The sequence below is a fragment of the Humulus lupulus genome, chromosome 4 (genome assembly GCF_963169125.1).
Source record: "Humulus lupulus chromosome 4, drHumLupu1.1, whole genome shotgun sequence".
Classification (NCBI taxonomy): domain Eukaryota; kingdom Viridiplantae; phylum Streptophyta; class Magnoliopsida; order Rosales; family Cannabaceae; genus Humulus; species Humulus lupulus.
The window spans coordinates 97,746,518-97,818,606 of NC_084796.1; positions in this window are offsets into that span (position 1 = coordinate 97,746,518).

A 72,089-nucleotide genomic window follows, 5' to 3' on the forward strand; every position below is an offset into this window, starting at 1 on the left:
GACGGCAGCCATTGATTTCGTCATCTGAACATACACTGTAGATGTAGGACCTCTTTTCTTCCGCTTCTTAGTGGTCGATCTAGGCTTCCCCTGAACCTGAACCCTCGTCTTCGCCATGGCACAAACTCACAAGCTGAGAGAGAATTTCAAGAAGGTCGCCTTGGTTTCTTTTCTACAGGGATTATTATTATTATTATTATTATTATTGGTAGTAATAGTAGTAGTAGTAGCAGTAGTAGTAGTAGTAGTATCATTTTTATGTAAGAATGGAGAATCATTGCTAATGATTTCAGTTGTACATGATCCTCTTCCTTTCAACCGTTTTTTCCAATATTTTTTTATTTCATTATCAGTTCGCTTGTACAAGTGTATCTTGATATGATTGACCACCTGACCCAGAAAATAATTAGATATCTAATATAAATTATAATAAAAAATAAATATATAAATATTGAAATGTAATGGGAAATTTGAGATTTATGTTTAATGAGGTATCCTAAATAAAAAAAATGTCAGGCCTTCTAATAATTTCAAAAAAATGCAAAATCTTTTGACAATACCCAAAATACTCCTCCCATAATTTTTCTTATCCACTTCCTATTCTCTCTTCCCTCTCTCTCCCTCAACCTATTTTTCTCAATTCTCTCTTTAGAAAAAAAAAAATCAATAGGTAAGGTAAAATATAAGAGAACTCAATGTAATGCCAAGTATTCCTCACTTAGAACACTAAAATACTGCATTTCGAACATATTTGGGCATGCATTTTTATTTTATTTTATTTTTTGCATTTTTTTTCAGACGACATTGCTACTATTCTCACCCATGAACCAAGGCCCAGCAAGAAACCGAAACATGATCATAAGCAGTGATTAACACATTTCCATAACATAATAAACATTCCCAATAGTAATAACCCTACTCACGCACGCATATCATTCATATATAAATTAATACAACGTCATATGGGACCAAATGCACTAAATAAAAGATTAACTAAATCGTATCGAGGTCCATTGCCTAAGAAAATGACTAATAAGTCACACTGGGGTCTCAACACCCTAGGATCGGGGACTAATAAGTCACCCTGGGGTCAATAAAGAGAAAATGACATTTTACAAAGGACGTACGGGTTCGCAATTCGATCTCAGGTCTGGTTGTGATCACAAGAGCCATTACATGTGACTAAGGTAAAATAATAAGCAACTCGCCCTTCGTGCTAGCCATTACAAACAACCGGGAAAAATAATCAGTTCGCCCTATTTTCATGAGAGTCGTCATAGGTGCGGGAGGGGCCCCTCACAGGTCCACCCGTCAATCAGAGGGCCATTCACAACACAAGTGACCAGGCTCCCCTGCTAACCTATTCACTTGGGGGGCATAAGGGATACCATGTGAATGGAACAAAGCTGCAGTAGTGCAAAGTTCATGAGAAGTGGGTATGGAACAAAACATATTGAATGTAAAGTTTGCACAAGGCCCATTTAGAATGAAGTATGCAAATAAACAAAAAGCGAATTTCAGAAACTTTTGTGAAGCAACATCAAGCATGGATGCAAAAAGTAAGCAGAAGTAATCATAAAAATGCTGAGATTGGTTAAATACATGGTGGAATTGTTACAAAACGAAGAGGTGCTAAAACAATAATGATTTCACAAAAGTCAACATGTGGAAGTTGACTTTGAGTATAGGCATTTTTAAAACAAACTTTTGGGTTAAAAATGTTTATTTGGAGTATATAAGAGTACCCAAAACATTTGGGAGCATTTGTAGGTGTTTTGAGACACCTTAGGAGCCGTATTACAGAGGGAACGATGATACGTCGCCTCTTAGGAGGTGACACGTTGCCTGGGATCTCAAAACCCTAGAGAGAAGTACCACTCGATGTGTCACCTGGTAGAGGGAGACGTATCACCTAGAAGGTGATGCATCACCTGGTCCGTTACAGAATGTCCGTACAATCACATGTTTTAGCTCCAAAACTTAAATTTAAATGCTCTAATCTCATTGGTTGAGTCTAATAAGGATCCTATACTATTGAAGGTGTTCAAATGAGTTAATTAGTGACTTGATCACTCACATATTTCTCTCACTAATGAAGAACTCTCTCTCTCTAGCTCCAAGATTACTAGTTTGGTAACGCCCTATATAACCAAGACCGTTACACTGTGTATTTTAAAATAGTGTAAGACTTGCTAATCAAGTCGTTGAATAATAATGTGTTCCTAAAGTCAACTATCAGGTTAAGGTTAAAAGATTTTGATTGTAAACAGTTAATTTTTATTAAAATAGGTGTTTGGTACATGGGATCCCAAAAACAGGGTTTAAGTGACAATTTACGATCCTCAAAAGTTTAATATAAACAACAACCACACTAATGGAAAAAATACAAGTTTTAGGCCTCTGTCCTTGTACTTTCCCTTGGCTGTGGTGGTCGAGCAGCTGACTATGAACACTCCTGCCCCAGAGATCTCCAACTCATGGTTTGTCCAACTTTCCCTTGCCTTTACCTACACCACATAGCACCCGTGAGCCAAGGCCCAACAACAAAACCATAACAGTAAGCACATATATCAGCAACAATTTATAACCAGTCTTTAACTCATTCAATTCAATTATACAATAGAGTATGAACATACCACCAAACAATCATTCAGAAACTCAGCAGATTATTGGCATCGAGCTAATAATAGTAAACTTGTACTTTCAAAAAATATTTTAACCAGTGATACAAATGCTAAGGGTTGGCGCCCTTAGGCCGAGCCCTCTATTTAGTAAGCTGAACCTGGCTCGCTTAGGCCGAGTCTATTGATTATTTAACTGACCCTGGCTCACAGTGGCTAAGCGCCGTCTAATGCGCTAGTCATCAGCCTCAGCTCCCTTAGGCCATACTTTAATATTTCACATAATAATAACACAGTTACATAACACATATATCTAGATACAAGGAACCTTAGTCCCAAACACAACCACATGGGTGTAGTTTTCTTTCCTCGAATCCTGAGCGGAGGATACAGAACGATCCCGAGCACAATCCTCAGGCTTGAGCCTTGCGCTAAACCTAGTCACAGTATCAATGGGTAACCATCAATTTCTAATCCAAATTAGTACTTAGGAAACAATAGCTAGCCTCTAGGACCTCGATTTATACTAAACTAGGTAGTAGAAATCCTTTGAGCGCTTAGGTTTGAATTCCTGAGCCTCCCCAAGCCTTAAACCCAAACTAGGCCAAAGTTCCCTAGGCGGGCCGTGACCTAGCCCTAAGGGTTGCGTCGCGCCCTCAAAATAGACACAACCCCCATGGAGCTGGGGGAGGCGGGTGGCGACTTGCGCCCCTAGGGTCGCGACGTGCCCTCAAAACAGAGAGCTCTCCCAGGGCATTCTGGGCATGCGGGCCGCAACGCCCATGAGTTGGGTCGCAGCGCGCCCCACAAACCCAAAATTTTTAGGGTTTTCTCCTCATCTTTCACAGACAAAAACTACAAAATTTCAACCAAACCTTCAACCAAACTAACTACTAAACCCAGAATTCTTATCCCCACAACATAATCAACATATCTAATCTTATAAGAAATTCTTATTCTTCCTAACACCCAAAATCAGTTATCAATTCACACTCATGCAAGCTCAACCCCTTTAACATAAACTCAGCAAAATTAGAGAATTTGACTTGAATTCTTACCTCAAATTGCAGCCTAGTTTCCCCAGCAGCATCTTTGAATGAACATAGCTTAATCCTTAGGTTCCCACAGCTGAATTCCCTGGTTCAAATCTTCAATTCATCACGATTTCCTCAAACTTAAGAGAGAGAGGGAGAGAGCCGTGTGTGAGAGAGTGTGAGAATATGCTAAGAGGTTCCACTACTTTTTGGTAACCCTTTAGACACTTACAGTGTATAAAGTTTAATTTGAAATGACCAAACTGCCCCTTATTACCAACCTAGTCCTTAAATTACCCCTAAGGGTAAAATGGTAATTTTTCCCCGATTCCTGCTAATTCATCAAGTGTTCCAGTATTTATCAAGTAATCCCATCGTGTCCAAATAGTTTTCAAATACTTACTCAATACCTAATAAATCCCAAAATATTCTCTAAATTCCCAAAATATCCCCAGGTTCCCCCAAGCCGGGTATTTAAACTCCGCTGTGACTATTTCACCTTTCCACTCACTAGGACTGTCTCGAGCCATATACTGCAAATATTTCCACATAATAATATGGTCTCAACCATATATCACATAAAATCACATTTATGCCCTTAACGGGCCAAAATTACAAATATGCCCTTATAAGCTATAAAGAGCCCACATGCATATCTAATACTCATAACACATGCATATAATACATTCATATGATCATATTAATCATGCATGCCACATAATCACATATTTAACCAATTAAACATACATATATCCAATTATGTCCTCATGGCATGCTAACCAAGGAACTATGCCCTATTAGCAAATTTTTGGTCGTTACAAGTTTTCTCCAAGATCTTCATCAAGAAAAGCTTGAATTGCATGGAGATCCAAGGCTTGTGAATCCCAATCTCATTCCACTAGTTGTAGCTTCAAGCATCTTCAAAGGAAGGCTAGGAATAGAGATTTTTGGACAACGAATCTTCATTTGTGTCAAGCACTTTTGTGTCTCACATAAAATCATAACTTGTGATTTTATCACCCCAGGGTTTGTTCTTCAAGGAAGGTCTACTCTAAAATGTTATCCATTCTGTTTAATTATTCTATGAGATTGATTTACTTGCATGATGTTTTTATTAAGTTGTAATACGAACAAAGGTTTGTGTTACCCAAAAAATTAGCATTGGTGAAGTGGCAAATAATCTCTGGACACGTGGCTGATACCTGGAAGCGTCTGCTAGAGTATCGACCAGGAGACACAGTAGAAGCAGGGTAAGCCTATCTTACCCGCGACCAGTCTGGTCAGTACTTCCGCATACAAGGCAACATTTATGGGAAGATCTTTATGAATCCCGAATTTATCTCATACAATCTTTTGGATATCAAATTATTCAGGGAAGAATATCTGTAACAATCTCTTGTAACCCTCCTTGAGCCTATAAATAGCAAGAGATAGCTCAAAGGAAGGGGTCTTCTCTCGCTTTTTAGTCATTCAAAACTATAGTAATTTTCCAAGTAAACTTGAATTGTTCTTCAGAGGTTAGTGAAACTCATTGAACCCAGGTTCTTTGATCACCCTTCTGAGTCTTATATCAATATCATTCTAAGTGGACGTAGGTTATTATCAGATCCTGGGGCCGAACCACTATAAATTACTGTGTTTTCTTTACTTTTGTCATTGCTTTCTTCTCTATACATTCGTCCACATCAATCACGCTTTGACTCTGTGTCAGTTGGCCAAATCTTGGGTCAACATTCTGGTGCTTTCATTGAGAGATTGATTTATTGCTGTTAAGAAAACCAATGGCGAAAGCAGGAAGGAAAACTGGGCAGGCAACCGCAGCTGCACCGTCGAATCCACCACCTCCTCCTCCCCCTGCAAGCATGGCGGAAGATGAGCCGCAACTAGATTTTGAAGAGGAGGAAATGGACGATGCGACGCTGAAGAGCACCCTGGGCGCGTTGCAGGAAGAATTGGCTAGTTTGAGGGCCAATCAAGAGACCGCCGCAGAAGTTATGACGCGGCAACAGTAGGAGATTGATCGGCAGCGTGCAGAATTGAGCGAGAGACAGGTGGAGGTGGATTGCCGCCAGACCGAAGCCATGGCCGCCCTCGAAGCAGCCTTGCTATTGGCTAGAAATCAGACCGCACTTGCCTCGCAGCCTGACCAACCCGCTAATGGGCCACCCCAAAGGGGTCCCAATCCTAGCCCACCAATTCAGCCTTTAAGTCCGCAAAGGCCCGAGCAGCCTCAGACACCCCATGACGATGTCCCGTTGGACCCTGAGGCAAATCCACCATCCTAAGCTGCTCAGGGTAATCCCCCGCAGCAAAGGCAGAATAGGGCTGAGCGTCAACCTCGTAGTCCTAGACGGCATGAGAATGATGGGCCAAACCAAGCGAACAGAGGTCACTACCCTCCTGGTAACAGGAGGGACTCAGAGCTAGGCTCTACGATCCGAGGACCCCACGGCATGATAATGCACAGGGACACCGCGACCAGCGCAGGCCACCCTCTAACGCTCGGGGCGTTTCTGCCAGAGACGGGAATAGAGGGAACAATCAATCTCACCATAGCCAGTCAAGGTTCAGAGATGGCCACGGATACAATGAGGCTGATTCAGGCAAGGGAAATACTGGTGGAAGGAATGGTGAAAGAGGTAAAGGCAGGAGCCAAGTACCTCAAGGTGACCAGCCAAATAGACAAGATGCTGGGGGGCAGCCCAGACAAAATAATGTCTTCAACCGGCTCGGAGGTAGCGAGCAGCGAAGAAGAGAAGAGGACCTGAGAGATGTACTCAATGATCGTCGAGAGAAGCACGGCGAGAACATCCCCCCAGCAACAGAGGCCCCCGCAATTCCTGCCGCAGTGTAAGCCCAGATAGACGCACTCAATCAGGCTGTGCAGCAGCTGGTCGGAGGAAGGACTTCTTACATCGACCACGATAGGAGGAAAGGTACTCCTTTCGTTCATAGGATAGCTAACGCCGAAACTCCCAGCAAGTTCAAAATGCCTACACTCTTGAACTTTGATGGATATGGGGACCCAGTCTCGCATGTGAATAAGTTTGAGATTCAGATGGACATTCAAAAAGTGTCCGAAGACGCTCGATGCAGGATCTTCCCTGTAACACTTTCTGAAGCAGCGCAGGAGTGGTTCTTTAAGTTCCCGCCTGCAAGCATAGTTTCCTGGGAAATGTTCGTAAGGGAGTTCTACGGACAGTTCTATGCGGGTCGTGTGCACCCAACCAAAGCAAACCAGCTGGTCGAGATTCGCCAGCAGGACGGAGAGTCAGTGAAGGATTATGTCCAGCGCTTTATGCGAGCGGCATTTGGAGCAAAAATAGTAGGAGACGAAGGCAAGATGATGGACATTACTGCGGGGGTCAAACGTTGCTCTCCCCTCTGGAAAAGTCTCCGAAAGGAAGGAGTTAAAACAACCTAGGAGTTCCTGGACCGAGCTGATCGTTACATCAAGCTCGAGGAGGCCATTGCTGATGATGGAAAGCCCTCAAGCAAGGGTAAGAAGGCCGCCGAACCTGCCAAAGCCGCCAATGGTTCCAAACCTAATGGCAACGACAAAGGCCACGGAAACGGCAACAGTAATGTCAAAAATGGTGGGAAACGGCCGTATAACGAGCCTTCCACCTCCGACAACAAACGAGCCAAGGGTAATCGTTATGAACCTAGGTTCACTAACTACACTGCCCTCGTCGAGTCTCGGGGAGAGGTTTATCAGGCCACAAGCTTTAGTGTGCCTTACAAGAAACTGGGACCCATTCGAAAGGACATTTCGAAAAGAGACACTACCAAGTTCTGTCGTTACCATAACGACTACGGACATGACACTAATGAATGCAACCAGTTAAAAGACGAAATCGAGTTCCTTATTAGACAAGGACACTTGAGAAGGTACGTACGGGCCTCGGGAACTTCCCAACGAGAAGCTCCAGGTGGCAATGAGCAGGCGTCTACACGCCAACGCTCACCACCATTACAGCCTGCCCCTGTGGCTGGAACACTCTTAACCATCTGTGGATGCCCACACCTCGCGAGAAATAGTGGAAAGGCCAGGGAACGATACGCTCGGACTCTATGTCACGACCAGGACATCGAGATGATGACTGTGGAGGACCGTGCACCAAAAAAGGCTCGATCAGAGGAGGGTGAGATAACCTTCTCTGATGGCGATGCCCAGCACGTTCGGTTCCCACATTCCGATCCACTGGTCGTGGACATCCAGATGGCCAATATGATGGTAAAGAGGGTACTGGTCGATACAGGGAGTTCAGTGAACATCCTGTATAAGTCAACACTGGAACGCATGAAGTTGTCCGTAAAAGACTTGGAGCCCTGCAATCAAACCATATACGGCTTCTCTGGAGAAGGACTCGCCCCAGCCGGAATGATCAAGCTTCCAGTAACGACGGGTACAGCACCCGCAACAAGGACATTACTCACCACTTTTGTAGTGGTCGATTGTCCTTCGGCATACAACGCCGTTATTGGAAGGCCCATACTGGTTAATCTACGGGCCGTCATCTCTATGTGGCACCTAGCCATGAAATTCCCGACGGACGAGGGGGTAGGACGCGTCTTAGGAAACCAAAGGGAATCCAGGGAGTGCTACAACGCCTCGATCACAAAGGCGAAAAGTGCGACATCGAGGAGCACTACCCCAGATCGATTGCAGATGGCAATAGACGCGCAAGCCCAATCCGGTGGTGAAGTCACCAAATAGGGTGTTTCCCAAAGTGAGGATGGAGATTTGGATCCTCGCTTTGGGGATTTTGAAGAAAATGTTGGACCCGTCGAGGACCTTGAGGAGGTCCAACTCGACAAAGAAGACCCGACCAGAGTCGTGAAGGTTGGGAAGAACTTAGAGCCTACTATGAGGCAAGCACTGGTGGAATTCTTGCAAAGGAATCAAGAGGTTTTCGCCTGGTCGCACAAGGACATGGTTGGGATAGATCCTACAGTAATCAGCCATGTCCTAAACATAGATAAAACCTTTCCACCCGTGCAACAAAAGAGAAGGCTGCTCGATAAGCAAAGATCAAGAGCCTTGAAAGAAGAAGTCGAAAGGCTTAAGGAGAATGGGTTTATCAGGGTGGCGTTTTATCCGACGTGGGTCTCCAATCCGGTGCTGGTCCCCAAGCCTAACAGAAAATGGCGGACCTGTGTGCATTTTACGGACCTCAACAAAGCCTGCCCAAAGGACTGCTTCCCGCTCCCAAGGATCGACCAGCTGGTCGATGCAACCGCAGGACATGAGATCCTCTCGTTCATGGATGCATATTCAGGCTACAACCAGATCAGCATGCATCCCCCTGACGAGGATCACACCAGCTTTCGGACCGATACAGGCTTATACTGTTACAAAGTGATGCCCTTCGGGCTGAAAAACGCAGGTGCGACTTACCAACGGCTAGTCAACCACATGTTTAAGGAGCTGATCAGTGCAAACATGGAGGTATATGTGGATGACATGCTGGTAAAGTCTAAAAGGGCAGAAAGACATGTAAGGGATCTACAAGAATGCTTTGATGTGCTAAACAAGTACCGGATGAAATTGAATCCCCTCAAATGTTCCCTTGGAGTCGGATCAGGGAAGATTTTGGGTTTTATAGTGAATTCAAGAGGGATCGAGGCCAACCCCGACAAGATAAGAGCCCTGATCAATATGAAGTCGCCAGAGAGGATTAAGGATGTACAAAGTTTAACTGGGAGGATCGCGGCCCTGAGTAGATTTATCTCGAAATCAACTGACAAGTGCGTCCCATTCTTCAATCTACTCAGGGGGAATAAGAAGTTTGAATGGACAGGAGACTGCGAACAAGCATTCCAGGCCTTAAAAGCTCATATGGAACAACCTCCTATCTTATCAAAACCAATCGAAGAAGAGACTTTGTATATTTATCTGGCGATTACCGAAGTTGCTGCTAGTGCGGTACTAGTACGGGAGGAAGAAGGCGTACAGAAAGCAGTCTACTATGTTAGCAAAAGGCTGATCGGTGCAGAATTAAGATATCCGCCAATCGAAAGGTTAGCATATTGCTTAATTCTGGCCTCCAGGAAGTTGCATCCTTACTTCCAAGCCCATCCTATCACAGTTTTGACCGACCAGCCTCTTCGACAAGTCCTCCAAAAACCTGAGGCGGCTGGAAGATTGTTAAAGTGGGCAGTCGAACTAGGGCAGTTCGATGTAACTTATTCACCGCGAGCAGCAATAAAGGGACAAGTCTTGGCCGATCTTGTTGCGGAGTTCACCGAACTCCCAGGCAGTAAGCAGTGCGAACAGCATGAAGCGACCATGCCTCAAGACAAAACTCCTTCGTGGAAGCTATTCACAGATGGTTCATCCAACGAATCCCACGCTGGGGCGGGAGTGATATTGATAACGCCGGAAGGGCATCGATTTCACTGCGCAATCAGGTTTGACTTCGCGGCATCAAACAATGAAGCGGAATACGAAGCACTCCTAGCTGGATTGAGAATGGAAAAAGATATGAGCATAAAGACGCTTGATATTTATAGTGACTCACAGCTAGTCGTAAATCAAGTCCTAGGAGAATATCAAGCGCGAGGCTTAAAGATGATGGCCTACCTGAATAAAACGAAGGATTCGCTAACCCAGTTTACAAAGTACACCCTCCAGCAAATCCCGCGAGACCAGAATTTGAATGCAGACGCCTTAGCTAAACTCGCGAGCGTGAAGGACGCTGATACTTTGAACATTGTGCCAGTGGAAAGACTGAACAAGCCAAGCATACAAGCAGTTGAGTCAGGCATGGAGATCCGAATGGAGGATACATGGATGGCGCCTTACTTGGAGTATCTGACAAATGGTGCACTACTAACAGATAGAAACAAAGCCAGAACTCTGCAAAGGCGAGCCGCTAGGTACATACTGGTCGATGGCGTTATGTATCGAAGAGGATATTCAATGCCACTACTCAGGTGCGTTACACCAGAAAAAGCTAAGGAACTCATGAGGGAGGTGCATGAAGGCTTCTGCGGAGATCATGCTGGGGGGCAGATTTTGGCAAAAAAGATTCTAAGACAAGGTTACTTCTGGCCAACAATGAACGAGGATTCAATGGAGTATGTACGAAGATGCGACAAATGTCAGAGGTTCTCCAAGATCCCGCGAACAGCTCCAAATGAACTAAAACAGATGCAGAGCCCATGGCCCTTCGCAGTATGGGGGATAGATTTGATTGGATCCCTGCCAACAGGGAAAGGAGGAGTAAAGTACGCAGTTGTGGCAGTCGACTACTTCACAAAATGGGTCGAAGCTGAACCACTCGCGACCAAAAAAGTTCTTGACTTCGTTATCAAGAACATTGTATGCTGGTATGGATTACCCAGGAAGATAGTTTCAGACAACGGGACCCAATTTGACAGTGATTTATTCATCGATTTCTGCGAAAGGCATGGGGTCATTAAAAGTTTTTCTTCAGTCGCACATCCCCAAGCGAATGGGCAAGTCGAAGCCGTGAACAAAACTCTTAAGGACACCTTGAAGAAGAGACTTGAAGAAGCTAAAAGAGCGTGGCCAGAGCAACTGCCTGAAGTCCTTTGGTCGTATAGAACATCTCACCGAACACCAATAGGGCATACCCCATTTTCCCTAGCCTACGGATATGAGGCCATGTTACCTATCGAGTTAGATCCCCCCTCACATCGGCGTTTGACTTACGACCAGGACCTGAACAGCCAGCTGATGATGGAGTCCCTAGACTCGATCGACGAGATGCGAGAAAAATCTCAACTCCGAGTTGCTGCTTACCAGCAAAAAGTCGCCTGGTACTTTAACTCCAAAGTTAAAAAAAGAAAATTCAACGTCGGAGATTTGGTGCTACGACGAGTTTTCTTAAATACCCGCGACCCCACTGCTGGAGTGCTCGGACCTAACTGGGAAGGACCTTACCAGATTGAAGAAGTCCTTCACCCAGGCACCTACAAACTTGCACGCCTAAACGGAGATCTCGTTCCGCGCTATTGGAATGGAGAACACCTGCACAAGTATTATCAATGAACAGTCCTTCTTAAAGGACTGGCTTGTTTAAATTTTTCTTTTTCATTTTTACAAGTTTTGCAAAGAGGGTTAGCCACGCTGTATGGCTAACTGCTCATATATGTAAGATTCTATTTCAGAATCACTCGTAAAGACATGTTTAGTCCATTTTTAATACGAGATTATAAGGGACTGTACTCAGCCAGTCATTCTTGCCAACCCTTGTGAATTTATATTTACAAGTATTTGTTCATTACGTGTGTTGTTTTGCTGTATTACAAATATCATTTCTCACACGAACAGGAATGTTCGAGCAGGTTATGGTCAAGGTAAGTGACCAAGGACCTAAAGCTCCTCGATCACTTGGGGGGCATATAAGGCACATCGATAGCAAAGCATATTCTCAAGGTATGTAAACACATGAACAAAATAAGTGAAAGCATGCTGCAGTACTTAGAGTATTTTTCAAAATTTATGTTTTGTTAAATCATGCCAAAGTACTATGCTAAGTCCGGTCATACGGACAAATGTTATAATAAGTAAAGATATTATAGCATCAAGATTTAAGCTTTTACACCGCAAGCATTGCAGCTTGGATGTAACTGTTCAAGTAAAAAGATTTGTTGCCCGTGCAGCAAAGTTTAAAAAAGAAACTATTGTCTTTACATCACGACCCTTGGGTCGTATATCCAAAAAGAAGAAAAAATAAATGAGAAGAATTCAAGAGGCATTCGGGGCCGGAGGGTCCTGGGCAACATCCTGGTTAGTCGCGTCCTCAGCATCATCTTCTTCTTCCACATCAGCGACGCTTGGAGTGGCAGGGGTCGCGGCTCATGCCTCCTCTTCGGCCAGTTGGGCAGTACATCGGGCCAACTCCGCAGTTCTGACTTCCTCTGAAAGTTAGCTAAAGTCAGCACCCTGATTGTGTTTCCAGAAATTGTAGAAACATCGGAGTGTCGTCCTCTTGTACTTTTCCAGATTTTTGGAGTTATCGAGCTCCAACTGCTTCACCTTGCCCCCGAGGGTGAGAATGGCCTCATCCTTGGCCTTGAGTACCTCCCCCAGATGCTTGATTTCGCGGAGATGGGTCTTGTTGAAGTCTCAGAATTCCTGCCTCAACTTGACCGCTGCTTCCTTTGCAGCTTCAGCCTCTGACAGCTTAGTCACCGCCGCATCTCTCTCTCGAACCACTGCCTCCAACTCCTTGGCATGCTTAGCCTCAGCAGCCAAAATATCCTTGCCCGCCTTCACCTGATACCTCTCGATGGCTTTTACCTCAGCCTGCTCGAGGTAAGCCTGGGCTCGGGTACGAGCAGTAGTGGCAGAAAGTAAGGCCTGTGCACAAAGAAAAAATAATGAGAACTTATCACGAGGACTAAAAAACTAAAGCTCGAAGAATAAAGAAATACTTATGCTGGAGATTTCGTTCAGAGCCCTGTTTAGGATCTGGTCGACTGGCAGCTCTTCAGCTTGGACCATTGCGGCCCTAACACGGTCGCCTTTGCCGATGCGATCGAGGCGGTCCCTGGCAGATCGAATGGCACGGCTCATGAGTCTGGCCCCATGAGCCTCTTCACGAGAAAGCTGCTCTCTGGCAGGAGAAGCTGGAGGATTCGGCCGAACAGGAGTAGTTTGCTGTTCAGAAGGAGTTGGAGGGGGAGTAGGAGTTCGCCCAGTTGGCGCAGGACTTTGCCCAGTAGGTGTGCCCTGAGGAGGGTCTTCTGATCGACCCTTCTTGGCTGGAGGACCCCGGCTGGATTCACCAGTTCTCTTTTTAGGCTTCCACTGGAGTTGAGGAACCTCCTCTTCCTCCTCGGCCTGATACATGTCAAAAATTTTGGGAGTTGACATATCTGCATGAAGATAAACATAGCAAGTTAATAAAAAGGAGGCAGGTGAAAGTAAGTTAGACAACTGAAAGGAGGTAACAAAGTAAATACCCGAGCTACAACTACTGGTCGCTACACTAGTGACTCTATTAGTCATATACTCATTATCTGGCATGAAGAATTCTGACCCTAAGTTTGGAGCATATGTAAAGTTACCATCCCCATCAAACAAGTGACAGGGAATCGGCAAACCATTTAAAAGCGAAATAACTTTACCATTGTCATCGGAAGATTCTCCCAAGTCAACAATAGGCTCTTTGGCCTTTTCTTTTCCCTTGCCTTGGGGAGCAGAAGGCCTTTCTGCGGAAGGGCTACCCGTGGGTTCCCTGATCGTAACTCCTGTTGGCCTCCTCCTGGGAGGAGGCATAGGAGGTTGCTGCTCGGGAACCCCCTCGGCAGTGGCTTCGTCCACCACGGACCCTCTATTTTCATGGTGAGGAGCCAGGAGGCCAGACGACCTCAAGTTCTTTTCGGTTATCAGGGTCTTGACACATTTTTCTGCATCAGACATCCTGGCCAGAGTGTTAGACCTCGACACCATGTCTGGTGTTGGGGTCGGACGTAACCAAGGGCCTGAAAAAATAGATTAAGTTTGAGAAAAATGAAAGGAAACACTCTATGTTAAAATATCGACTAGTCAAAGACAAGCTCCTACCTCCTCGGGCAAAGGCCAAGTTGTTGCTGGTTATGTCTGGAGTAAGGAAATACTCCCTATTGTAGTGCCCCACGTTTGATATATGGGTAGTGCCACTCAAGAACGTCCGGCCGGTCTCCTGGTGGCAGAAGTGGAAAAAGCCCATCCCGTTGTGCTGTGGGTTAGACTTAAGGTCAAAAAGATAGTTAACCTCGTGGGGCGAAGGTTCTGGCCATTTGTTAAGTTTATACATGATATAGAGTGCGGCCAGCATCCTATATCCGTTTGGAGTTATTTGGAAGGGGGCGACACCAAAATAATTGGCCACCCCCGCAAAAAAGGGATGAAGAGGGAGATAAGCTCCCGCCTCAATATGATACCGGGACCAGGCGCTGTTCGCCCCTCCTGGACGGTTAGCCCTCTGGTCTGCGGTAGGACGTATAATGGTTATCCCCGTAAGGGGGAATTTCCTGAAGCAGTTAGCGACCATTCGAAGGGTCACTGAATTGGCTGGGGAAGTATACCACTCGACATCAGGCGGATTTCGATGGCGAGCCCTAGTTTGGATATTAGGGTCAAGAACGAGATTTTCTCGACCACTGGTCGAGGAAGCCCTAACCTGCGAATCAGGCTGGGCAGGAGAAGTAGGGTTGCTTTCAGACTCGGGTCTTTTCTTGCCAGAAGACTTGGAGCAGGCCATTTGGAAGGAAGGACGAGGTCTGGAAGAAGATCACGAGAAAGGAATCTCGTGGACGCGTACAGCTGGTTGTTCTTCTCCCTCGAGCAGCTGGGCAAGAAGATCGTCGTCGATAGGTCTTTCACCTCCCCACAAATCTGGCATTAAAGTCTGCAAACAGAAGAATGGGGAGGTGAGGAAATAGAACTTTAAAAAGCTTTTTAGAATAACGCTGGTCGAGTATAAAAGTTAGGCTTTTATACAATAGCATTCTATCAACAAGCTAGATCTTTCTACACGAACAGTTTGAAAAACGGATAAAAGGGTGAAAGTAAAAAGTTTTTCTGTGAAAGCTTTTTCAACTCCCCTTAGGGCGGGAAAAATTTATTTTTCAACTAGCTTAAAAATCGAAATGTTACTTCGGTTTTACGTCCTAAAAAGCATGATCCTGGATTTTAAACTAACTCGTAACTCTACTGCGCCAACAAAACATTCTGTCTACAAGCATCTTAAACCAGAAACAGAAAGACTTAAACAGTACACCATCAGAAGCATGCACCACGAAGAAATTAGAAGCATGGGGTTTCGAAAACTTACCGAGAAAAGTGATCGTGAAGGTGGAAGAACGGTCTTCGGAGATTAAAGAGTCAGTGGTCTGAGTCTTGGAAGTGCAGGAAAACGGTCACCGGAGAAGGTTAAAGCTATGGTTTTTAGGGTTTTCTGCAAAGATAATGGCGTGCGCAAAAAGAAAGAAGAGGCTCCGACGGTCTTATATAAGTTTCTCTCTGATATTAAAAAGTGTAATCATTAGTTTCCCTTTTTCAAAGTATGGGGAAACGGGATGGCCGTCGAAATCGTTTCTGGGGAACTGAAAGGGCATAATTAGACAGAAGTGGGTTGCTTTTTTTGAGAGCACACGAAGGGTTCTGACACGTCAGGAGGGGTTTCCGAAGAGTCGTTCGTTCAAAGTTTATTTATTGTTCGTAGTAAATAAACTTTGGGGGGAAAATGTTACCCAAAAAATTAGCATTGGTGACGTGGAAAATAATCTCTGGACACGTGGCTGATACCTGGAAGCGTCTGCTAGAGTATCGACCAGGAGACACAGTAGAAGCAGGGTAAGCCTGTCTTACCCGTGACCAGTCTGGTCGGTACTTCCGCATACAAGGCAACATTTATGGGAAGATCTTTATGAATCCTGAATTTATCTCATACAATCTTTTGGACATCCGATTATTCAGGGAAGAATATCTGTAACAATCTCTTGTAACCCTCCTTCAGCCTATAAATAGCAAGAGATAGCTCAAAGGAAGGGGTCTTCTCTCGCTTTTTAGTCATTCAAAACTATAGTAATTTTCCAAGTAAACTTGTATTGTTCTTCAGAGGTTAGTGAAACTCATTGAACCCAGGTTCTTTGATAACCCTTCTGATTCTTATATCAATATCATTCTAAGTGGACGTAGGTTATTACCAGATCCTGGGGCCGAACCACTATAAATTACTGTGTTTTCTTTACTTTTGTCATTACGTTCTTTTCTATACATTCGTCCACATCAATCACGCTTTGACTCCGTGTCAGTTGGCCAAATCTTGGGTCAACAGTTTGTGAAGCCTAATCCCAACAATAAAAAATCTCTGTCTCTAAACCTTTGTTTTGTGTCAAATTTCTCGTGTTTCTAAAGGTTTTTTTGCTAGATAAAGTCATGGAAGAAAGCTCTTCAATCTTAGAACTAAAGTTCATATCTCAAGATCTAGTTAGACTAGATAGAATTGATGGTTCTAACTCTGTTAGATGGAAAGAAAAGATTAAGTTTCTTCTCACAACTTTGAAAGTTCACACATCCTTGACAAAGATTTGAAGACATTGGAGGCTCCAAAGGATGATGAATCTCAAGAAGTGATCAAAGAAAGGAAGAAAACAGAAGAAGATGAGCTCATTTGTTGAGGCCACATTCTCAATGCATTGTCAGATCGTCTCTATGATCTCTACACAAATACAACATTGACAAAGAAGATATGGGAAGCTCTTGAGAATAAATAAAAAATCGAAGAAGAAGGTACAATTAAATTTCTCATCACTCAATACATGGAATTTGAATTCTTTGTTGCTAAACCCTTACTTCCCCAAATTCACAAGCATCAAATTATTGTGAATAAGTTGTCCTCCCTCAAGATAACATTGCCAGAACCCTTCATTGTGGGAAGGATTATAGCTAAACTACCTCCATCTTGGAGAAGCTATAGGAAGAAGATTCTCCATAGGAATGAAGAGACATCCTTCAAAGAAATCTTAAAGCACCAAAGGATTGAAGATGATTCTTGTTCAAGAGACAAGAATATGGAAGAGTCCAACGGGGGGACATCTATAATGTCCCAAATTCCCTAATGTGGCTTAGTGCCTGAATTAGGGGGCAATAAGGGTCACAATTGATTTAATATACAATTATGTGATTATATGCATGATTATGTGAGTTATATTATTATATGATGATAACTGCATGCATGTGTGCCCACTTCTTATTAGAAGGGAATTTTCGTAATTTTTACCCGTTAAGGGCATATTTGTATATTTATGTGCATGTATGTGATATAGGGCTGAGACCACATTGATATGTGGATATGTTTGAGTTATTCGGCATGAGATGATCCTAGGAAGCAAGTTAGCGGTTTGGTCATAATGGGGTTAATTACCGGGCTTAGGGTGAGAGTAGGGGTAAATTGATGTTTAGTACATTACTGGGAATGCCGGGTAATGGGATATGATTTATTAATTATTTGAGGATGTTGGGAATATCAGGAAATGGAGGACGTTAATTATGATTAACAGGATAGGAGAGAAATGACTGTTATGCCCTTGGGTGGCTTTGAAAGATTAGAATGGCCCTAAGGGAAATTGGGTCATTTTGACCATGGGAGATGTTTAACCAATGGAAGCCTGTAGATTTTATTGGTAGGAAAAACATAGTTCTCTACTCTCTCTCTCTCGGGGTGGATTTTTGAAGCAAACTAGAGGATTCAATTGGAGGATTTAAGCCTTGAGAGTTTAGGATAGTGATCATCAGTTGAAAGGGGTTCAATTCATATGTGAGGTAAGGTCTTCCGCTTGAAATTTCAAGGTTTTACTCTATTTTTAACGTGGTTTGTAAGCTTGAGAGTTTGATTTTGGAGTTGTGCATTTGGTGATGTTTCAAGTGGTATAAAGCTTGGGTTTTAATGTTAGAATGGTGATAATGTTGTATTAAGGCTTGGTTATGATATTGGAGATTTATTGGACGAGTTTTTGCTAAGTTAGAATTGAGGAAAATGCAGGGGAGCTGGATTTGCGAGGTCAAGTCGTGACCGAGTTCATGCAAGTCGCGACTTGAATGAACCCTACAGAATCCCCTAGGCTCTTCCTCGTATGCACGCCACGACCCTTAGGGTCAAGTCGCGGCCTGCCCCTGGCACCCAGACAGGGGGCTCTCTATCTTGGGGGTGCGCTGCGACCCTTGGGGGGCAGGTCACGGCCGACCTATCATTTTTTAGCCAAGTTGGGTTTTAACTAGTTGTAAGCGCGGATTTTCAAATCTCAAGGCTCGAGATCGAATCTACTAACTATTTTAGTAGGATTCGAGGTCCCGGGAACTGGTTTTAGACCATGAACCTTTTATTACCCATTTTATTGATGGGATTTCATATTTGGTTATGATTAGGTGAACGCTAAGGGGCCTAAGGACAGGATCTTTCTCAAGGGTTGTTCTTTATTTATATTGCGCTCAAGTTTGAGGTAAGAAAACTGCACCCAGTAAGTGACATGCATGGTTATTGATGAGGCATGTTGAGTGCTCGATATATGAACATTGGTTGCATTGTAAATGCCTGGCAGCATTGCTTACTTATGAATGGCACTGACTTATTAGTCAGAAACAACAATGGTGTTTAGTACTGGTCGGGAAGCTCTAACTTATCAATCATGATCGGCAATAGTATTGAGCACTGGTCGTATGGAATTGAATTATGAGTAAAGAGCGGCATTAGCGTTTTGACCGCAGGCCGAAATGATTAGATCTAATCAACATGAGCATTAAATGCTTGACCGACCTATTATTCGAAGAAAACTAAAGTGCTTGGCTAGTCTATGACTAGTTACTCAGAGTCAGGGCCAAAAAGGTTCAGGTGACTTGATAGTCACATGACATAGGGTGCAGGACCCCATAATGACTCATTAGTCATCTATTCAGGGCACAGGACCCCAAGATTGACTTGCTAGTCATCATCTGATTAGGGCTGAAGCCTCAGAATGATTTCATGATCATTTATTTATATTGAATACATGTAATAGTAAGTTTTCCTTGTGAGCCTTGGCTCACGGGTGCTATGTGGTGCAGGTAAAGGGAAAGAAAATCTCACCCAGCCTTGAGTGGAGAGCTTAGGTGGTGACATGCACATATGCGGTTGCTTGACCACCACGGCCAAGGTGTTTCTCAGGAGAACTAGGGTTTAACCCTATTTTTGCCGCTTAGGTCGGCGGATTGTAACTTTTGAATTGTAATGACCATTTTGGATTGTGAACAACTTTGTAAACACTTTTATGAGATCCCATGTATAGTTTAATGTTTTAAATAAAATATATTCATTCCTTTTGACCGAGATTTTCACCCGGGCCCATTAATAACACTTAGATGCACGTTTATCACCTAATGACTCATTTAGCGAGTTAAGCACTATTTAAAGTACATATTCTGACGATCTTGGCTAACCTGGTCGTTACAACTTGGTATAAGAGCGTTCCATGGTTTAGGGTTCCTGTAGATTGGCTGAGCATGTACACTCGCTAGTGAAGACAAGCTCGACTCATGGTTCGGTAACTATTTATGTGGTTATGTATTTAACTGCTTAAATAGAATATAAATGCTTTATCTACCTACATGAGATACAATAATAGGGCTGGCCCTTGACTGCTGCATGATGACCAAGAACGTGCTAATGAGCACTAATATTGCTAGAACATGCTTATTAGCATTGTTAATTATTAATTGCTAAGTGTTAAATGTTAATTGTTATGATCATAAATCAGTATGTTTGTCAGTATGATTGTGGAACATGGATGAGTATCTGCGTGATCTTGGACCATGAGGCGACAAGAGGTTTAGTTATTACTACCTAACTGGTTGTATTGATTATTGTAGCCAGGTATAAGTTGATAACATGCTTCCAAAGGCAGGTACAATCATCAGCTTGCCAGGAAGATCAAGGCCAGAATGATAGGCAGGGTCAGGAAAATGACCATAGTAAGATCCCTCAGCCAGCTCCTGATAATTGGCAGCAACTGTTTGCTGATTTACAAGCTAGAGTAATGAGGCAGGAAGAAGAAATCTGCCTCCTGACACAACAACAGGTTCCTGCAGGGAACATCTTGCCAGAGGCACCACTTGTAGCGATGCCAACAGTTGAGCATCTGTCAGAGCCTGGAAGTAAATAGGAACCTCTCTATGAAAGGTTCAGGAAACATAACCCTCGAGCTTTTTAGGGTAGTGCAGATCCAGCTAAAGCGGAGCAATTGATGAGCATGGTTACCGCCATCCTTGACTTTATGAGGGTGCTAGTAATGAGAGGGTGGCTTGTGCCACATACATGTTTCGGAAAAATGTCCGAATTCAGTGGGAAGTGATATCCCAGACTAGAAATGTTAATGCCTTGAGTTGGGAAGAGTTTCAGACTCTGTTCAATGAGAAATATTACAATGATGCCATCAGGGATGCAAAAGCTAAATAGTTCAGCAAACTGTTTCAGGTAAGTCTGTCGGTGACTGAGTATGCTTTAAAGTTTGACAGACTGGAAAAGTTTTCAATGGAATTGGTGCCCATTGATGGGACTAGAAGAGAGAGGTTTCTCCAGGGGCTACAACCTAGGATAGCCCGTGATGTCCGTATTACCACTTTGTATGGAATTACTACCTATGCACATGTGGTTGAGAAGGTGCTCATAGATGAGAGCGCAGAGAACATGATCTGGTGGGACAATGCAGCCAGGAGAGACACTAGGAAGGTGGGACCTCCATTTATAGGTTCAGGTAGGGGCAGAGGCCCCAGTGATTAGAAGAGGAAGGCTTCTGATGCCTTCCTCACTCTAGGCCCTGACAGGCGACCACGTGGTGTTACAATGGGCCACCAGGGTGGCAGTGAGGCCTGGAGGACTTTTCCTAAGTGCCCTAGGTGCAAGAGGAGGCATATAGAGGAGTGTCGGGCAAGTGCTTGCTTTTTATGTGGAGTAGTGGGACATTTGAAGAAATATTGCCCTAGAGCAAAGAAGGAAGAGCCAAGAAAGGTGGACAGCTCGGCCCCAGCTCGAGTGTTCGCATTGACTCAGGCAGAAGCTAAGACTTGTCCCTTAGTAGTTACAGGTCAGCTTTTTAGTGCTGGAATCCCTTATACTGTTTTGATTGATTCGGGTGCTACACATTCTTTTGTTGCTAGTGGAATTATTGATAGACTGTGTAGACCATGTGATTATTATGTTGTGGGGTTTGGAACCTTATTACCCACTGTGGAGTTAGTAGTATCCAAAAGATGGGTTAGATTGTTGCCAGTGACAGTGGATGGCAAAGAGTTATCAGTTTATTTGATAGAGTTGGTTATGATCGACTTTGACATGATTCTGGGTATGGATTGGTTAGTGAAGTATGGGGCAATCATAGATTACAGAAGGAAGATGGCAACCTTCGAACCTGAAGGTGATGATCCTTTTGTGTTTGTTGGAACTGTGCATGAACCCCATATACCTATGATATCTATTCTGAGGGCTAGAGATCTATTGCAAGGGGGGTTGCATAGGATTCTTAGCCAGTGTGATTGATACCACTCAGGTCATGCCAGTGGGACCAGAGGAGACCAGATTAGTGTGTGAGTTTCTGTATGTGTTTCCAGAAGATTTACCAGGGTTGCCACCAGACACAGAGATTAAATTTGTGATTGAACTGGCACTAAGGATGGAGGCAGTGTTGAGAGAACCTTATAGAATGGCCCCAACAGAATTAAAAGAATTGAATGTATAGCTGCAGGAGCTGTTAGACTTGGGTTTTATTAGACCTAGTTTCTCATCATGGGGTGCACCAGTTTTGTTTGTGAAAAAGAAAGATGGTTCTCTGAGGATGTGTATTGATTACAGGGAATTGAATAAGTTAACAATCAAGAACAAGTATCCTTTGCCAAGGATAGATGATCTATTTGATCAATTGCAAGGAAAAAGGGTATTCTCAAAGATAGACCTTCGATCTGGTTATCATCAGCTGAGGGTCAAGGAGGGAGACATACTGAAGACTGCTTTTCACACTAGATATGGGCCTTATGAGTTTTTGGTCATGTCCTTTGGGTTGACTAATGCCCCAGCTGCTTTCATGGATTTGATGAATAGAGTGTTCAAGGATTATTTGGACCAGTTTGTAATCATTTTCATCGATGATATTCTGGTTAATTCTCAGTCAGAGTTAGAACATGAACAACATCTGAGGTTGGTTCTACAGAGACTGAGGGAACACATGTTGTTTGAAAAATTCTAGAAGTGTGAATTCTGGTTATCTCAGGTAACTTTCCTTGGGCACAATGTCAGTAAGGAGGGGATTAAGGTAGACCCAGCCAAGATTGAGGTGGTTAGGGATTGGCCAAGGCCAAAGCATGCTTCAGAGGTTAGAAGTTTCCTTGGATTGGCAGGTTATTACAGGCGTTTCATGTAAGGGTTCTCAAAGATTGCCACTTGATTGACTAAACTGACACGCAAGAATAAGAAGTTTGTGTGGTCAGACAAGTGTGAGAACAACTTCTAGGAATTGAAGTAGAGGTTGATTACAACTCTAATTCCGAGTCTTCCAAAAGATCAGGAGAAGTTTGGGATATACTGTGATGCCTCACATCAAGGTTTGGGTTGTGTTCATATGCAGTCAGGGAAGGTGATTGTTTATGCTTCACGTCAGTTGAAAGAGTATGAACAGAGGTACCCCACTCATGATTTAGAGTTGGTGGTTGTGGTCTTTTTATTGAAGGTATGGAGACATTATCTTTATAGGGAGAAGTGTGAGATTTATACTGACCACAAAATCCTGGAGTACTTTTTCACACAAAAAGACATGAATATGAGACAAAGGCATTGGCTGGAGTTAGTGAAAGATTATGATTGTGAAATCTTGTATCACCTAGGGAAGGCCAACGTGGTAGCAGATGCTTTAAGCCGAAAGGGTCCAAGACAGATTTTCAGTGCAAGGCTGATATCCAGAGAGTTAGCAGAGGATATGACCAGACCTGGCATAGAGTTGCTGGTAGGCCAGTTGGCCAACATTACGCTACAGTTTACGCTGTTGGAGAGAATAAAGGAAAGTCATCTGGGTGACCCACAACTGACAAAGATTAGAGAGGACTTTTTAGCTGGAGTGTCAAGAGATTATACAGTGTCAGAGATGGGCTTGCTGAGATACAAAGCCCGGATATGTGTTTCAATGGACACTGCTATGAGGCAGAAGATTCAGGATGAATCTCATACTACTCCTTACTCTTTGCATCCAGGCACCACGAAGATGTATCAGGATGTGAGGTTGCAGAATTGGTGGACTGGGATGAAGACGGATGTGACAAAATATGTGGCTAAGTGCTTGATATGTCAACAGGTCAAGGCTGAGCATCAGAGGGTAGTAGGGCTATTACAGCCTCTAGACATCCCATAATGGAAATGGGAGGACATCACGATGGACTTCGTGGTGGGGTTACCCAGGACTGTGGGTCAACATGATTCAGTATAGGTTATCGTGGATCGATACACCAAGTCAGCTCACTTCTTACCAGTGAGGACTACTTACATAGTTGACCAGTACGCAGATCTCTACGTGAGAGAGATTGTGCGCCTTCATGGGGCACCGAGATCGATCGTGTCAGATCAGGACCCCACATTCGCTTCCAAGTTTTGGGAAAGTTTACAAAAGGCCACGGGTACACAGTTGAAGTTCAATACTGCTTGTCATCCTCAGACAGATGGACAATTTGAGAGGAAGATCCAGATATGAGAGGACATGCTGCGAGCATGTGTGCTGGACTTTGGTGGGTCCTGGAGTAAGTATCTACCTTTGATAGAATTTTCCTACAACAACAGCTATCAGTCGACCATTGGGGTGGCTCCTTATGAGATGTTGTATGGTTGGAAATGCAGGTCTCCCCCATTCATTCGGATGAGATGGGAGAAAGGAGATACGTGGGTCATGAGGCAGTTCAAAGGACCAATGAGGCAATTGAGAAGATTAGAGCAAGGATGCTCGCTTCTCAAAGCAGACAGAAAAGTTATGCAGATCCCAAACGTTGGAACGTGGAGTTCTAGGTAGAAGACTATGTCTTCCTTAGAGTCTCGCCATGGAAAGGGGTGAGAAGATTTGGGAAGAAGGGTAAGCTGAGCCTTATATTTGTAGGTCCATTCGAGATCCTGGAGAGGATTGGTCAGGTGGCCTATAGGTTGGCCTTACCACCAGCATTGTCGGCCGTGCATAACGTATTTCATATTTAAGCTCTTTGGAGGTATGTATCAGATGTGACTCATGTGTTGAGTTACGAGGATCTGAAGCTTGAGGCAGATCTCTCCTATGAGGAACAACCAGTCCAGATACTTGACTGGAAGGACTAGGTCCTGAGAAATAAAACTATACCTTTGGTTAAGGTATTATTGAGGAACAGTAAGGTTGAGGAAGCGACCTGAGAACCGGAGTCAGAGATGCAGAGTTAATACCCTGAGCTGTTTAGGTAAATTTCAATGATGAAATTTCTGTAAGGAGGGGATAGTTGTAATGTCCCAAATTCCCTAATGTAGCTTAGTGTCTGGATTAAGGGGCCAGGAGGGTAATAATTGATTTAACATACGATTATGCGAGTTATATTATATATGATGATAATTGCATGCATGTGGGCCCATTTCTTACTAGAAGGGCATTTTCGTAATTTTGACCCGTTAAGGGCATATTTGTATATTTATGTGCATGTATGTGATATATGGGTGAGACCACATTGATATGTGGATATGTTTGAGCTATTTAGCATGAGAGGATCCTAGGAAGCAAGTTAGCAGTTTTGTCATAACGGGGTTAATTATCGGGCTTACGGCGAGCCTAGGGATAAATTGATGTTTAGTACATTATCAGGAACGAGCGGGTAATGGGATATGATTTATTAATTATTTGAGGATATTGGGAATATCGGTAATTGGAGGATGTTAATTATGATTAACGGGATAGGTGGGAAATGACTGTTATGCCCTGGGATGGCTTTGATAGATTAGAATGGCCCTAGGGGCAATTTGGTCATTTTGGCTATGGGAGATGTTTAACAAAAGGAAGGATGTAGATTTTATAAGTAAGCAAAACAAAGTTCTATACTTTTTCTCTCTCTCGATCATCTCTCTCTCACTCTCGGGTTAGATTTTTGAAGCAAACTAGATGATTCAATTGGAGGATTTAAGGCTTGAGCGGCTGAAAGGGGTTCAATTCATATTTGAGGTAAGGTTTTCAGCTTAAAATTTCAAGGTTTTACTCTGTTTTTAAAATGGTTTGTAAGCTTGAGAGTTTGAATTTGGAGTTGTGTATTTGGTGATGTTTCAAGTGGTATAAAGCTTGGGTTTTGATGTTAGAATGGTGATAATGTTATATCATGGTTTGGTTGTGATATTGGAGATTTATTTGATCAGTTTTGGCTAAGTTAGAATTGAGGAAAATGCATGGGAGCTTGGTTCACGGGGTCAAGTTGCGATTGAATGAACCCTAGAGCATCCCCTAGGCTCTGTCTGGCAGGTGCACCGCGACCCTCAGGGTCAAGTTGCGGCCTGCACCTGACACCCATACAGGGGGTTCTCTATCTTAGGGGCGCATCGCCGCCCTTGTGGGGCAGGTCGCAGCCCACCTATCCTTTTTGTGCCAGGTTGTGTTTTAACTAGTTTTAAGCGCTGGTTTTTGAATCTCAAGGCTCGGGAGCGAATCTACTAATTGTTTTAATAGGATTCGAGGTTCCGAGAGATGGGTTATAGTCCATGAACCTTTTATTACTCATTTTTATTGATGGGATTTCATATTTGGTTATGACTAGGTGACTGCTAAGGGGCCTAAGGACAAGATCATTCTCAATGGTTGTCCTTTATTAATTTTATGCTCAAGTTTGAGGTAAGAAAACTACACGTAGTATGTGACATGCATGGTTATTGATGAGGCATGTTGAGTGCTCTATATACGAACATTGGTTGCATTGTAAATGCCTGACAGCATTGCTTACTTGTGAATGTCACTGACTTATTAGTCATAAACGACAATGGTGTTTAGTACTAGTCGGGAAGCTCTGACATATCAGTCATGATCGGTAATAGTACTGAGAGCTAGTCGTGTGGAAATGACTTAATGGTCAAGAGAGGCATTAGCATTCTGACCGCAAGTCGAAATGATTACATCTAATCAACATGAGCATTAAGTGCTTGACCGATCTATTGGTCGAAGAAAACTAAAGAGCTTGGCTAGTCTACAACTAGTTACTTAGAGCCAGGGCAAAAAACGTTCAGGAGCAGGACCCCAGAATGACTTATTAGTCATCTATTCAGGGCGCAGGACCCCAGGATTGACTTGCTAGTCATCATCTTATTACGATTGAAGCCCCATAATGATTTCATGTTCATTTATTCATATTGAATACATGTAGTTATAAGTTTTCTTGCTGAGCCTTGGCTAATGAGTGTTATGTGGTGTAGGTAAAGGGAAATAGAAGCTCACTCATCCTTGAGTAGAGAGCTTAGGTGGCGACGTGCATTTATGCGGCCGCTTGACCACCATTGCAAAGGTGTTTCTCAGGGGAACTAGGGTTTAACCCTATTTTCGGCAGATTGTAACTTTTGAACTGTAGTGACCGTTTTGGATTGTAAATCACTTTGCAAACCCTTTTGTGGGATCCCATGTATAGTTTAATGTTTTAAATAAAATATATCCATTCCTTTAGACCGAGATTTTCACCCTGGCCCAATAATAGCACTTAGATGCACGTTTATGACCTAAGGACTCGTTTAGCGAGTTAAGCAGTATTTAAAGTACAAAGTGTGATTGTCTTGGCTAACCAGGGCGTTAAAACTGTTAGGGTTTTATGCCCTAATTAAAACCCAATTTCTTTGTAATCTCATTTATTATCAATAAAAGAATAGAAATCATTTCTTGACTAGGTCAATCACTTTGCTCACATAATTTGTTTTCACGATTATTTGTTTAATATAAACTTCTATTAAGTCCCGAGCACATAGCTAATCGTATTTATATTGACGTAATCACAGCGGAGTATAAATATGATTATATGTTCACATATATGTTAGTCCTAAGATTAGTTAGTGCACAGGGTTTACATTGACTTGCCAATCTATGATTTGTTCTGCTTACACATTACAGTGTTATGTTCTTTTCAGAACATTAGCAAGTAGATAAGATCGGAAGTATTTGTTACATCGGACTGGACCGATATTGACAATAGATAGGATAAATAAACATACCGTTATTATCTATTATAGTCATATCTTATAGTTGACCATAGGCCAATTCAATCTCAATTTTGAGTGGTTAGTATTCTAACTGATTGTATTATTTGAGTTCTTTGACTTGTTCATTACCAGCTTACCCTACAGACTAGCCCATACTTACATCGTGGGAACTCGGTAGTATAATTGAGTGGGAGTGTTAATCATAGATATGAACATCTATAGCTTCTGATGAAGAAGTGAAATGATGGTTTCCTTTTAGTTTGGTTCAAGGTGTTAAATGATGGAGATCTCATTTCAGTAATTAAATTAGTTTACTGAAATATCATTTACAAGGAACTAAGTGTTTTAAGGATAAAATACAATGAGGGGTAAAATGGTATTTTAGTCTCATCTCATTGTAGACCATCTATAGAGGATTGAGTGACAATTATGGTTGTAACAATGGATATTTAATAGCGTATCTATATTTGTTATAGAGCATTCTATGAATTCAAGAGTGCAATTCCGAGTTTTTAGTGGAGTCACGAGGAATTAATAAGTTAGTAAATTTATTTGTTAGATTTATGGTAACTTATTGGAGCTTGATTTCATAGGCCCATGGTCCCCACTGTACCTTGGAAAAAATCATCTAGATAGTCTCAATTAATTGATTTAATTATCAAAGTTGACTAGGTCAAATATGGATAGTTTCACAGAGTTATGTAATTTAGAGAAGAAAAGACAAATTAGGGCAGATTTATTAATTAAGATAAATTGGTATCTAAATTAATAAATAAGTTTAAATCGAGGTTCAAATTATAAATAATTAATTTGATAAAGGATTTGAATAATTATTTAATTAATTAAATCAATAGAAAATAATACATGCCTTGATTTTAAGTCCAACAGGTTTATAATCAAATGAGAAATTTCACAAGCCTGAGGCCCATGATAATTTCGACCTAGGGTTGTTAATTGACTATTATTTTATTGATTTTTTAATTAAATAAATGACCTAAATGAGTCTATAAAAGGAATGTTAAGTGAGAGTTGAAATAAGATGATAGACACTAGTTTTCTGATAGGTTTTAGATTCTCTCTAAACATAAGTCATTTTCTAAACCTTATTGTTCTTTTCTCTTCTTCTCTATGTATCTATATCATGTGTTGAGAATTGCCCACTATAGTCTAGGTGATTCTAAGGATACTTTGGAAGGCTGTGAAGAAGATTGAAGATCGGTTCAGTTTCTTGGTAATACTCTGCGACAAAAAGGATACAAGGGTTAGAGAAACTGAAGGAAGGACTCATTCATTCCGCTGCGTATAATGTAAGTATTCTTATCATTATTTCTCTTTGAATTAAATTTAAAAAACTTGTTTTATGTTTTCTCATATTAGATTGTTCAATATTAGCTACATGAAAATAAATAAAGATCCTGTATAAGTTTTCCTAACAACAACATCCAACACTAATGTCATAGAGATGCCCTCTCAATCCAAAGAGAAGACTCCAAGAAACTCTAATTAAAGAAGAATACTCATCTAGCCCCATGAAAGAATGTAGGGCAATTCAAGGGTGTGAGAGGCCCTTGTTTTGTTTGTCTCAAGAGTGGTCACTTGGCTAGAGAATGTAAGTATCGAAAGCCCCATAACAACATATCTAAAGTTAACACAACTCAAGAGGAGGAGTTGGTTGCCACTTTAAGTGAGGTGAATGCCATCCAAGGAAAGTTGCAAGGGTGGTGGTATGATACTTGTGCCTCCATTCATGTAACCTATGATAGAGAGGTCTTCAAGACTTTTGAGGAGTCATAGGATAGGCATGCGTGATAGTCAGAATCCCGTGATCTGCATGGGGAAAGACTGGGTAAAAGCTGTGCAATTCCACATCGCCTGGGGAAGGTCAATTGTGATGATTCTAAGACCGTGTAGGTATGGGACTACACAGTTGAAGAGGGCTTAAATGGATTGATGGGTACTACCTATGCCAACAAGATGCATCTTCGTTCCGGTAGCCCATCATTTGAGAACTCCAAAGTTAAGCGTGCGAGTGAGGACAAAACACGCTGGAAAGACTCGTGTTGGTTTGTAGGGCCATCATCATTCTAGGAAGCAACCATAGTGTCGTGGGGCGTTACAGCATGAGATCCAAATGGGGAATGATCAAAGGTCCAAGGTGTTTGGGAAAGGGAATGTTCATCTTTACTTCACATCCAAAAGGAAGGTTGTTTTGACTTGTATTGTAACACCCTAATCTCCAGGGACTGTTACAGTGTGCATTTTAAACAGTGCTAAACTCGCTAATCGAGTCATTTGGCCATAATCGTGTAACTAAGTATGATTAGGGATTTAGGGTTAAATTTTTTGGTTAAGATACAACGTTTCACTAAAAAGTTTACTATATACATTGGGATCCCAAAAATATAATTTAAAGGTTAATTACAAGAAAATATTTACAACCAGCCGACCTAAGCGGCAAAAAAGGGTTTAACCCTAGTTCCTCTTTAAACCCTCGGTCGTGGCGGTCGAGCAGCCGCATATGTACACATCGTCACCTAAGCTCTCCAACTCAAGGATGGTCCAGCTTTCTTTTGCCTTTACCTGCACCACATAGCACCCGTGAGCCGAAGCTCAACAAGAAAACTAAATATGCTCATGAACCATAATAACATGTTACTAAATCATAATGTGCATGCATAGCAATAATAGCCCTATTCATGCATGCAAATAAGTTCAGATAATGATGATGGATCCTGCCCTCCTGTGTGGACGACTATCAAGTCAATCCTAATCAGATGAGTGATTAACACTTTGAGATTCTGGTAATCATACTGGGGCGTGTAGCCGTAATAAGATGAGTGAGTCACACTTTGGGCTCCGCACCCTAATCAGATGGGTAACTAAAGAGTCACACTTTGGGATATGCACCCTAATCAGATGAGTGACTGATGAGTAAGTCACTAACTTAAACCAGATGAGTGACTATGGAGTCACAAACTTGAATCAGATGAGTGACTGATGAGTAAGTCACTAACTTAAACCAAATGAGTGATTGATGAGTAAGTCACTAACTTGAACTAGAGGAGTGATTGATGAGTGAGTTACTAACTTAAACTAGATGAGTGACTGATGAGTGAGTCACTAACTTGGGCTCCACACCCTTAGTCATGTGACGATGCAGTCACCTGGGCCTTCTGGCCCTGGTTCTAAGTAACTAGCAATTAGGCTAGACAAGCACTTTTAGTTTTCATCGAACTTGAGGTCGGTCAGGCATTAATGCTCATGATGAGTCATTCAATGCTTATGTCAATTAGATCTAATCTTTTCGGCTTGTGTTGAACACACAAGTGCCGTTCTTGACTCTTAAGCCAATACCATATGGCTCGTGCCAATTTCTGACTCATGGGTCAGTGTCATACACAAGTAAGCAATGCAACAAGGAATATATCATATGTCAAATATCCAAATGTAGAGCATTCATCATGCTTACTTAACAATTACTATCATAATTATGATCATGCACATTTACAGAGACTCAAGCTCTGATCAATCTCATATTCAATATTCATGTCATGCCCTAATCACATGTTTCTCATGCATCACATATTGGGTGCAGTTTTCTTACCTCTGGTTCGAGTGAGAAATAACAAATGAACGACCCTTGAGAACGACCAATCCTTTTGATCCCTTAGCGGTCACCTAGTCATAACCAAACATGGAATCCAATTAATGAAATCAATAATAAAAGGTTCTTGACCTGAACCTCACTCCCGGGACCTCGAATCGTACTCAAATGGTTAGTAGATTCGATTCCGAACCTTAGGAACTGAAACCCCGAACCAAAAATCCTTAAAAGTGTCCGAAATATGAATCAGGATAAGCAGGGTTGTAACGACCCAAAATTACTAATAAGGCTTAAGGGCCTTGACTAGTGTGCCGGGAGGGCATAACTGGATTATGTGTGATTTAAATGATTAAATGCATGCTTATGTGATAAGCATGCTTATATGATTATATGGATATATGAGATGCATGATTATGAGTATTAGTGTGCATGTAGGCCCTATTTAGATTATAAGGGTATAATTGTAATTTTGGCCTGTTGAGGGCATAAACATGATTATTTGTAATAAATTGTTGAGACCACATTATTATGTTGATATATTTGTAGCTTGTGACTCGAGGTGATCCTAGTGAGTGGTTTCGCGAAAAAGTCACAGTGGGGATTTATACCCGGCTCGGGGTGAGTCTGGGGGTATTTATGGGAATTTAGGATATATATTTGAGGCTATTTGATATTAAGGAATATAATTGGTGATTAGTTAGGTGTCGGGATGTAAGCGGTAATTATTAGAGACACTCGAGGAATTAGTGAGAATTGGGAACAAATGACCAAAATGCCCTTTAAAGGATTAAAGGCTTGTGATTTAAATGGGAGGGAAAATTGTTCATTTGATTTAAAACAGAGATAAGTACCAATCTTCTTTATGACTTAGTGGAATGTTTAGAAACTAAAGAAAACTCAAAGAAAAGGAAATAAGGGAAGAAAGAAGGAAAAACAAAGGTCTCTTTTCTCTCTCTCGGTTTAGGATTTTTTCTTCATTTCTTGAGGAATTTTGGAGCTGTAACTCAGGGAGAACTTGGGCTGGAGCTTGGGGCTAGGGTTCTTGATAAAGCTTGAGGATTAGCAGAAGTTACTCACCCAATTAAGTTATGTTTCAAGGTTGTTCTAGGGAATTAAGCCTGAGGATTTGAGAGTTGAAAGTTGAGAAGGTATGGAGGATAGCCTAAGGTCGAATTCCCCATTGAAGGTAAGAAACTCTGGACTTGGTCACTTGAATTCTGGACTGTTATGGTTTTCTGTTGAGTTTTTGAGCTTCAAGCTCAAACATGACGTTTTCCTTATTTGTTGGTGCATGTGGCTAGGTTTTGTGTTGTTGGGTTGTGTAGGGTGAGATATAGATGTTGTTAGGCTTGTTTTGGGGTATGTTTAAGGTTTGGAGGAGTTTTGGAGAAGTTTGGCTCGGGAAAAATTGAAGGAAGAAAACCTGAGTCTTGGCTGTGCTGTGACTAGCACTGTAGCGCTAGCCTTAGGGCGCTACAGCGCTAGGCTTGGGTGTTTGGGCGCCTGTTAGCTCTGTTTGTAGCACTATAGCGCCCTCTTTGTGACGCTGTAGCACTACCCTGTTTCCAGAAGAGGGTTTTTGGGTTATTTCTTAGGGCTTTTGCCTGGGGGCTCAGGGTTTGATTCCACCACCCCGTTTGGTGGAATTAGGGCTTTCCGAGGGCTCAGGATTGGTCCCGAGGATAGATTTTGGAATTGAAGTTTAGTGATGATTCTAATTTATGACTGTGACTAGGTGTACGCTAGGGCTCAAACGGGATCGTGCTTGAGGGCCAGTTCCACTAATCAAGCTATCGAAATCTAAAGGTAAGAAACTGCACCCGGTTATGTGTTAATGATGGGACTAAGAATCCCTATATGTGATGTCATGAGATGGTATTATGCCATGGGACATGTGATAAATGACCTAAGAGTGTCAGAATTAATATTTGCACATAAGGCGCGGCTCGGCCACTCGTAGCTGAGGACAGCTTAATATTCACTGAGCTCGGTTTAAGCAGACAGGAGTCAGTGGGATAAATAGGGGGTGCGACCTAAGGGCATCGACCCTGTCTATTATGTGGATTGATTATTAATGTTAATTGATGATCCTGGTATGTTGAATACCTGATTATATGAATATTATAGATTGTTGAGTATATGGCTATGCTTTATGAGTTGTGTGATTGTTTATTTGTAATTGATTGTTTAATAATTATGCTCTGTTATCTAGTTTCTTGCTAGGCCTTGGCTCACGGGTGCTACGTGGTGTAGGTAGTGGCAAGGGAAAAGTGGATCAGTCCTGAGTTGGAGAGCTTTGGGGCTGAATGTAAATAGTCAATTGATCGGCCGCCATGGCCGAGGAGTGGTACAGGACGGGAAAAGCCTAAATGTCTATTTTGCCCTTAGAGTGGCTAGTAGCTGTACTTTTATCCTGAAATTTTGTAAACTTTCTTCTAAACGTTATTACTTTTGGGATCCCATGTAAAAAAATGTTTGATTATATGAAATGTAACTTTTGTGATCGAAATCTTTTAACCCTAGTTCAATTATAGTTTCAGTAACACGTTTCTAACTAAATGACTTGATTAGCAAGTCTTGCACCTTTATAAACACACAGTGTAATAGTCTTGGCTATCCAGGGCATTACAAGGGTAGTCCTATAGCGCTGCCCCCCTAGCGCCCCAACGCTACAACCAGAGTTGTCTGGCCCTAGACAGCGCTGTAGCGCCCTCCCTTGGGCGCTATAGTACTAGGAACAACCTTGGTTCTTCCTCCTTCGAGTTTTCCAATTTCAACCTTCAAGAATTGATCCAAAACCTCATCCAAACGTCCAAATGAACACAAATATCCACTCTACAAGTCCTAGGCATCATAACCACATCAACCTTTGCCAAAAACTCCCATCAATTCTCAACAATCCCACTCAAAATTCCAACTGAAAACCAAATGAAAACAGAGCAGAAAACCAGAGTTTCAATGGCTAGAAACTTACCTCAAGCTCAGAATCACACCCTCTTCAATTGTAGAACATAACCCTAGACCATCAAGGTTCAACTCCCTAGCTTGGTTCCTCAAATGGAGCTTCAAAATTCAAAGAGAAAAGGGAAGGAAAAACAATCAGGAGAAGAAGGAAACTATGCTCTGTTTTTGCAAGGTTTCTACAGCCTTCAATGTTTTATATCTATTCTTAAATGAAAAGACTAAAATACCCCTAGGCTTAAATAAAACCCTTAACAGCCACCAAAGGCAAAATCGTCCTTTCCCGTCTGTCTCGCTAATCATAATTAACATCCTCCAATTCCTGTTATTCCTAATATTCTAAAATGCTAATAAATCATTTCCCATTACCCTTTAATTCCCGGTAATGTACTAATCACCAAATTACCCCGAGACTCATCCCGAGCCCCGAAATTAACCCCGTTATGACCAAACCGATAACTTGCATTCAAAGATCGTCTCATGCCGAATGGCTCGAACAAGTTCACATTATGATGTGGTCTTACTTATAATTCACTAACATGCATGATAATATACAAATGTGCCCTCAACGGGCCAAATTACCAAAATGTCCTTATAATGAAAAAATGGACCCATATGCATGCATTTATCATCATATAATAATATAATTCACATAATCATGCATATAATCATTTAATAACATAGTAAATAAATTAAGGCTCTCCCGACCTCCTAATCAAGGTCCTAAACCTTATTAGGAAATTTGGGTCATTACATGTATGTTTCGGTTATGAGTAGGAATCTTGTGAGTGGGCATTTATTGAGCAAACCAGGCCTCAAAGCGGTGTTTGAAGCTGGTAATCTAATTTTATCAAAGGGAAACTATTTTGTGAGAAAGGGTTATACTTGTGATGGGATAATTAAATTGTGTACCAAGAACAATGGTTTTGATAATAATGCATGCTCATCTTCCTCTTATGTGCTTGGTTTTGATTCTATTACTTTATGGCATAATAGATTGCTCATATATCATTTAGTACAATTAAAAGAGTTATTAAATGTGGTTTAATTGTATGCAATGATGTTGAGCATGACAAATGTGAATTATGTGTTAAATCGAAAATGGTAAAGAAATATTTTCCTAGTGTTGAAATGAAAATTAATTTGTTAGATTTGATACATAGTGATTTGTGTGAATTGAATGGGATAATTACTATTGGAGGACATAGGTATTTTATTACCTTTATTGATGATTGTTCTAGATTCACATGTATATACTTGCTTAAGAATAAGGATGAGGCCTTTAACATGTTTAAAATCTATAAATTCGAAGTTAAAAATCTATTGGAAAAGAAAATGAAAGTGATTAGAAGTGATACGAGCAATGAATACTTTTCTAATGAGTTTAATGTGTTTTGTGAGATGCATGGTATAATAAATGAATGTACAACCTGTTATACTCCCCAACAAAATAGTATTGCAGAAAGAAAGAATAGAACCTATGTTGAAATGATTAATGCTATGCTAGTACATGCGAATTTGAGTTTTTCTTTATGGGGAGAAACCTTCCCTACCGCTTGTCATGTTCTAAACCAGATTCCTCTAAAACAGAATCAAATTTCACCTTATAGCTATGGAAGGGAAATAGGCCCAACCTAGTATATCTCAAAGTGTGGGGGCTGCCTTGCTTATTTTAAGAGCACGAAGCCTAAAAGGACCAAGTTAGGTCCAAGAGCCATCAAATGTGTGTTTGTAGGGTATGCCTCAAATAACAAGGCCTATAGGCTATTAGACTTGGAGTCTAATGTGATAATTGAATCAAGAGAAGTGGAGTTCTTTGATATTTTGTTGAATAATGACAATAAGTCTCAAGAACCAATCTCATTGGAAGGAACTCAAGAGGAGTTACCTTCAAGGGTTGAAGTGCAACCTATATTGCTTAGAAGGAGCCAAAGGCTCAAAGAGATACGATCACAAAATCAAGCCTCTCAAGTAGAGACTCTTTATCTAATAGAGTGAAACCATAAGGGAGAAACAAAGAAGTATCCTATGTAAACAAAGAAGGCTATGTCCTTAAAAGACTCTAACTTTTGGAAAGAGGCAATTAATGATGAGATGGATTCAATCATGTCAAACCACACTTGGAAGATTGTTGATCTACCAGAAGGATCAAAGTTAATAGGGTGTAAGTAGGTATTTCGAAAGTAGTACAATAGTAATGGGACCACTAAAGCCTATAAGGCAAGATTGGTGGCCAAAGGGTTTAGACAAAAGGAGAGCATAGATTACTCTGATACCTATGTGCCAGTAGCAAGGACAACATCTATAAGATTGTTGTTTTCCTTATCATCAATACACAATCTATCTGTTCATCAGATGGATGTCAAAATGGCATTCCTAAATGGTAACCTTGAAGAGAAGGTGTAGATGGAACAACTAAAAGGGATTGTTTTAAAGGAACATAAGGTGTGTAGGCTTGTCAAATCATTATATGGTTTAAAGAAAGCACATAAACAATGGCATGAGAAGTTTGATGAGGCCATTGTTTGGATGGGTTTAGACACAATAGTGCAGACAAGTTCTTATATTCTAAGGCTTGTGATGACTATATCATCTTAGTGTGTCTATATGTTGATGATATGTTGATATTGAGTAATGACATGAAAGGCATAAAAGAAACAAACACATTTCTATCTTCTAACTTCAAGATGAAGGCCCTTGGAGAGGTTGATACCATTTTAGGTATTAAAGTTAGAAGGAGTGTTGATGGATATGCCTTAGGTCAAGCTCATTGTATTGAGAAAATGCTTGACAAGATTGGTCATCTTAATATCAAAGAGGCAAACACACCCTTTAATTCAAGTCTAAAACTTGAAAATAATGAAGGGAGAGTGGTAGCTCAACTAGAGTATGCAAGTGCAATTGGGAGTTTGATATATGTCGCTCATTGTACTAGAGCAGACATTGCATTTGTGGTTAGTAAACTTAGTAGGTTTACTTGCAATTCAAGTATCTTACATTGGAAGGCGGTTGAAAGAGTGTTTGGATACCTTACAAGGAACAAAATGTTATGCCTCCAATATTCTAAGTTTCCTAATGTACTTATGGGATATACAAACGCAAATTGGATATCTGGTGTAGGAGATAATCTCTCCACAACTGGTTGGGTGTTTACCCTTGGTGGGGGTTCGGTTTCTTTGGGTTCTAAGAAACAAACATGTATATGTCACTCAACCATGGAATACGAGTTTGTAGCTGTAATGACCCAACTAATTCGAAGACTTTGGACCATTAACACTACTATACATAAACACTTTAAGAACACACACACATACGAAACATTCATAACTTTATTAAAAACTATAATGTTGAAATTCATAAATTCGGGGTATGGGATCCCATTGTTTGAAAAATAAAACATAACTTTAAATTAATTAAAATTTGTTTACAAAACCATGTGCGGAAAATACATAGAAACATAATTAAAAAGACTGAAAAATAACGTCGTCCTTGAATCGTTCACCGAGCTACCAAGAATCATTCCGCCGCCATAACTATTTTCCTGCATACATAAAAATAAAGGAATGAGCCTAATGCCCAGCAAGGAAAATCTACTAAAAAAACATAAAACATACACATAAACTATATCATGAACATATACTATAAACATATGTCATATACTACTACACAACCATTATACTACTTGGGGCTTATTAACTAAGCAAGTCATATGCCCATAAATTATTGGGGCTTGCTTGCTAGACAAGTCATATACCCAAGGTCTATAAACATACTGTACATAATGTAACATACAATAACATAACATAACATAAGATAGCACAACATACCATATAAGCATACAAAATTCTATCCTATTTTCCTTACCAATACCAGGATTTGAGAACAAGGACGAGATTTGGAACACTTCTAAAAACAATAATAAGAATGTGAGTATTTCTAAAAGAAAGAGATGATCAAGAAATGAACTAAACCACCAAGATGATACTTACCGAAAAGAAACCTTAAGTTCAAAGATCTTAAATACCTAACCAAGAGTGGAAACAATGAGTTAGGATTTGAGTGAAGAAAACTAAGAGAAATTAAAGAAATATACATAAATGAACTTAAGATTAGAAATGCCTTTGGATGTACTAGAACCGAACTACACCTCGATATTGAAAAACACACTATTATCTTACTTCCCAAGTGTTTATAAAGCTTAAGATGATAACCCCACCCCAAGTGTTTAACACTCTATAGTAATCCTAACAGCTTGAAGGCTCTAAATACAACATGAAGAATGAGAGAAATGGTTAGGTACTAGGTCCTATTTATATAGTTCAAGGAGTGAACTACCTCCTTTTAGCTTGAATAAAAACAATGAGTATTAATTGACAAATATTTGAATATTCGTTCAACAGAGGCATAAGACTCAATCAAAACGTTCAGAGGCTGGTCAAGTGGTTAAGGAATGAATTGAGCTCGATTTCAAAAATATTTGAAAATAAAGCCCTAGAGCCGATATATTGCCTGGGCTTATATCCCGAGGGTTTGTCGATGTGTTTGTGCGAAGTTCATGTGTTTTTCGTATTCCCCGTGTGGCGATATATCGGCTCCTAGGCTGCGATATATCAGCATATGTGAATAAATTAAACATGTAATAGAACATTATCAGCTTAATTTGAAATGATAAAATAGGTTTGACTAAGTAATACGAGATTCTAGCAGGTTCTGGAAGGGTTTAGAGTTTCTAGAAACCTCTATTTCTGAATTATCCACTTAAAAAATACTTAATTCCTCAAATAAACAAGATTGTGACAAATGTCATGCTCTTATTGGTCTTGGAAGGTTCTAGAGCTTTCTTGAACTTTCTTTTATTTAAACTATAGTTAAATCCTTAAATAAACTTTCACACGACAAGTGTCATGATCTTATTAATCATCTAAACCTTATAGTATAATAAATGACATCTTTATAATCAGCTATATAAATCAAACCTTATGCTATAATTAATATTCTTAAACTATAGGTTAAACTTATAAAATCTATAAGTGTTGCTACGAGTGTTCAACTTAGTCCCGGCTTGAACCAAAATCCACACTAACAAACATAATATAACTACTACTAGCTATTACTACTACTACTACTACTATCTAGCTAAGTAAACATTCTGATACTCTACAGTAGCTCTAGCAACAACTGGCAAAGAGGCTGAGTGGTTAAGAAATCTCATGTTGGAGATACTAACAACTGTGATTGATGTATCGACGATTTTGATACATTGTGATAATCAAGCTAATTTCGATGCATTGTGTTTTGAGACACCTCATGGAGCCGTATTACAGAGGGATCGCCAATACGTTGCCTCCTAAGAGGCGACGCGTCGCCTGAGCTCTCAAAAACCTAGAGAGTTGTAGTACCAAGCCATGTGTCTCCTTGTATAGGGTGATATATCACCTAGTGTCAGGTGATGTGTCACCTAGTATAGGGCAACATATCACCTAGAAGGAGATGTATCGCCTAGTGCTAGGCGACGTGTCGCTTGGTCCGTTACGGAATGTCTGTATGGCTACATGTTTTAGCTCCAAAACTTATATTTAAATGCTCTAACCTCACTGGTTGAGTCTAATGAGGATCCTATACTATTTAACGTGTTCAAATGAGTTAATTGGTGACTTTACCACTCATCTATTTCACACACTAAAGAAGATTTGTCTCTCTCTCTCTCTCTCTCTAGCTCCAAGATTACTAGTTTTCTCAAAGATCATCATCAATAAAGCTTGAATTGCATGGAGATCCAAGGCTTGTGAATCCCAATCTCATTCCCCTAGTTGTAGCTTCAAGCATATTTAAATGAAGACTAGGAATAGAGATTTTTGGACAAAAAACCTTCATTTTGTTCAAGCCCTGTCACTTTTGTGTCTCACATAAAATCATAGCTTGTGATTTTATGCCTCTAGGGTTTGTTCTTCAAGGAAGGTCTACTCTAAACTTTTATCCATTGTGTGTTATGTAATTTATGTTTAACTATTCTATGAGATTGATTCACTTGTATGATTTTGTCATTGAGTTGTAATAAAAACAAAGGTTTGTGAATCCTAATCCCAACACAATATACATAAAAAAGCGGCCAAGTCAAGGCAAATGTTCATACATACAATATCATAGCTCAATTTAAAGAACAACAAAAATAAAGAAAATGAGAAGCCTATGCAGTGTCGATGGAGCAGTCGCCCTCGTCGATGATGCCCTCGCCAGTAGCACCCTCACTGGTGGCGCCCTCACCGGTGGTACCCTCACCAGTGGTGCCCTCGCTGGTGGTCCCCGCATCAATGGCCACCTCACCAACATGAGCCTTAGTAGGCGCAACTCCCTCAGCACCACCTTGCTCCGAGGAAACCCAATCAATGTCATCCTTCCCTGAATCCTCGACGACGCCATCATCAATCTCATCCTCACCTATCTCCTCGGGTAGGCGAGCCCAAAAATATGTCAAAATTTTTGTAGTAGTAGGCTCGCTCATGAAATCGAAATCAAGACTATAGTTGAAGTGCCAGAGAGAAAGTAAAACGTTGTTAGTCTTCTCATTGCCACCTCTATGATCAACCTCAACCTCATGATGAAATTTTTCATGTTCAGCCATGAGACGCAAGTTGATGGCATCATGCTGAATCTTCCACGCTTCGACATCCTGTCGAGTGCATGTCATAACTCTGGTGGCATCCTCGAAGGCAGAACAAGCCCTTGCGAGATCTTGTTGCGAGGAAACAAGGGTAGTGCGAGTGCTCTCAAGGTTATAAAGGGCACTCTTAAGATCCGAGCGGGTCTTCTAAAGATTCTTGGTCTCCCGTTTGAGTTAGTGATGGATGTTCACCACAGTTAGTTCCGCCTAAAAAGTAAAGAAAATTGTGAGAACATACTCATAATAGAAAGAAAATGAGACAAGTTAAAGTGGTTACCATAACACTTTCTCCATCTGTTGGCGAGACAGGAGCCAGTGGTCACTAATGGTTAGTTGCAGAGGATGTGAGAGCCTAGCGCTACGAACTCTAGCATCCCTCTTGCCATGCTAATGCCCGCCTGAAGAGGCATAGGATGTGGCAACTGTGAGGAAGTCTATGCAGTAGGTGTAATCACGCACGCTTGTACCGTAGGGCATGGAGTGCCCCCCGAGAGAGGGCCTGATGGAGCAGAGCAAGTGGATGCAACACTTGGAGGTCGGATCCATACCTTCTTAGCCTTCCCATGCGATCGACTCTTAGACGAAGGTCATTTCTTTTGTCTTTCGAAACCTTCTAGAATAGTGAAGGGCTGAGAAAAGTACTCTTGATGGGTCCATGGGTCCTACAATTTGGAAATCAAATAGTTCGTCAGACAAGGAAGAAACAAAATCCCAATGTCACATAAATAAGCTCAAACAATTAGCTTTGGAAGCAGGTAGGGACTAAATACCCATTAAATTTGTGAAAGAAGGCCCACTAGAAGGTGCCCCTCCACTCGGATGAGGATGAAGAGAACTCATATTGGCCCAACTCCCGAAAAAAGATCCCATTAATGCCTCGTTGTCTACATTAAGCCTATGGTCATTTGGACCAGTGGAGGAAAAGGGCATCAATGCAATCTCTACCACAGTATCATTTTGAAAGTTATCCCACTGAGGGGAAAAATAATAGTGCATCGAGGATCGTGAAGACTCCCCCTACGCTTGAGAAGGTCTCGAAAGGCCAACCGCGAAGGAGGTCCCGCAACCAGCAACCTCTGGAGGCGCTAAAGCATCATGGAGATCTCGGGATGTCGAGTGGGCCAAGCGAAGAGATGAGGGACCTCCCACCTCGGGGGTCTCTGGTTATCAGTCGCCAACTATGATGTGGAACATAGACATGACTCCATGTCCCATGAAAATAGTGTCATTAGGTGTGATGACTGAAAAGCAATGCTCATCAACGCAATCTATGGGCGAGGAGGGCGTCGCTGCATTGAAAAATTGATGGGCGCCCAAAAAACCGCAAAGTCGTAGGGTATGGTCAGAAAGAAGAAATTTTGTGGTCTTACACTTTTTTCCCACTCTAATTTGTAGGAAATCTAGGCGCTCCACGTACCCAAGCCACGCCTTCGGACGAGTAAAGGCACATGCCAAAAAAACACACACATTAGAAAAATGCAAGTCAAGTACAATCAGGCGAACCCCACACCCCACGAGAGAGCTCGCCGGTTGATAAAGGAATTTTGGGTATTATATTCATTATCCTTTCTCACTTAGATTATGTTAATTTTTATTGTTTTTAGATGTTCTTAGCTTTGTATTACGAGTCTTTGATTTTTAAGCCATAAAATATTTTATAAGGTATTATTGATGAATCTTATGTATTTTTGTGACTGGGTGTTGACGAGCGACGATAGGACTCGAGAAAATAAATTTTGGGATAAGTTTGAACTGTTTCAGAAGTCCTTAAAACTCGAGGTTTGAGGCTGCAATTGGAGATTTTGAAGAAAAATGCACGCGTGCTGAAATTGTGTAGTGGTCGCGGCGTGGGGTCAGAAAGTAGTGGTTGCGGCCACCATAAACTCCTGGCCGCGAACGGAGCTCAATAATAGCCCAAAAAGCCTCCCATGGTCATGGCCGGGGATGAATTTTTTCTTAAATTTTTTATTTTTAAATGTATTTTTTTAGGGGCTATAACAAGGATTAGAGTTAACTTTTAAAATAATTTTGGATTGCAAATTTTTGAGTCTAGAGCGGCTAAGGAGAAGAAAATACATTGTCATCTTTATTCTCCAATCTAGTTTTTCATTCTTCTCAAATCTTCTTTGTTTTCATTGAATATTTATGTTTTTGAATATGAATTTTATTATGGAGTAGTTGTCCTTTTAGTTAAGGGTTATTTCAAAACCATAGACATGAGATCTTGAATGCATTGATAAAATCTATTCCTTCTATTCCCTTATATTAAATTGCTTATATTTTTCTATTTGAATGTCATGAATATTGTAAAATCTTGTTTAGACGGCTGCTTATTAGAATTTTGCATTATTCTATCATCATCTTAGGATTGTTATTCACCTAATAATTTAGGATTCTAAGTAGAGTGCTAAATTTCAATTAAGGTATTGTGACAGGTATTTTAAGTGTGATGAAAAGTAGTACCTATGTTAAATGAATTGCATGCTTATTGAATTTGTTGCCTAGATTAACCTATTTCTATAGAGTGTAATGCTTTTCCTGGGTTAAATAGATCGCATGCTTAATGAGTTTATTGTTTGGTAAAAGTACTAATTAAGAGTGCTTATATTTACTTAATTATAATGGAGAAACAAGGATAATTGACTGCTTAAGTGTTATCTGCGGGGTTACTAGTTTAATTGGGAATAAGGAATATTATTTGGCATTGTTGATAGATTGATTGTCGAAGGTGGAGAGTAATTCTTAACTACTTCATTAAAATCATATTATTCTTAGTTCTTTAATCATTATTCTATTTTATGCTATTAGTTTTTAAAACCAAATCCCCTGTTTAATTCTTGTTTTTCTTATTTTGAATAATAATTTGAATCGTAGTCCTCGTGGGTTAGACATCTATTTACTGTTATACTAAAGTAGCTGGTGTAATTAATAGATAATAAAAATAAGTAAATTTTGTATGGCATACGACATGCATCACTGGTCGCCAATGGCAAGGACTCCCATGCGTGACGGCAGAAATAGCAACCCAATGCTCCTAAGCAGTTTCTCAAAAAGAAGATGAGTGGATTACTTACCAATTCTCCTAATGACTATGGGCAGAGTTGATAGCCCTTGTGAACAAATATATGTACGGGTACTCCCCAGTATTGGACTTCCCGCAAATCACTAAATTTGACACCCCGCTCTGAATGCGAAGGTGATAGAATCCATATGTCTTCCCTTCTGGATTGAACTTGAAGGTGATAAAGATAAAAAATCTCACAGGGTGTAGGAGGCTTCCAGCCTAAGCTGCGGCATAATACATGAAGACCGAGAATAATCTGATAAGAGTTGGGCGACAACTAAAATGGCACCACCTAGAAGTAGTTGGCAACATTGGCGAAATAATCGTGCAGCGGGAGAATGGCCCCATGGCCATATTATTGGGGACTCCACGCCTGCCAGTGCTTTGGAGGATGATCTGGATGCTCGCCAAGCCCAGCAAGCCTACACTTGATAGCATCCTATAGAACGTAGTTGGATCTCATCTGCGCAAGCTGAGATGCGCTCATAACAAATGGACTATAAGCAAAGTTGTCCTCGACCAACGAAAGTGGCGTGTCACGAACCTGGAGAGTGACTACAAAAGAATCCTCGCTAGTGGATGACCGTGACTTAACAATAGCGGGTCGAACAACGTCGCGCTTCGAGCGAGCCATATTTTGAGGAGGCTATCAAGGAGCCATAAGGATAGTCAAAATAGTACTTGAAATAGACAACATTCAAAGAGTCAGTACAATCAAGTCACAAAAATAATCCACATGGTGGGCTCGCTCTCAGCAAGCATAAAGCACGACAACCCGTTGAAGCAAATTCACAAAAATATGCAAATCACCCCGCCCATCATCTCTAGAATCACCTTGAGGCGACAGACACACAATTCTCCAAAAAAAGTGCAAGTGTCAAGACCCGGCAATGGCGTGCACACCACTACATGGGAAAATGGTAAATTAAAGAGCCAATTCCTAAGGGAATGGCAGAACGAACCGTCACCAGCAACGAGACAGATAGCCCAGTCGACAAGACCCTTGTGTGTGCCAGCACCTGTGCCCCTCGAGGGCACCTTGGCACCCTCGCATCTTACGCCACTCATGCACACCTTAGCACCCTTGCCCCTAGCGCACGCCTTGGCGCCCTTGCCACTCACGCCCCTCTCACGTACCTTGGCGCCCCTTGCACACGCATTGGCGCCCTTGCCACTTGCGCTCCTTGCACGGGCCTTGGCACCCTCACCAGCCGCACTTCGTTGCTAGTCACGCCCCGATTTCCATCCATGCCCCACACACGAGGGTTGCCCATCGGTTTCCCATAGAACCACTCGCAAGCTGATCCCCCTGTGCTCCCATGGGTCATTGACATCAATTGGCCCCTGCATGGCCAATCCGAAGCTTTAAAGAAACCCAAATTCCCCAATGATGAAATTGGACAACCCAATGAGGAATGGAATTAAATTCATGGGTCAAGCATTAAATAGAGAAATCACCCAAGAACACATGCATTCCATAAGATCAAAGTGAATTTCTAACAATGTGCCAAATTAATGGGCAAGAAAGCTTGCCACAATTGAGAGAACACTTCTATAAGATGATCCAATGGCAAGAGACGTGACCCAATGGCAAAAGAGGAACCAATGGGGATGATGACTAGTTTGTGGAGGGAGTGAAGATGGAAAATTCCTTGGAGCAAGCTCTTAATGATGTCGGCAAGTCACTACCTTTATAGGCCCCTTTTTTCTAGCACTTCACCATGATACTCCAGAAATGGGGTGGTTCCCCACGATGGAGTAAGAAGCAGAGAAAGAAAGTAAGTGAGGGTGCATGCTCCCCTAGTCGCTACCTTATAAAAAGAGCACCTAGGAGGCTCCCTGCCACCTCCTATGAATGAAGTGTTAAGGCGGGACCAACTCACTTTCAATGGGAAGTGCTAGATGCTAAAAATGACTCCTAAAAATGGAAAAGTCGTGAATGACACCAGTGAAGAGTCAGCGCCTGAGCCCTGGTGATGGTCATTAACAGTGAAAAAAATGTGAATCAAATCCGTTGATAACGGTCAGACTGTGCAGGTACGAGCTAAGCATCATCCCATCAATCATCCCTGGTGTCAAGACACCATCTTTCACTGCATTCTTGCACAATAAAGGTGATATGAATCTATAGTGAATGGGGATTTGCAATCTATACGGGCTAAGCATTATCATATGAACAACTCCCCACCGAGGATCAACCTTACACTCTCAATAGCCATCATTAAGCAGCTCACACGATCTCTCTCAAAGAAAATGATTGGAATTCAGACACAACTTAGAAAGCAAAAATGGAGAAGAAGACAACTCCATCCATGAAGAGCAATCAGTACCGAGATTATATTTGGATAATCAGTTCCAAGATCATCTTAACTTGTGTGGGATTGTGTCTCAACTCACTGCCCCAGAGACTCAACAACAAAATGGTGTTGTTGAGTGTCAGAAGCGAACGTTGTTAGAAATGATTAGGTCAATGATTAGTTATTCAACTCTTCCATAGTCTTTCTAGGGGTATTCAACTCAGACCGGTAACAACCTTTTAAATGTTGTACCATCTAAGGTTATCTCCAAAACACCTCTAGAACTATGGAATGGACGTGAACTGTAATGCCCTGAATTCTCCGATGTATTTAACGGCGTGAACAGTAGGCCGGGAGGGCCATACTTGCTTAATTATGCTATTAAACGATTGAATGCATGTATATGTTGATTATATTATGATATGATGTGAAATGCTTGCATGTGAGTCCATATTTCTTATTACAGGGGTGTGATGGTAATTTGGCCCGTTGAGGGTAAATTGATTATTTGTTTACATGTTGGTGATATATCTTGAGACCACATTATGATGTGGGTTTGTTCGAGCCATTTGGCATGAGACGATCAAGGAATGTTAAATATCAGTTTGGTCATAACGGGTTTAAGCTCGGGGCTCGGGGTGAGTCTCGGGGTGTTTTAATGATTAGAATGTTACCGGGTATTAAAGGGTAACGGGAGGTGAAATATTGGAGTTTGAGGATATTGGGATTAGCGGGAAAAGGGAAGCGTTAATTATGACTAACGGTGTAGGTGGAAAATGTCAAAATTGCCCTTGAGTGGTTTTAGAAGTTTATTATGCCTAGGGGTATAATGGTCTTTTGGTATTTGGATATATATGATGTATGGATGGCTATGAAATAGAACCCAAAACAGAGTTTGCTTCATCTTCTTCTTCCCGTACATTCATCTCCATAGTCTCTCTTCTTTGGAATTTTGAGCTCAAGTGTGGAGCTAAGCTAGGAAATTAAGGGGCTAAGGTTGTGGTTTTAGTTCAGTCATTGGAGAGGGTTCAATACCAAGTTTGAGGTAAGTTTTGATCATTACTTTTCTGGTTTTGCCCTGTTTTAATGATAAGTTTCAGCTTGTGTTTTTATGGAGGATTGTTGGAATTGATGGAGGTTTTAGGGGGTTGTCTTGGGTTATGATGAGGGAGAGTTTTGAGTTTTGTTTAGGGGTTTAAATGGGTGTTTGAGAGAGGTTTTGGTGGGGTTTAAGTTGGGTTTGAAGGGTTGGTTCTAAATGAAATCGTAGAGGAAGAAAAACAGGGGTTTTGGCTGAACTGGGCGTTGCGCCGCGGCATGGCCAGGGTGAGCCGTGGCCCTTGGTGAAGGCTGGGTTTAGGCGCCTCTGTTTGAGGGGCGGGCCACGGCATGGCCAAGGAGGGCCGAGGCCCTTAAGGCATTTTTGGGCAAAGTGAGCTTTTTAGCATGGGGATTCAAGTCTAAGGCCTCGGGGTTGAACCTACTACCCGTTTGGGTAGTGTTTGAGGTCTCGGGGGTTAGGTTTTGGTTTGGGAACCTTTTATTATTCATTTTATTGATGGAATCCCATAATTTGGTTATGACCAGGTAACCGCTAAAGAACCAAAAGGTCGATCGTTCTCAGGGTCACTCTTCTATTTGTTCTTGCTCGAACCGGAGGTAAGAAAACTGCACCCCAAGTGTGACATGCATGGATATTTGTAAGGCATGTCGATTGTGTAATATGGACATGGATTGAACATGGAATGCTTATCATATGTTGTTCGTTTGTGCATAGCACTGACTAATTAGTCAGGTTTGGCAAATGTGCTAGTATCAACTGTGAAGCTGTGACTGATTAGTCAGGTTCGGCAGTGGTACTGGGCACTGGTCACGTTGCACTGACTTGTCAGTCAGAGTTGGCAAAGGTGTTAGTGTCAGCTGTGAAGCTGTGACTTATTAGTCAAGTTCGGTGGTGATACTGGACACTGGTCACTTAGTGTTGACTTATTAGTCAAGGATGGACTTAGCGTGGTTCACGCAAGCCAACGGAGGTTAGATCTAATCGACCATTAGCATTGAATGGCTCAAAGAGCATTAATGCCTGACCGACCCTGAGGGTCGATGAACAAACAGAGCTTGGAGGCTAGTGTCTTACTTAACAGCCACTCTCCCGCTAGAAAAGAGAGCCTGGAGGCTAGTGGCTTACCTAACAGCCACTCTCCCGCTAAAATCATGTGATGTTCATCTGCTTGTTGAAAGCTTTATGTTCATTATGATTATAATGATAATCATTTGATAATGTTTATAAGAAATGTTATGTTTTCTTGCTGGGCTTTGGCTCATGGGTGCTATGTGGTGCAGGTAAAGGGAAAGAAAAGCTCACCTAGCCTTGAGTGGAGAGTTGATGTGGTGGTGTGTACATATGCGGCCGCTTGACCGCCACGGTCATGGTGTTCTCAGAGGAACTAGGGGGTTTACCATATTTTTGCCGCTTAGGTCGGCGGGACTGTAAATTTAAAACTGTAATGACCATTTTGTACTGAGAACCACTTGTAAATGTTTTGTTTTGCTCTGCAGAGCAGTTTGTAATAAATCTTCATTTCCTTTTTATTGGTTTTATACCTTAACCTGTTAATTACACCTAGAGCACGTTTTTGACCAAAGGACTCAGGTAACGAGTCAAATTTCCGGTCCACCGTTCACCGTAACTGTTCTGGGGTAGCCAGGGCGTTACATGAACCTAGTCTATGCCATAATAGAATTTGGGGGTGTCCTGCTCATGTCCTAAGGAAAAAGGGAGGAAAGCTAGAATCACCAATTGATGTTTGCTTGTTTGTAGGCTATCCTAGAGGTACTCAAGGTGGTCTGTTTTATAGTCCATTTGACAAGAAAGTGTTTGTTTCCACAAATGCTACTTAATCTCGAAAACGACTACATGAAAAACTTCAAACCTCACAGTATAATATTGTTTCAAGAAATGCAATCAGAAGGAAATGTTCAACCCATACCAATGAAAATCAACAAGAACGTGGAAGAAGAATAGACAACTGGTCCAGGTAAGACAATCACGGTGCCTTGTTGTAATGGGAGGGTTTCTCAGAACCAGAACGCTACGCGATGGATGGTAAAACCAATATGGTAGCAACTGATACTTGTGAGGATCCTCCATTGTCCTTTAAACAGACAATGGTTAGTTCTGAAAAGGATCTGTGGCTTGAAGCCATGAACCAGGAAATGGAATCCATGTACTCCAACTCCGTCTCGAATCTTGTGGAAGCACCGATGGACTTTAGACCAATTGGATGCAAGTGGGTCTACAAGAAGAATAGAGGAGCCGATGGAAAGGTTGAGACATATAAGGATTGACTTGTGGTAAAGGGTTATGCCCAAAGAGAGGGAGTTGACTATGAGGATACTTTCTCTCCAGTGGCCATGTTAAAATCCATTCCTATACTCTTATCCATAGTTGCAGCTCTTGATTATGAGATTTGGAAAATGGAGGTTAAGACTACAATTCTAAATTTCTTTCTTGATGAGACCATTTATATGGATCACCCAGAAGGATTTGTAGTAGCTAGACAGGAAAAGAAAGTATGCAAGCTCAATAGGTCCATTTATGGACTTAAACAAGATTCGTGCTCCTGGAACTTAAGTTTTAAAGAAATAATTAAGACCTGTGGTTTGGAGCAGAACGTTGATGAATCCTATATCTACCAAATAAGGGAAAATGGAGTGGTAGTGTTCATGGTACTTTATGTAGATGATATATTGTTCATTGGCAACAATGTCCAGAAATTATCAGACATAAAGAATTGGCGCGGGACCAAATTTCAGATGAAAGATTTGGGTGAATCTAGTAACGTTCTTGGTATCTAGATCATTCAAGATAGGAAGAACAAGATGTTGGCTCTATCTCAAGCAGCGTACATATATAAGGTACTTGGATGTTTCTCTATGAAGAACTCGAAGAAGGGACTGTTGCCATCCCAACATGGAGTTCATCTTTCTAAGAGGCAGTCTCCACAGAATCCTTAAGAGAAAGAAGAGATGAAATGAATTCCCTATACATCCACAATTGGAAGTCTTATGTATGCTATATTATGAACTAGGTCGTACATCTGCCATGCATTGGGAGTTGTAGGTAGGTACAAGTCAAATCCTAGTAGAGAACATTGGGCTATGGTCAAGCACATACTGAAGTATCTACGAAGAACAAAGGATTATATGTTGGTCTATTCGGGTGGTTCGTTGGACCCAATAGGCTACACTGATTCAAATTTTCAGACGGATGTCGATGGCAGGACGTCTACATCTAGAATGGTATTTACTCTTGCGGGCAGAGCTATGATTTGGAAAAGCGTTAAGCAGTCTTCCATTTTAGATTCCACCATGGAGGATGAGTACATAGCTATGTCTGAGGCGGCTAAGGAAATTGTCTGGATGAAGAAGCTCTACACGGATCTCGATGTTATTCCAGGAATGGATAAACCACTCATATTGTATTGTGACAATAATGGGGCTATAGCGAATTCGAATGAACCCCGTAGTCATAAAAGAGCAAAGCACATAGAGAAGAATTACCGCATCATTAGAGGCCCTTGTGTCCTTCGTCGAAGACTACAAATGATGGAATATGTGACCAAGTGTGATGTCAAGGTGATGAAGATAGCGTCTGAAAACAATCTGGCAGATCCTTTTACCAAGACTTTGGGAGAGAGTGTGTAACGCTTTGTATAGCCAAGACCATTACACTATGTGTTTAAAATAGTGTTAGACTCTTTAAACGAGTCTCTTGGCCATAAACGTGTAACTAAATGTGATAAACAGTTCAGGGTTAAATTTTTTGGTCAAAAGGAATAACCATTTCATTAAAATGTTTATGTTCATACATGGGATCCCAAAATAATGTTTAAAGGCTAATTACAATTCATTAGTTACAACTAGTCGACCTAAGCGGAAAAATAGGATTGACCCTAGTTCCTCTGAGAAACCCCAACCTTGGTGGTCGAGCAACCGCATATGTACACATCGCCACCGAAGCTCTCCAACTCATGGCTGGTCCAGCTTCCCTTTTCCATAACCTGCACCACATAGCACCCATGAGCCAAGGCTCAGGAAGAAAACTTAAACATGCTCATAAGCAGTTAATAACATATTACAGAATCATAATAAGCACGCCTAGTAGTAATAACCCTACTCACCCATGCATTCTATTCATATAAGCGATTACAATGTCACATTGGGGCCCGCTGCCCTAAATAAATGACTAATAAGTCATAGCGGGGCCCAGTGCCCTAGGATATGGGACGATGGAGTCACCCTAGGGCCCGTTGCCCTATCCTCTATATAACTAGCCTTGGAGCTGGTCCAACGTACCTGGCGCTTTAATTTTCCAAAAACCATAGGGTCAGTCAACCGTATATCATACTCCTGGTTAGGCCTAACTATATCGACCAATGCTCAGTGCGCTATTGCTGCTCTTGACTTATAAGTCAATGGTTTTCAATCAGATAATGCAAAGAAGCATACATCATCTAGCAATTATCCACATACAAAGTATTCAAGTATGCTTAATGAAGCAATCGTAGGCATAATCATATCCAAGCTCATTCATAGGGGCCCGAGGCCTAATCGTATCTATATTAAACAATCAGACCAAGCCATAATCACATATATCATGTATTGGGTGCAATTTCTTGTCTCTAGTCCAAGCATGAGTTAATTAACAACGACCCCCGAGCACAATCCCGTCTCGAGCCCTAGCAGTACCCTAGTTACAACACACGTATATGTCCATCAGGAATCAATCCCAGATCCCGAGTTCCAATAAAGACTCTAACTCTCGGAACCACTATTTGCAGTTAACAAGATGCTAAAAATTCCTCCACGCTCCTAAGTGGGCTCCAAAACCGGATTCCTGAGCCCCCCGAACCTTCCTCTAAAACTTAGGAAAACAGCTTTTCGGGGCACCTGGTGCGCTCGCGCCCACAGAAAAATTGGGCTTTCCAGGGCATTGGTACGGTCATGCCAACCCCTAGCGTGGTCGCGCCCCTCAACTCAAGACCCAATCCAAATTCGAATTCCACCACTTCTTGAACATTAGGGCGGTTGTGCTACAACCTAGTGCGGTTGCGCTACAACCTAGTGCGGTCAGGTTGCCAAAAACCCAAAAATGGTCCAGAACATAAGTGTTATTCCCCAAATTCTCCCCTTGCAATTCCCTGCGACAACAGACCCAAAATTCTGACTAACAATGGTATTTCCAACTAGATTTTGACTACAAAAACCTAAATGAACCATCAACAACATCAATTAACCATAGAATTACAATAAAAACCTCATAAAACCCAAAAACAAAAATTTTGATCTCAAGAGCATTCAAAGTAATTAAACAGCTTAAAACAGAGGAATTACTCACTAAAATTTTGATTTCCCTAGGATGGTGATGAACCTAGCAACTGCTAGTCCCAATCAATAGCTGCTAACTCACAAGAATTCCTCCACTAGATCAGTTGGCAAAGCTTGGTGCCTTTAGCTTTCAAAATTTCTTGAAAAGGTAACCAAGAGAGAAGGAGAAGGAGATGTGAGCGTGTATGAGCCACAATGCTCATCTGCTGGCCTAGTCAAGTGGCCAAATTGACCAAATTGCCCCTACTCTAATCTTATCCTCAAAAATCATTTTGAGGGCACTTTAGTTATTTGCCGAAATTCTCGTTAATCTAAAATTCACCATGAATTACCAAGTTAATCCACTAAACCCAAGTACTCACCAAATTAATTCCCATTACTCAATAAATCTTGGTAATTTACCAAATTACGAAAATACCCCCAAGCTCACCCTGAGCCAGGTATTTTACCCCATTGTGACTTTTATGCTAAATTGTTCACTAAGATCGCCTCGTGCCAAGTAACTCAAATATATCCACATAATAATGTGGTATCAATCATAAAACACACACACACACACACATATATATATTTAGATATGTCATGAGCGGGCCAAAATTACAAAAAATGCCCTTCTAATAAGAAATAGGCCCACATCCATGCTTAATACACCTAAACATGCAAATATAGTCATATTATAGTATAACTCACATAATTCATATAATCACAACACATGCACATAATATTCAATTATTGCCCTCCTGGCCCCCTAATCAAGGCACTAAGCCTTATTAGGGAAATTGGGATGTTACAGAGTATTTTCGTGAAGCATGTAGATATAAAGGGAATGAGAACCATGTCTCATTTGTTTTAACACGTTTTTATTATCAATAAAAGAAGTAGAAATCATTTTGTTTATTTTATCTCATTGTTCACTCGTTTTATTACATGTTTATTCAATTAATACAAACATTTATAAAATCCCAAACATGTGGATAATTACAATTATAGTGACGAGGTCACAGTTGATTAAAGTTGTAATAATATGTTCAAAAGAACGAGTCCTAATATTAGATCAGTGCATTGGATTTTCACTGATTAGGAAATCTATGATATGATCTACTTACACATTCGAGGTGTGATGTCTTGTCCAAGGCATTGACCAAGTAGATAAGATCGGATGTCTTTGGTTACATCAGACCAGGACCAATATTGATTATTGATAGATCAATAAGTATCGTTGTTATCAAATCTAATCAATGTCATAATATGGACCACAGGTCAAGTCGATCTTAATTTTTAGTGATTATATTCTGCTAATTATATTGTTTAAATCTTTTGACTTGTTCGTTACCAGATTACCCTGCGATCTAGCCCATACTTACATCTTGAAGATTTAGTAGTGTAATTGAGTGGCAGTATTATCCATAGATATGAAATCTATGACTTTTATATGAGAAGTGAAAATATGATTTCCTTAATTGCTTTGTCCGTGGTCCAACTGGGATGCAGTTAAGGTTAAGCAAATTTCCTTACCAGATGTCCTAGTAACAAGGTCATTGTACGAGTTCCTTACTGAGTAGCTCAGGTTAAGCACAGGCTGACAAGGTATCAAGGAGGTCTCCTAGCGAGACCATTACGTCGCATAGACATAGCTCAAACTTCTTAGAATTAAGACTGGCATAACCTGGAAACCTTTAGCTCGCGTAGTGTGTAATGCCCTGGATAGTCAAGACCATTACAATGTGTATTTTAAATAGTGCTAGACTTGCTAATCAATTCATTTGGATATAAACGTGTAACTAAGGACAATTAGTGAATTAGGGTTTAAAGATTTAGATCGTTAAAATAGTTTAAGTCGGCACATGGGATCCCAAAAATAAGTGTTTATAAGTCAATTACAACTTCAAAATTAATTACGACATAGTTTGACCTGAGAGAAAAAATTAAGTCTTGGCTCTGGTCCCTGTTGATCCCTCGACCATAACGGTTGAGTAGCTGCAAATGTACACACTACCACTAAAGCTCTCCAACTCATGGCTGGTCCAACTTTCCCTTTCCCTTACCTGCACCACATAACACCCGTGAGCCAAGGCTCGGCAACAAAACTTAAATCAACAGATACAAATGAGCCACAATATATAAACAGTAAACTTAGCATTAAATACCCGCTCAAACAAACACATAATCTCATCTTAGAAATCAACACAGTTAGACAAGTGCAACCAACACTTTTGTTTATTAAGATGACGTTCAGGTCTGGCTCTCTTAGGCCAAGCTTTAAGATCTCATGGCCGACCCTGGCACTCATAGGCTGGGTTGCGTTCCGCACACTTAATGTTGACTCTGGCTCCCTTAGGTCAAATTTTCAAATGAAATAATAATCAAATGTATAGATTATACAATACACAGTCAATTGCATCATATACAAGCATGCCCAATAGAATAATCACATTTATAACCACAGTCGTATCCATTTACAGGGGTCCGAGCCCTGACCACAACTAGGGTGAAGTTTTCTTACCTCAAGTTCCAGGCAATAGATAATACAGCCTCAAGTACGATCCTAATCCTGAGCCTTGCGATAATCTACTCAGAACATAAACATACTCTTGTTAGGGGTTGATTTCAATTCCAGAGCCTCACCCCAGATCCCACTCTTAAGATTACTATTCCAAGTTGTTGGGACGTTGGAAATGTCCCCCAAGACCCCAAGTGGGCTAGCAAATGGATTCCCGAACTCCCTGAGCCCTAATCCTAAAATCAACATAAACCATATTTCGTGGTACCTGGCGTTGTCGCACCTGCAGAAAGTTTGGGCTTGCTGGGGTGCTCGTACAGTCGTGCCACTAACTCTTAGCCCAAAATTAAAACCAACTCCTAAGGTTCTAGGACCCTAGCGCGATCGCACCACAACCTAGCTCGGTCGCCCTAGGTCTCCAGAAACCCAAAAATACCCATAAATTATAGTGTTCTTCCCCAATTCTCAACTCCATGATTCCCCTGGATACTAGACCTAGTAAATTGACCCCAAACAAACTCTCAAGCAGTTTTATAACAACAAAAAGCTCTATACAATCCTAACAACCTAGTACCAATATTAATATACCACAAAAATGCCCAAAAACACCAAGAATTCCAACATTCAATATGTTGAGCTTGAGTTTTAGGAACTTACCCAAATCCGAAAATCAAAGTTTGAATTGCGAGTTTGGCACTTAACTCCCGAACTTGATACAACCACAAAACGTTTTCCTCCAACAGCACTAGCACAAAACCTCCTAGAAACCTCAAATCAATAGAACTTTCCTTCACCCCATCTCAACCAAGAACACCAAAATATGAAATGAAAACAGAGCTATAAGTTCTTACCTCTTTGGTTCTGAATTCTCCGAAGCTAAGTGATGATCTTGGCAGCTCAATCCCTTCCTTAGGACCTTAAATCTCCTCAATTTTCACCAAAATCCTTAAATTTCTGTATCTTGTGTTTGAGACCCTAACACAAGTTTTAGAGATAAGATAAGAGGAGTGGAGGGTTCCCAAACATGGTGTGCTAGGTTGCTGCTGCTGCCTTGGTCTATCCCTTGGGTCAAAATGACCATATTACCACTTTCTTCCAAATTTTCCACCAAAGGCTTTTAAGGGCGATATGGTCATTTAGCCTAAATACCACTAAACCTCAAATGACACTCCTAATTTCCCAATTAGATTACTAACCCTCCAAATATGAATATTTCCTCCTATAATGCTTCACTAATTCCCAATTTACCAAAAATTACCAAAATACCCCTTGGCTCGCCCCGAGCCGGGTATAAGTCCCCGTTGTGACTTTTTCGCCAAATTTCTCTAAAGGACCGACTAAAGCCAATTATCGCAAATATATCCACATAATAATGTGGTTCCAATCACTTAACAAATATAATTACAATTATACCCTTAAAGGGTCAAAATTGCGAAAATGGCTTTTTCACAAAAACGGGCCCACAATCACATTTAATACACATAAGCATGCATAAATAGTCATATCTTAATATAAATCATATATTTCACATAATCACACATATATTCAATTAAATCCATTTATGCCCTCTCGGCACGCTAATTAAGGCATTAAGCCTTATTAGCAAATTTGAGACATTACAACTATCCCCTCCTACTGAAAATTTCATCCTTGAAATTTACCTGAATAACTCGGGATATTGATCCCGCATAACTGATTCTAACTCCCAGGTCGCTTCCTCGACCTTGCTCTTCCTCCATAAAACCTTAACTAGAGGAATCGTCTTGTTCCTTAGAACCTTGTCTTTTCTGTCTAGGATCTGAACTGGTTGCTATTCATAAGACAAATCCGTTTGTAGTTCTAGATCCTCAAATCCCAATACATGGGTCGTATCTGAGACATTCCGAAGCATTGAGATATGAAACACATCATGAACTCCTGATAATGACGGGGGCAGCACCAATCTATATGCTTCCTGCCCGATCTTTTCCAAGATCTCGAAAGGTCCTACAAACCTAGGGCTCAACTTGCCCTTCTTTCCAAACCTTTTTACTCCCCACAGTGGCAAAACTCACAGAAATATGTGGTCCCCTACCTGGAACTCCACGTTCCTACGCTTAGGGTCAGCGAAGCTATTCTGTCTACTCTATGAGGCTAGCATTCGACCTCGGATCTTCTCAATAGCTTCATTAGTCATCTGAACCATCTCTAGACCCAAATACTTCCTTTCTCCCATATCATCCCAATGAATGGGTGACCTGCACATCTTGACATACAACATCTAATATGGAGTTACTCCAATCATTGATTGATAGCTATTATTGTATGAAAACTCAATCAAGGGAAAATACTTACTCTAGGACCCCTTGAAATCTAGTACGCATGCCCTAAGTATGTCCTCCAATATCTGAATCGTCCTCTTAGATTTCCTGTATATCTGAGGATGATAGGCCGTAATGAACTTCAACTGAGTCCCCATAGCCTTCTGCAAGCTCCCCTAAAACATGAAGGTAAAAATGGGACCCCGGTCCGACACTATAGATTTTGGAACCCAATAGAGACATACATTCTCCCTCACATACAACTCTGCATACTGGTCCATAGTATAGTTTGTCCTCACCGGCAGAAAATGAGCTGACTTGGTATATCTATCTACTATCACCTATACTGAGTCATGTTGCCCCACTGTCCTGGGCATGCCTCCCACAAAGTCCATATAGATATCTTCCCATTTCCACTCGGGAATACCTAAACTCTGTAACAACCCCACTGGCCGCCGGTGTTCTGCCTTCACCTACTAAAAGTTTAAACACTTCGCTACATAATCAATCACATCTCTCTTCATCCCAGGCCACAAATACAAAGTCTTTAAATCCTAATACATCTTCGTGGGGCCTGGATGTAATAAATATGGTGTGGTATGAGATTCATTAAGGATCTCTCATCTGATACCCACATCCTTCGAAACACAAATCTGGTCCTTGTATCTCAGCAAACTCATCTCCTAGACGGAATAATCCTTAGCTATGCTAGCTAGGATATCCTTTCTAAGCTTCATCAACTATGAATCACCCATCTGGCCCTCCTGTATTCTCTCCAAGAGAGTGGACTGCAATGTAATATTATTCAATCGGCCCACTATCAACTCTATCTTTGCTCTGGTCATGTCTTCTACCAATTCCTTCGATATCTGCTTCAAACTAAACAACTGTCCTGGGCTCCTTCAACTTAAAGCGTCTGCCACTACATTTCTTTCCCTCGATGGTAAAGGATCTCACAACCATAATCCTTTACCATCTCCAGCCAACATCTCTGTCTCATGTTTAAGTCCTTCTGGGTGAAGAAATACTTCAAACTCTTTTGATCGGTGTATATTTCATACTTTTCTCCATACAAATAGTGTTGCCATACTTTTAGTGCAAATACCATCGCTGCTAACTCCAAATCATGAGTAGGTTACTGCTGCTCATATTCCTTCAGCTGCTGTGATGCATAGGCAATGACCTTCCCACTCTGCATCAACACACATCCTAACCCCAGTCTCGATGCGTCGCAGTAAACCACATACTTATCCTCATCTGAAGGAAGACTCAGCATCGGAGCAGTAATCAACCATTGCTTCGATTCTTGGAAACTATTCTCACATTTGTTTGACCACACAAACTTCAGGTTCTTCCTTGTCAACTTTTTCAATGGTGTATCAATCTTTGAGAATCCTTCCACGAATCGTCGATAATACCCTGCCAACCTAAGGAAACTCCTGACATTTGAGGCGTTCCTTGGCCTCGACCAATTGCTAATTGCTTCCACCTTGGCCGGATCTACCTTAATCCCGTCTCTAAGGACAATGTGACCTAAGAATGTCATCTGCGAAAACCAAAATTTGTACTTCTTAAACTTGGCATACAAATGGTGCTCCCTCAATCTCTGTAATACTAACCAGAGATGTTGCTTATGCTCTACCTCTAAATGGGAGTAAACTAGGATTTCATCGATGAAGACAATCACAAAGTGATCCAAATAATCTTTGAACACCCTGCTCATCAGATCCATAAATGTTGTTGCGGCATTAGTCAACCCAAATGACATGACTAGGAGCTCGTAATGCCCGTACCTCATGCGAAAGGCCATCTTCAGAAAATCCTCATCTTTGATCCCCAGCTGGTGATAACCAGATCAAAGATCAATGTTTGAGAATACTATTTTACCTTGGAACTGATCAAACAAGTTGTCTATCCTCGGTAGCGGGTACTTGTTCTTAATAGTCAGCTTGTTAAATTCCCTGTAATCCATACACATCCTTAGGGTCCAACCCTTCTTCTTCACAAACAAAACCTGAGTGCCCCACGGTGAAAAACTAGGTCTGATAAATCCCAGGTCCAATAATTCTTATAACTGTACCTTCAACTCTTTCGTCTTTACCGAAGCCATTCTGTATGGTTCCCTTGACACTGATTCTTTATCTGGTGCCAACTCAATGTTGAACTCAATCTCCCGGTGAGGTGGCAATCCTGGTAAGTCCTCAGGGAACACATCTAAGAACTCATAAATAAATCTGGTCCCCTCTAGCCCCACCGCCATGACCTTAGTGGTATCCACCACGCTAGCAAGAAATCCAATACAACCTCCTTGTAATAGGTCTTTAGCCCTCAATGCTGATATCATGGGAATGCGGGGTCCATGCATAGTGCCCACAAAAAAGAAGGGGTCCTGACCCTCAGGTTCAAAAGTCACCATCTCTTTCTTGCAGACTATAGTCACCGTGTATCTAGCCAACCAATCCATTCCAAAAATCATGTCAAAATGATCCGTGCCCAGCACAATCAAATCCACCAATAGTTCCTTGTTGTCCACCACCACTGGTAATGACCTAACCCATCTCCTAGAGACTACCAGCTTCCCAATAGGCAATAATGTTCCAAACCCCAGAGTATAATAGTCACAAGGTCTACACAATCTATCAATCACCTACTAGAAACAAAATAGTGTTTAGCACCAGAATCAATCAATAAAGTGTTGGGAATTGTGCCCTGAAAGCATATGTAGTAGACATTGTTTTAAGAAATAAATAAATAAATTGAATTTGTTATGCATATATTTTATGGACTATATTTTTCTGTGATAATATTAAGTAAATATCAAAAAAATTCCTAAGTTCATATATGTGATCTCAACCACATATTGGTACGGGAGGATTGTGTTTGAGATAAATGAACTTGAATAGTTCGCAGTAAAATAAAGTTATGGAATCTTTAGATAAACTACATCAAGTACGGTCCACTAGTGTTGACCCTTGTTTTGGTCAACTGACACGGAGTCAAAACGCTTGATGTGGATAGATGTATTGGAATGAATATAATGACAAAAACACTAAAGAACACAAGAAATTATAGATGTTCGTCCCCAGGAACTGGTAATGACCTACGTCCACTTAAGCTATTATTGATATGAGATCTCAAAGGAGTGATCAAAGAACTAGGGTTCTCTGAGTTTCACAAACTTGAGAGGGATAAGCAATATAATCGTAATACAATAGCTCTAATTCTCTCGTAAGTGTATAACTTCAATTAACCAAAAGCCAAAAGTCCCTTCCTTGAGCTATCTTTCTCTATTTATAGTCTCAAGGAGGATTACATGAATTTGTTACAGATATTCTCTCCTAATTAATCAGATAATCAGGAATCATTGGAGATAATCTCGGAATTGATTATAATTTCCACAAGATCATCTTGAAATATGTGGAGTGTACGACCATGCTGGTCGTAAGGAAAATTCAACTGCTATGCTAGGAGGATCTTACTGGTCGATGGTCGAACAGAACTCTGCCAGTTGTCAGCTACGTGTTTAAAAATGCCTGCCACGTCACCCGTGCCTGTTTTTTGGATAACAACTAGTATTATGAATACATGTGATCTAGATCCAGATTACTAGTGTAGTAGGACACTTTAGTGGAGGTGTTTTATATATTAGAGAATATATAGAATTGGAGCAGATATGTATATTAATACTTAGTTAAATATCATTTCGTAGTATTAATTAAATATATCAACTGATGATCATATACAATTAGATCTTAATCCTGAAGTTACTATGAGCTCCTGTTTATGTTATATGAGTTCTTTGATTCTCTCATTAGGGTTTGTCAGAATGATCAGGCTATAAACTTTTGTTTTGAGAACTCATTCATGTAAATGGCTAGGGACATACTATACAGTTAAGGAATCAATACCTTCTTGTAAGATATTGAATAGTGGTTCTCTTAAGGGTTGACTTTTAGGACTGAAAGGCTATTGAGCTCAAATTCATAATTTAGTTATGAATTAACCTTCACTAGCAAAGTCAATGGTACGTAAGAAAACAAGATATAATTAAAAGGGTAAAACGGTAATTTTATTCCAGGTTAATTATGAACGATTATTAGAGGGTTAATTTGTATGTAATGATTATATCAATGGATGCTTTATTGTTATAAAATACTCAGTAAATGAGATGTCTATAATTACAAGAGTGCAGTCTCATATTTATAGTTGAGTAATCATTAGATTAATAAATTAAGATTATTTAATTAAAGATTTAATTAATAATCATAAATTTATTGGAGATTGGAATTCTAGGTCCATAGGTCCACATAACGGCTCTATCAACAATATTTAAGGCAAGAGTTTATATAAAGGGTAAAATGGTAAAAAAAGACATATTTAAGAATAAATTTGTTCTTTGGGCCAAATATGTAATTATGTGATAATAGTGATTAATTAATTAATTACAAAATAGTTGTAATTATCAAAATTAATTAATAAATAATTATTGTATAATTTTTGATATTATATAAATAATTAATTTATTATAATTTTGGAAATTATAAAATAAATATCAAATTTTTGAACTTGATATTTAATTAAAATTGGTTTTAATTAATTAGTAGAATTAAATAAATATCTATATTTGAGTGGGAGATAATAATCTGATAAGTTTAAATTGGATTTGAATTTAAAAGATTAATATTTATTCAAATAATTAATTATTTGTGATAATTAGTCAAAAGGTAGTTGGATTTTATCAGATAAGGTAGTCTGAATAAATAATTAAATAATTGTGAAAAAAATCTTGGACCCTATTTTGTAGGAAGCTACACGTACCAAGCAGTCCTAGGGACTCACTTGGGCGTGTAGCACATAAAAAAATCAAGATTGGATTTTTTCACTTCTATTTAATTTATTAATTAATTAATGGACAAGTGAAAAGTTTGTTTTGATGTTTACATTATTAAAATAATTAAATAATAGTTGAGAAAATAAATATCCCTATTTTATAGGGTACTGCATGACACACACAGTCCCTAAATTGTGTGTGGCGTGCAGCTATAGAAATCAGGGATGGATTTTCTCTTTTATTTATTTAATGAATTAATTAATGAAAAATTCAAAAAGTTAGTTTTAATATTTTCATTAATAAGATAATTAATTAATTAAAAGATAAATTTTAATTGGTTACATATTTATATTTTAAAATTTAAATATTTTTTATTTAAGTTAGACTTATCAGAAAATAACTAGAGACTGAATTTATTCGCTCTAAGAAAAGAACGATACTTTCCATTTCTCCTTGAAAAAAATACAGAACCATCTCAGGCCTATTCTCTTGATCTCATGTGTTGAGTACATCAAGTTGAATATGAAATATACCATCCCTTATTCTCTAAGTGCCCACACACTTCTTGAGATGTAGAGAACGTTGTGGAAGATTTTGGTGTGAGTACGTGGGAGCAGCTTGGATAGGAAGATCATTTATTTTACGAAAAGATAGTAATGACACTTGATAGGCATCAAGAGGTATGTTCTTTATTCTTTTCTTGTTTATGATTAATGTATGTATATTAATGGATCCGCATATTTAAAAGTAGTTTAAATATGTTACAAAATTTTTGTTGTACACTGGGACAACCCATCACTATTCCGCTGCATATTAGGAAACTCGTTTCTAACAATTGGTACCAGAGCGGTCATTAATCTCTGCATACATTAATTACTGTGTGGGCATAATATTCATTCTTATGTTATCGTAATATGTATGAATGGATGGATGTATGTATGTTTAAAGTTTATTTTTAAGGGTCATTAATTATATGATGTTTTGGGTTTAGGAATTGTTCTTAAATTTCTAGATGAAAAATGTAAGCCATTTTGGGGCATAGGAATTTTTTGTAATTTAATTTTTTGCATTGAATTACTTGAAATAATTCTGTAAGGCCCGAGCCCTGGGTTTCGTGCCCCGAAGCCGAGCCCCTGCGCCTGCCTCTTGCGCGTGCGCCCCTGCGCCTGCATCAGCACACCTTCCAGCTGCACCTCCCCATGTAGAGCCACCTTGTGCTGTCGGTCCTAGGGTTTCTAAACCCTAGGGCTTGCATCTTTGTTATCTATTTAAATTACGGGCCTAATTAATTTTAACCCATGATTAAAATTGTTTTGTTTCGAATGAATTGTTTGAGCCCAAATTCAAAAGTGGGCCTAATAAATTGTTGGGCATTATATCCCAAGTTAATTATTCTTAAAATTTGTTTAAGATAATTAAAAGTTATTTTAATTTAAAATTAAATGGATAGATGGCTTAATGGATCAAGACTACTTGTGAAGGCCCAAAGCTAAAGATAGATATCTCTTAAGGTTTTATTTAGTTTCTTGCATTTTTGTGTATAATTTTGCTAGTGTTGTAATTTTTCTAGAAATTCCCAAGACATCCAGCCTGCAATTATTTATTTATTTAATTAGTATTTATTTATTAAAATGTTTGATTGTGATTAAATTGTTTAATACTTTATCATGCATTTTTGACATGCCATACATATTACCCACACAATATTTAAAATTAGCATGCATCTCATATGAGTAGAAACATGCCTTAGGATGGTCCTTTGTGATTATATATTTTATGTGATAAACCATATAATAATAAATCTAGTTTTAACTAGTTCAAGAGCGGAAATTGATTTTAAAAGTAGTTTAATTTCTAGTATTTAATAAAATTATTTTATTAAATAATAAATGATATTCCTAGTAATTATATCAAATTAAAATTGAATTAATTAAGGCATTGTTTTATAATTTTAATTTTGCTTAATTGGATTAGTAATTATTAGAATATCATTATGTAAAAATAGATCATTTTATTTTTACAAACTAATTAAAAAGCATAGGATGTTTTGAGAAAACACATATTTTAAAATAGTGAGTGGGAGAGGGAGTTATGACAATAAGTCACATGATCTCCATTATTAGTTAGCACCGAGGTAACATGGAGAGGGCCTCGTAGGTTCATTGCTTGTGTCCCCCTAAGGAAGCCTTCCGACTGTGTTATTCTCAAGGCAAACTTCTTTTTTGAGAATAGGATTTAATGATTTATTTCAAGTTTGACTAGCCCCACGGCACACTCTTGAGTTAAGTCATTGATCTAAAATAATGGGTTACACTCACAAGGTACATTACGCTTTCGAGCAGACTAGTGTATCCTTGTCCAAAAAATCGGTTGTTTATAAGTCAAAAGAGAAATGTTGATTTAAGTTTTCACTTATAAATTTGAGAACTTGTCTCAAAATTAATTTGGAATTAGTCTGACCTACCCTAAGGGTGGTCAATTAATGTTCAAATTAATTAATCATGGAATTAGTAATTATTTTTTATGTGTTTTGTAATTGTTGCATTCATGCATCACATTTACTATTCCGAAAATTACTCATATTTATTATATGCATAAATTCATTTTTGTTTATTTATTTATTTTCAGCAATCATGTCTGTCTCAAATCATGTATCTTCTTTACTTGCTGATGAAAAGTTGACTGGTGAAAACTACATGAAATGGAAATCAAACATGCACATTGTATTAATATATGAGAACCACAAATTTGTCTTGATTAAGGAGTATCCTGAAGTCCCTCCCGCTACTACTGCCAAAACTGCAAGGGAAAAGTTTGATAATTGGATCTTATTAAACAACAAAGCAAAGTGTTATATGCTTCCAAGTATGAGCGATGTGCTCAAAAAGAAGTTTGAAGACACTGAGACTGCTTATGAGATCTGGGATTCCCTTCAAGATATGTTTGGGCAGTAGTTAGATCAGTGCAGGCATGAGGCCACCAGATCCTACATGACCAAGAAAATGAAGAAAGGAGTTTCTGTTAGAGAACATGTATTAGACATTGTCAATATAATGCACGATGCCATTATCCATGGGGCAACCATTGATGAAAGGACTCACGTGAGCATTATACTTGAATCGCTTTCTCCAGCTTTTAAAGGTTTCACAACCAACTATGTCATGAACAAATTAAAATATAACATGACACAGTTGTTGAATGAGTTGCAAACTTATGAATCTCTTAACAAAGGTTATGAGAAAGAAGGAGAGGCAAATGTTGCTGATTCTGCCCATCCTCTTCAAAGGCTAAAACCAAAAAGAGGGAAATGGATATGGAAAGGATAAAGAGAAAGAAAAAGACAAGAATTCAAAGAAGCCTAACAAGTCATCCAAAGGCAAAGAGAACAAGAACACCAAGAGCTCCAAAAAGAAGACCCCTAAAGGGACTTGGTTTCACTATGTAGTAGATGGTCATTGGAAGAGAAACTGTCCAAAGTATCTCACTGACCTGAAAGAGAAAAATAAAGGTAAATTTGATTTACTTGTGCTAGAAGCTTGTTTAGTGGAAGACAATTCTTCATCCTGGATAGTAGATTTAGGAGCCACTAACCATGTTTGTTTTTCTCTATAGAATCTTAGTTCGATGAGGAAGCTTGCTGATAGAGAGGTGACTATGAGGGTAGGCAGTGCTCAGATTGTTCTGCAGCAGCAGTTGGAACAACTCGTCTGGAATTTAAGAAGAATAAATTTCTTATTTCAGAGAACGTTTATTATAATCCTGGATTTTCTAGAAACTTAATTTCTATTTATATGTTGCATGAACAAGGTTTTAAATTTCTTTTAATAATAATTCGATTGTTATTTCGAGATATGGTTTTAAGATATGTTATGCAAAATCTATTGATGGGCTTTATAAACTACAAGCTAAAGAGAAATCTGCTTATAATTCTGAATGATTTAAAACAGCTAATCCTCGATCTATAAAATGACAAAAGAACGATTCCAATAGTGAAACATATCTGTGGCACTTGAGATTGGGCCATATTGGTCTAGATAGAATTAATAGGGTTGTTTTCGACGGTGAAATCTTGTCAACGATATGAAATTAGAAAACTGAGACTGTATTGCCAAAGATATCTTAGAAGAAGATGGAGAAGACTCGAAAGAGTGAATATACAGAACTACAATGGAGTAAAAATTGTATATTGCTTAACAACCTCAACATACAATCTATCTTCCAACCCCCTTGCTAGAGGGGTGAAGGTCTATTTATATTGGGGCTCCAACCCCCAAGGGACAAGATTGTACACAGGTAGATTGTCAGGGTTGTGGCATAGGTCATAGTGGAGCTGAAGGTGGTGGTGTCGGCCTGGTACATAGCCAGATGTTAGTGTCTCCACTCTTTGTACAAATCCATACCACCATTACTTGTACGATCCATATGTCAAGGTCACACCTCTGTCCTCCTCTTGGTTGTACATTCTGCATCCATATACGTACAGGTAACTTGTACTTGCTCACGTCCTCGGTTCTTGAAGGTCCTTCTCCCATATCCCCTAAAACATCTTCTCTCATCACCTTCTAATATTTTTCTAAGTGTTGGACACACTTACCAGTTCCCCTTCTCTATTTTGGGAGCAAGGGACATATGGCACGTGGTGAGGTAATGAAGCCCTTACTACGGGTGGCTCTCCTCCTAGCCTCGTCGTCATGGCAAAGAGACCCTTGGACAATTTGCATGCGAGCGAGGTGTCTTCGGCCCATAGGAGGTGCCACTATACTTGGCACAAGATGACAAGGTATTGTGGCTCCGCATGGTGTACGGGGGTGCACGAACCTCCTCGGCAGCCTTTACCTAGCTAGCCTTCGAGACGGTGCATAGCGCGGGATGAATGATGGTGGCGCGAGGCACCTAGGCATGCGAGGTCGTGATGCCTCGTGAGGCACTTGGGTTCACGAGGGTGTGACGTCTCGCAAGGTGCCAGGTGCGTGGCAGGTGGGCGAGGCATGGAGTGTCTCGTTGTGCGAGGCTTGGTGCGCCTTACTGTGCGAGGCTGGGCGAGGCTTGGTGCGCGTGCGAGACTGGGCAAGGTAGGGTGAGGCTTATAGCGCCTCGCTATGCGAGGCTGGCCGAGGTAGGGCAAGGCTGGCAGAGGCATGGAGCGCCTCGCTACGCTAGGCTAGCCAAGGCCTGGGGCGTCTCGCTACGCGAGGCTGGCCGAGGCATGGAGCGCCTCGCTATGTGAGGCTGGGCTAGGCCTGGGGTGTCTCGCTGTGCGAGGCTGGGCGAGGCTTGGAGCGCCTCACTGTACGAGGCTGGGCATGGCATGGTGCGAGACACCTTCTAGGCATGAGACCCATCCGAGGTGCGAAACACCTTGATGGCACGAGGCCATTGGCCTAGGGAGCTGTTCACCTATAATTTCCATACTTCCATCGAGGAAAGCTTTAAGGGAAATTATTCCATATTCACAAGACCCATAGGTCCGAGCCCAATAGCATGAATACCCGACCTTTAACCACGTAGTCTAACTAGGGATCAAATATTTTTTCCTTGGTCAATTTTTGGCATTCACACTTGCCCCCCCAGTCTATAAGGAGGTCTTTAGGCGTCCTTGTAGATTCATCATAGGGCTACACTTACTATGCTCTGGTAGTATTGATGTGCACTTTCTTACAAACCAAGTGTTTGGTAGTGAGAGGTTCCCTTTGGGACCCTTCTTCTGCGTGTGATTCATGTCTGTTGGTGTACCTTAATCACTTGTAAGGATATGTCAACCCTTTGGGTTCTCTCCATCCTTTTATATATTTTTTTGCGCACTTATTATTTCTTGCGAGAAGTGTCCTTTTCGTCATTAGGCATAGTACTATTTTTGCAAGCATCTTCTTTGAGACCCTTTTTGCAAGCGTCTTCTTTGAGACTCTTTTTGCAAGCGTCTTCTTTGAGACTCTTTTTGCAAGCATCTTCTTTGAGACCCTTTTTTGGCATGCGCCTTCTTCGAGGCCCTTTTTGCAGGCATCTACTTTGAGACCCTTTTTGCAAGCGTCTACTTTGACACCCTTTTTGCTAGCGCCTACTTTAAGACCCTTTTACGATTTTTGAGGTGATCTCCCCTCAGGTCGGGACTTTTATGGCTAGATGGTCCTTGTTCAATTTTAAACGTGCTCGGCGACCCCTCTAGCACGACGTCCCCTTCTACATGGAATCCTCCAACGTATTGGTAGTAGGGCGGCTAGAGGAAGGTTCGCTTTCTTCGACAGATGAGTTCTTATGGCCCTCTTCCACACGTATGTACTTCTGTGCTCTTTCGAAGAAATCATCTAAATTCGAAACTTCTCTTTTGAGCATGTTACCCCATAACTTGCTTCCTGGATGAACTCCGGCTGTAATTGCCATCTTGAGCTCCGCTTTGGTTAAAATTCCCACCTTTGTTGCTTCCATATTGAACCTATGGATATAGTTCTTCAGACTTTCATTTCCACCTTGCTTTATGTGAGCGAGGCATGTAATCGGCATAATGTAATTACATACAACATGGTGCTGCTGAATAAATTCGGCAGAGAATTACTGCCATGATTTGATTGTTCCTGGCCTTAACCTCTTGAACCACTTGTATGCGACACCTTTAAGTGTAACCACATAGAAATGACATTTTGCTCTACTATTGACCCCTCTTAACCTCATCAAGTTATTGAAGTAGCCTAAGTGATACTTTGGGTTCGTAGTACCCTCGTATGGAGTCATGCGAGGCTCTCTGAGGTTGGCGGGGATTTGCTCAACCTGGATCTCCCTTGTGAAGGGAGAATTATGATCAAATTCTCATCATCTCTATGCCCCCTAGGTGCGGTGATAATCTTGCCTTGAGGGTGCTCCATTTTGATGTCTAGTTCCCTCCTCCTTTTGCATAAGGAGTCTTGCGGGTTCTCAAGCTGATCCCTTGCCTTGGTTGTGTTCCTCGGGGGAGTTTTACTGGTGGAAATTCGGGTTCTCCAATCGTCTGCGGGGACAGTATTTTCCCCTTTTTCACACTCCTTCTCTTTACGCTTAGGAAGGGGCATGCTTGACTTTCCTTGCAGGAGGTCGTTTAAGACCTCCTGCATGTTCTCTATCGTGGTTTCCAACCTTCGAGTCTTTTTATGTAACTCGCGAATGTCATCCTTGTCGAAGCGAGTCCTTGAGCTGGAACTTACCAAGTGTACTCGGGGACTCTTTCCTGGCTTGTACGACGAGGGACCCGGGTCGTGGTAGCCTAAGCATGGTGCCACCGGGGTCTGGGGATGTGGGTACACTAGCGGCTCTGAGTGACCTCCGTCAGGCCAAACAGTCGAGGATGATGCTTTCCCCTCCTCCCTTGGGGGAGGAAATTCCTCTGGCATATCTCCATACCCAGGTAGAGGAGGGTCTTTCCTGGAAGCCCTCATTCGTTCTCCGTTCAGGTGAACCTCAACTTCTTGTAGTTTCCGCAAGCGTTGTGAACGCCTTGGCATCTTTCTTTTCTGGAAGTGATAAAAGAACGTTGGCTTGATGCTTGTTCTTCCCACAGACGGCACCAAACTGTTGACGGTGAAATCTTCTCAACGATATGAGGTTAGAAAACTGAGACTGTATTGCCAAAGATATCTCAGAAGAAGATGGAGAAGACTCGAAAGAGTGAATATGCAGAACTATAATGGAGTAAAAATTGTATATTGCTTAACAGCCTTAGCATACAATCTATCTTCTAACTCCCTTGCTGGAGGGGTGAAGGTCTATATATCTTGGGGCTCTAATGGCCCCTAATACATCGTGGTCCCAAGGGACAAGATCGTACACAGGTACATTGTCAGGGTTGTGGCACAGGTCAAAGTTGAGATGAAGGTGGTGGTGTCGACCTGGTACATAGGCGGAGGTTAGTGTCTCCACTCTTTGTACAAATTTGTACCACCATTACTTGTACGATCCAGATGTCAGGGTCACGCCTCTGTCCTCCTCGTGGTTGTACATTCTGCATCCATATACGTACAGGTACCTTGTACCTGCTCACGTCCTCGGTTCTTGAAGGTCCTTCTCACATCTCCCCTAAAACATCTTCTCTCATCACCTTCTAATATTTTTCTAAGTGTTGGACACACTTACAAGTTCCCCTTCTCTATTTGGGGAGCAAGGGACATATGGCACGTGGTGAGGTAATGAAGCCCTTACTACGGGTGGCTCTCCTCCTGGCCCCGTCATCATGGCAAAGAGACCAATGGACAATTTGCATGCGGGCGAGGTGTCTTCGGCCCATAGGAGGTGCCACTATACTTGGAACATGATGATGAGGTATTGTGGCTCTGCATGGTGTACGGGGGTGCACGAACCTCCTCAGCAGCCTTCACCTAGCTAGCATCTGTGATGGTGCATAGCGCAGGACGAATGCTGGTGGAGTGAGGCTGGTGGCGCGAGGCGCCTAGGCGTGCGTGGTCGTGATGCCTCGCGAGGCACCTCGGTGCGCGAGGGCATGACGTCTCGCAAGGTTCCAGGTGCCAGGTTCGTGGTAAGTGGGTGAGGAATGGAGTGTCTCGCTGCGCAAGGCTTGGTGTTCCTTACTGTGCGAGGCTGGGTGAGGAAAGGTGAGACCTGGAGCGCCTCGCTACGCGAGGCTGGGTGAGGCTTGGTGGGCCTCACTGTGCGAGACTGGGCGACGCAGGGTGAGGCCTAGAGCACCTCGCTACGTGAGGCTAGGCATGGCTTGGTGCACCTCACTGTGCGAGGCTGGGCGAGGCAGGGCGAGGCCTGGAGCGCCTCGCTACACAAGGCTGGCCGAGGCATGGAGCGCCTCACTACCTGAGGCTAGCTGAGGCCTGGGGCGCATCGCTACGCGAGGCTGGCCGAGGCATGGAGGGCCTCGCTATGTGAGGCTACTCGAGGCCTGGGGTGTCTCGCTATGCGACGCTGGCCGAGGCTTGGAGCACCTCGTTGCGCGAGGCTAGGCGTGGCATGGTGCGAGACACCCTTCTAGGCATGAGACCCATCTGAGGCGCGAAACACCTTGATGGCTCGAGGCCATTGGCCTAGGGAACTGTTCACCTATAATGTCCATACTTCCATCGTGGAAAGCTTTAAGGGAAATTATTCCATATTCACAAGACCCATAGGTCCGAGCCCAATAACATGAATACCCGACCTTTAACCACGTAGTCTAACTAGGGACCAAAGATTTTTTCATTGGTCAATTTTTGGCATTCATAGTTGTAAAGGATGGTCCTTTAAGAGAACTGTCTATTGGATCTCTCCCTATTTGTGAATCCTGTCTAGAAGGAAAAATGACCAAGAGACCTTTCTTTGCTAAAGGTTCAAGAGCTACAAAACCACTTCAGCTGGTAGATATGGATGTTTGTGATCCACTTAATGTACAAGCAAGAGGAGGTTATGAATACTTTGTCACTTTTGTTGATGATTATTCAAGATATGATTACCTATACTTAATGCAAAGAAAATCTGAAACTTTTGGAACTGTGGATGCCAAAAATCCACCAAGAAAAAAATCCACAGTACATGGTAAAAATACAAGGCTAAAGGTCACTTAGTCACATTATCAGGCTCAGACCTAAAAGTCTTGTGAAACTGGGAGATTGTCCCAAGGGAAACATCACTTAGTGAGCCATGAAGTATGGCCTTTGTGGATGCTCAATATTCCATGCCCATAAAAGACTCAAAGTGTATGCTTAGGCCCCATAAACGCCCAAAAATATGGCTGGGTTGGGGTGACCTCGAGCCACTGTTGCCTCTCACGCGGCAGCCCTGACGGCCTTGCGCGCGCCAGCACCAGGCGAGGCCACCCCCTCGTGCGCGCCAGCAACAGACGAGGCCACCCCCTCTTGCGCACCAGCACCAGGCGAGGCCCTCCCCTCGCGCGCGCCAGCACCAGGCGAGACCCCCCTCCTCGCGCGCGCCCAGCACCAGGCAAGGCCATGTGTCCCGCGCGCGCCCAGCACCATGCGAGGCCCTCCCCTCGCGCGCGCCCAGCACCAGGCAAGGCCATGTGTCCCGCGCGCGCCCAGCACCATGCGAGGCCCCGCATCCCGTGCGCGCCACGCCATCAACAGGCCTTCCAAGGAGGTCTCCCGAAGGAATAGGAGCCATGCCATGGCCTTCAAAGTAATGGGAGCCACGCCAAGGGA